The sequence below is a fragment of the Ipomoea nil genome, unplaced genomic scaffold (assembly GCF_001879475.1).
Source record: "Ipomoea nil cultivar Tokyo-kokei standard unplaced genomic scaffold, Asagao_1.1 scaffold1317, whole genome shotgun sequence".
In the NCBI taxonomy this organism is placed as follows: Eukaryota; Viridiplantae; Streptophyta; class Magnoliopsida; order Solanales; family Convolvulaceae; genus Ipomoea; species Ipomoea nil.
This window is the reverse complement of record NW_017617745.1, coordinates 3,084,308-3,156,396: the sequence shown is the minus strand read 5'-3', so window position 1 is coordinate 3,156,396 and position 72,089 is coordinate 3,084,308. Positions and strand designations below refer to the sequence as shown.

Here is a 72,089-nt window from a genome sequence, read left to right as displayed (position 1 = left end):
CAGGAAGTTGTTTGATAAGTCAAGAACCCCAAGAAAATTCAATAGAGCAAGATCCGTTGGAATTTCACTTGAGAGTTGATTCCTGGATAGATCAAGGGATTCTAAGTTTTTCATCTCACAAATTGATGGAAATATTTTACCAGTCAAATGGTTTCTTGAAAGGTTCAAGGAGATTAATTCCTTGAGAGCATAAAGTTCTTTTGGGATATCTCCAATCAATTGATTGCTTGAAAGATCAATGCAATACAAGAATCCTAATTGCTTGTCGTACTTTGAGTCCTTGTTTTTCCATTGAACAAAAACATTGTCAATGTAGAAGAGAGGATAATTATTATCTCCCGTGAGAGAATCGTAGGAGATTTCAATGCTTCTCAGGGGAGTATTCTGAATAAGAGTAGTAAAATTGTTAAAGCAGTGTGGGATTCTCCCTGTCAACTTGTTCTGAGAGAGATCCAAGAGGTGGACCTTCCTAAGGTGACACAAATTTTTAGGCATGCTTCCATTAACAACACTGTCAACTTGTTCTGAGAGAGATCCAAGAGGTGGACCTTCCTAAGGTGACACAAATTTTTAGGCATGCTTCCATTAAAGTTGTTATTGCGTAGGCTAATAATGGTCAAACTAGTTAGATGGCTTCCTATCCATGATGGGATTGTCCCGATAAACTTATTTCCTCCGAGATCCATAATTCTCAAGGATGTACAATTTTGAAATGAGGAAGGCAATCCCCCATTGAAGTAGTTGTTACGCAAATGCAATGATTGAAGCTGAGGCAGGGAGCCTAAAGAGAGCGGAACTTCTCCAAAGAAATCATTATTCGCCAAATTAATAATGGCCAGATTTGAAATGTTGCTATTCCAACAATCAGGAACCTTACCAGAGAAATGATTATACGAAAGGTCAATACATAAAGTATTTTGAGTAATAATTGAGCACAAGAAAGAAATTGACCCAACAAACTTATTATTCGAGAGATTAAGTATTAAAAAATCTCCAACAAATGTGGATATGGGACCCCAAAATTTGTTGTAGCTAAGATCTATGAGTGAAAAAGGAGAAAGCTTGTTGGATAAATCAGGCAATTTGCCATCAATGTTGTTGTGAGATAAATTCAAGTATCTAAGTTTGGGGGAGATGATGAGGTCCCAAAACCAATTGGGTATTCTATCAGAAATATTAGCAGAGGAGAGATCAAGCTCTGAAAACCAACTTAGATTTCTCAGCCAATTTGGGAATTTAGGCCCAACTTTACAATTTCCTATCACCATAGAGTTTAGGCTATGAAAAGGAGGAACCCAATCATCACTGAAGTTGAATGACAATCCTGGGTTTTGAGATAAATCCATCTTTTGGATGCTGGTAAGGTTCCTAAAGTGGGCTTCACTAATAACTCCTCCCAAAAAGTTGGACCCTAAATTCAACACTTGAAGCATTGATAGCTTGCCTATGGTCTCTGATAACCCCCCTTGTATTAGATTCCCACTCAGATTCAACACTCTCAATGACACAAAATCTGATAAATCTGGAAATGGCCCTGTGATCAGATTGAAGGATAAATCCAGTTTCACAAGATTACTTGCTTTTCCAAAACCTTTGGTGTGGTCTTGAAACACACTACCAAAATTGTTAATGGCTAAATCTAATTGCTCAAGGCTTGAAGGCAATAGAGGTGGCAAATACCCACTCATCAGGTTTTGCCTTGCATGCAATTCTCTCAAGGATTCAAATCTAGTGCTCATATTTGCAGGGAGTTTGCCAGTTAGTTCATTCCCAGACAACCCCAAAACCTGTAATGACTTCCCAGCTGCACCCCTTGCTAACTTCTCAAGAAGCTCACCAATGGTTTCATTTAGTCCATTATAAGATAATGAGAGAACTCTTAGATTTGTGAGGTTCCCAAGATGGGGAGGAATAGCACCAGCAAAGTTGGCATTATGGAGATTCAAAACTCTTAATCTTTGGAAGGACCCAATGAATTCTGGGATTGAACTCCATTGGAATTCATTGTAACTTAGGTCCAAATAACTCAAATGCTCGAGTTGAAGCAGAGATGAACTAACCTTGGGAGCACTCAGGTACTGATGGGTACTCGAATTGCCATGGAGATCGAGACTGATAACATGGCCCGTGGCGTTGTTACAGCGAACACCCCACCATTTGCAGCACTCTTTATGACTTCCCCAAGAAGACAGCATGCCATTGTCTTCCATAATGCTTTGCTTGAAAGCCAGAAGTGCTTGCCTCTCGGTTTCGATACAGCTTATAATGTTTTGGGCACCAACTCCTTTTGTGAAAGGAGATGCCAAGTGCAGAAATGTTATTACAAGGCCAAGCATTATTCTGATATGCATTTTTGAGACCATTATATAATATTATATGAAGATTTAGTTTACTGCTTTGTGCTTATGAACAAACTAAACTCTAATATATATACTCATGAAAATACTTTCTCTAGCTTAGCATGCAGATTTCAAGTGTCAACTTAATTGTGCGTGGGGGCAGGGCATTCAGAGAACACTGAATCTTGACTCTTGAATCTAGAATCTTGAATAGACTGAGTCATGACTCTTGAATCATCTTGCAACTTGTCCAAGTTTTTCCAGAAATGTTGAATCCCCAACTTTAGATCATTCATTTTGTAGGATTTAAATTAAATGCCGGTGTATAAAAGATCTGTTTGTTGGAAATAATAAACCAAAGTCGATTAATATCGCAAAATAATATTTATATATATACACATGAAAATATATAAAATAATAAAATATTATTCGATATATATTCAAAATACATACATATATATATATACACACACGAAAAAATATATATAATAGGGACCCCGATTGTTATATATATATATATATATATATATAGTGGCGGACCCAGTGCCCCCACTCCCCTACCGCACCCCTTTATATATTTGTATGTATATGTACACATATATAAATGAAATATTATATAAAATTAATATTTATGTTGAAAATGCCAATAGTTTGAGTAGCTTAGTTGGTTGAATTCTAAGTTTTATGTTATAAAATGCTTATGTCATGGGTTCAAATCTCATTAGCACCACTTTTAATTATCTTCTCTCTTTCATTTCTTCATAAGATAAATTAAATATTTTTATTCTACTTTTTATGAATCATTTAATTAACAAATTAAATGATCTTTTAGTCTAGTTTTTATAAGTCATTTAATTAATGTAGTATACAATTAAGTTTATAATATACTTTATTGTATTCGAATTAATTTAGAAAAATCGATCTAACTAAAAGAAATTAAAATTTAAAAGTATTTATGAATATATTGTTATTCAAATTATTTTATCTAATTGATTATCTTTCATATTTTCTTATAAATATATTGTAATTTATAATGTGTTTTGTATTTTAACCTTATTATGGTTGTTTGATATTTTGTTATTGACATTTGTAACATCATTTAATATTCGCCCCCACTCAGATGATTTTCTGGGTCCGCCACTATATATATATATATATATATATATATATATATATATATATATATATATATATATATATATATATATATATATATATATATAAACCAAAATGGAAGTTATAATTCAGAGATTATAATTCCAACCAAAAGGAAACGAATTAAGGATTTATGGCTTAAAAGCAAAATCCCAAAACCGGAGAAGAAAGAAGATGAAGAAGAGTGGTAAGTACGAGTCGAGCGAAACACTCTTTTTTCTTAAAATCTTATTTACCACCTCCGGCTAGGAGCGTTGTGGCCTAGGCCCAGGATAAAACGTACTAAGGTTCGACGTTTGAGCACCAAAACGACGAACTCGGTAAACTAGAACACGGGCAGAACACAATCGGCAAGAACGGAGTAGGAGCAATTGAAGCATGTACTCCATCTCAACTAAAAGCCTAAGTTAATAGTTGGATTGCACATTAATGGCTATATGCTCAACAGGAGCAAAGTTTTGAGAGAGTAAAATCTATTGTGTGTTATCTCTTTTCCACTTCTAGCTTCTAAATTTGCTGCCCCAACAACAAACTTATATAGGAGATTGAGGTGTAAATTAAATTGTGACAACCCAATTTTTTTTTTTCTAAATTCTATTTTATAAGATAGAGAAATAGCTATTTTCACTCTTTCAAAAAAAAATTATTTCGAAAACGGTGTATGAATTAAATATTTTTAACCGAGTTTTTAAATAAATTCAACACCAAGATTTATTCTATTTCGAAAATCCTAAGTTTTTGGTACATTTATGTACCAAGCTTTGATCCAAAAAGTCAATCTGAGTGAAACCTGAGAGGAACTTGTGAAACCTGAACCAAGTGTTTTAACTTGAAACTTATTAAAGCATACTGTGAAGAATACTTCCATGCACATATATTCAGTAAATATCTTTTATTTAGGTAATATTCCTTTTGTATTTAGTTGGTAATATTTTCTTGTTATATATTACCTTTGAGTTTCCTTCCTTTGATGTAATTTGTATATAACCGTGTCTGGTTAAGCAATGAGAGGCAGACCTTCTTCCTTTCTTCCTTGTGTTCTACACTGTGTTTGATTTCTCAGGGCATCAGAGACAGACTTAAACATAGAGAATGGAGAGGGTGACATAAAGAAAACAGAACCATTGAAATGGGTTGTCTTCCCTTGCGAGTTGAACTCGAATGACAACCCAGGGAATGTTATCACGCAAGTTCGACTGCGAGGTGACGAAAATTATGATGAATGGGCACGGGCGATGAAAACTTCCCTACGAGCTCGCCGCTAATGGGTTTCGTGGAGGGAACGATTTTAGAACCGAAACGAGGATCTGTCGAGCACGAGGATTGGTGGACTATGCAGTCCATGCTTGTATCATGGATTCGGAACACGATTGAACCGGAACTGAGGTCTACAATATCGCATATGGAAGATGCAAAAGACCTATGGAATGACATCAACAAACGATTCTCGGTCCTGAATGGACCGCGAATACATCCAATAAAGACTGAGCTGAGTGAATGCAAACAACATGGAATGACCATAGCCGGGTACTTTGGAAAGTTGAAGGGGTTGTGGGATGACTTGGCTAGCTATGAACAGATGCCTATATGTGAGTGTGGAGGATGCCAATGCAACATCTCAGCAAAACTTGATAAGCGCAGAGAGGAGGAGAAGTTACATCAATTTTTGATGGGTTTGGATGAGATCACGTACGGTACTGTGCGTTCGAATATCCTAGCGGCGGAACCACTCCCAAGTCTAAACAAAGCATATGGAATTGTGATATGTGATGAGAAAGTTAAATCCGTGGCACGTGTGAGTGAAGAACGAGGAGAACCGATTGAGTTACACGTGCAGAGAGGAAATAAATTTAAAGGAAAAGGAGACATGATGGAGAAGACTATAACCTGCTCAATTTGTAAAAGGACAGGGCATGAAGCTTCGACTTGTTTTCAGGTAAATTGGGTATCCAGATTGGTGGGGTGATAGGCCAAGAGGAGAAGGAAAAAGTGGTGGACGAGGCAAAGTAACACAGCGAGCATCTGCTGGCCGTGGGAGAGGATGCGGTGTTCGGGCAAATGCTATGCACACCTCTGGAAGTAATGATCAGGAAGTCAATCCCGAGGTGGTAGCAAAAAATAACAAGATTACCGGACTGAACAATGAACAATGACAGACTCTTTTGGCAGCTTTGAACGCATGTAAAGGTGGATTGAATGATACAATGACAGGTAAAGATGATACGTGGATCATTGATACAGGGGCATCCAATCACATGACGGGCAATGTGAATATTTTGCACAATGTGAGCAATATAACTGGTTGTCCTGTGGGGTTGCCAGATGGACGTAGTACCGTTGCAACTAAGAAGGGCTTGGTGAATCTTGCTGAAAGATTGAAAATGCATAATGTGCTATATGTACCTGAGTTGAACTGCAATTTAATTTCTGTGTCGCAATTGATTGATGACTCCAATTTTATTGCTCAATTTACTAAGGATTTGTGTGTAATACAAGACCGCACTTCGAGGATGCTGATTAGAGCGGGTGAACGGAGAAATGGGCTCTATTACTTCCGGAAAATACCGAGCATAAGGGTATCAAAAGTTGATAGTGGAGGTTCATTGGGGCAGAAGCAGTTTAAATTCTTGGTGGACAAGTTGGGCATACAAAATCTGCATGCACCAACTTGAGGGGGAGGGGGGGAGGGGGGGGGGGGGGGGGTATTAAAGCATATTGTGAAGAATATTTCCATGCACATATATTCAGTAAATATCTTTTATTTAGGTAATATTCCTTTTGTATTTAGTTGGTAATATTTTCTTGTTATATATTACCTTTGAGTTTCCTTCCTTTTAGGATGTAATTTGTATATAACTGTGTCTGGTTAAGCAATGAGAGGCAGACCTTCTTCCTTTCTTCCTTGTGTTCTACACTGTGTTTGATTTCTCAAAACTAAATCATAAACCTTTAGCTAGAAGAGTAATTTTTAACCCTCACAAAAACAATACAAAGAACATTTAGTGAGGGGTTTTTCTACCCGTCATTAATTTTTTGTCGCTAAAAACAGTTTTTCTTGTAGTGCTATATGTTCAGAATTTGATAACTATACAGTTTAGAAATTATGAATTTATAGTATAGAAATTATGAATCTATAGTTTAGAAATTATGGATCTACAGTATAAAAATTGTAGATCTATAGTATAGAAATTATGAATATATAGTATAAAAATTATGAATCGAATTCTGTGTGCACCTTGCATGGTGTACACGGTTGCACAGCATAACGCTCCCGTAGTAAGTATAGCAGTGACCAAGATGCAGAGGTTGTACGGTGCACCAAAAGTTGGCATTTGAGTTTAAACTGCAGTTTGATCAAACTTTGTCGCCTAATCGTGTCCATCCAATTTTTCTGTTCAACCATACTGCTTTCGATGTTCTCTTATGCACTCATTGTAACCCAAAACAATTTTTCTGTTCAACCATACTGCTTTCGATGTTCTCTTATGCACTCATTGTAACCCAAAACATGAAATTAAATATTTTGTTGAAAATGGGATTTGAACTTGTGCCATTTCTAACCAGAACCTTAATCCAACACCTTAGACTAACTCAGTCATCTCAACTTTTATTCTCTTATGCAGTCATGCCAATACAAGAAGGGAATTCATTGTTCACGTTAATTTCAGCTGTTATACACGTCACCGGATACACTTAAGCTCTGTTTGGCAGAGCTTATTTAGGAACTTATAGCTTATTTTAATAAGCTACTAATAAGCTATAAGCTCTGTTTGATAATGTTCTCAAAATAAGCTCCTAACATAAAATAAGAGCCTATTTTGGAACGTTATCTCAGGTAGCGTTTCAAAATAAGCTCCTAGCTTCTTAACTTTTTTTTTTCCATCTTTAAAGAAATAACATAATTTACCCTTCCCAATTAAAACCCTTTTCTCTTCTCCTTCATCTGCAATTTTCACCGCAAATATTATTATTATTATTATTATTATTATTATTATTATTATTATTATTATTATTATTATTATTATTATTATTATTATTATTATTATTATTATGAGATTTGCAACAATATTGCTATTTCATTATGAGATGCTAGATCATGATTATGCTAATAGTTTTATTTCAAAATGTTAATTTTTTTTTTATTGACAAAATGTTAAATTTTAATATGTAAACAAACTAATTTAAAATTTATAAAGATGTCCTTTTAGTCCTTTTTTACATTTATCAGCTTATCAAAAAATTAATTTTACCAAACACTTTCAATTATAACAGCTAGCTTAACAACTCTTAAATTTTTAGCTCCGAGCTTATAGCTTTTCAGCTTTCAGCTCCTAGCTTATAGCTTTTCAGCTAGGTTTGCCAAACAGAGCCTTAGAGGTGTACAAGTAGATAACAAAGTAAAAAACATTGACAAAATCTTTAGTCCCTGAGTTATATCCAAGTTTCGATTCGAGTTATGACCGTAAACATTTTAGTCTCTCAATTATGAATGAAGTGACGAAAAAATTAAAAAACTATTAAAAATTTGAGGGGTAAAGTAGGAAATTCACATTTTATTATTCTTCTTATATCAAAATCACTTTCACAACATTATTTTTTACTTCTTAGCCTCTTATTTCAAGATTGTTCAGTTCTAAAAGCGTTTTCACTAACTTTAGTATGACTTGTTAGGAACCTAGCTCTCGTATAACAAACTTAAGACTTAATTAGCACAAACAAAGAAACACTTGATCATTATTTTCAAACGTGTGAAACATACTATCCTATTTTCAATTTTCTTTACTAAGCAACAAATGTAATCAAACTAGAAATTTTGAGATACAAAATGATGTCAAATTTCTCAGGTTGCTTTTATGAGAAATTCACCAACGGAATAACGTGAGATTTTTAGTATGTAAAAATATTTTATATGCAGTAGTTTTAGAATTTTCATAATTGAGTCTTAGGTTCCTCATTTATTACTTTGGTTTTTAAGAAGACAGAGGAGGTGATGGATATATATATATATATATATATATATATATATATATATATATATATATATATATATATATATAATTTTCATAAATTTTCAGCATATACGATTTTTGGTTAAGTTAATGCAGAGCTTACGAAAGAATTTTACGTACTAAAAATCTCAAGTTACTCCCTTAGTGAATTTGTCATAAAAATAACCTAAGAAATTTGATATCTTCTTGTATTTCAAAAGTTATGGTTTGATTACCATTTTGTTTAGTAAGGGAAATCAGAAACTTGTAGCATGGTGTGTTTTACATGCTTGAAGACAATGATCAAGTGTTCTCTTGTTCGTACTGAGTCACAGGTTCTTTATACGAGACTCAGGTTACTAACAAGTCATACGAAGATTATTGAATTGCTTTTGGAATTGAAGAACTTTGAAATAGAATGCTAGGAAGTTGAAAATAATGTTGTATGTAAAAGTGGTTTTAATATAAGAAAGTGAATAAAATGTGAATATTTTACTTTACCCCTAAAATTTTAAATATTTTTAAATTTTTCCGTCAGTTTTAACAGTTGCGGACCAAATGCGCTACTTCGCTCATAACTAAGGGACTAAAAATGAAGACGTTCATAACTCAAGGACTGAGTCTTCACTACCATTATAACTCGGGAACCAAACTCACCATTTTCCTTTTTTTTTTTTTTTTTTTTATCAAATATTCCGCCATAGAGATATAATAGATTTGTTACTTAATTAGAGTTAATTCCAGTTTTGGTTTTACATTTATATGTGATATTTCACTTTTAGTCGTTTTTTTTTTTCTTTCTAAAACATCCCTTATTGGTCTTAATATTATTGTGACATGACCATTTTGTATCATTTGTCAACAAAGCTATTTAAATGACGTTAAATATGTGGATATTTCAATATATTCAGTTCTAAGTGTTAATTTTTTTTTTTGGTTCTAGATTTATATGTATTATTTCACTGTTTCGGATGCTCAAATTGTGGAGGCTCTACTCCAAGGCGCGAATTGCAATTGAAGAAGACATGTGACTCTAGCTGTGAATTAAGAATTTTTCAAAAAATAAAAATATAGTGAGTCAACCCACTTTGTATAAAAAGAACAAAATGGTCTTGTATTTATCTTCATTTAAACTTGTTTGTTGACGGAGGATAAAAAATGGTCATGCCACAATAATAGTATTAGGGGTGGAAATAGGCCGAGCTGAGCTTTAGAAAATTAGGTCTGCGCCTGTTATGAAAATCTAAAGCCTAGGCCTGTGCCTGAGCCTGTATGTAGGCTTGTCGTTAGGCTCAAGCCTGAGCCTACAATTGGTCTGGCCTTGCTTGAAGCCTTTTTAAAAGCCTGTTTAATATTTAGGCCATTAAAAATGCTTCAAAGTAAATCCTACTTTGAGCCTATTTAAAGCCTACATGTTAAGAGTTTTTAAAAACTTTAATAAGTATATCTAAATAATTTAAGAAATATACCTAATACAAAATTTAATACATAATTACATTAGTATAGCACCCGTGCGATGCACGGATAGTAACATATATTCAATAATTATAGGAATAAGCGTCAAATAGGTCATCGAATTGAACACAATAATGCAATTAGGCCACTGAACCTTAAAAAAAGAAAACAACAACAATTGGGCCCTTAAACTAACCAATTTCATGCAATTCGGCCAATTTACAGGTTTTGTAGGTTAATAACAAGTCAACCAAAATTTAAAATATTTTTTTTGAGACCTAAAATATTTTTTTAAAAAAATTATTATTTAAAATAATAATTTAAAATTAAAAAAAAAATAAAGTTTCCCGTCTCCGCCGGAGAAGAAGAGACTCTCCGTCTCTGACCATGGAGGCGATGAGTTTCTTCGTCTCCAACCATGGAGATGAAGAAACTTTCTTTGTCTCCGGCGGAGACGGGAAATGTTTTTTTTTTTTTTTTTTTTTTTTTTAATTTTAATTTATTATTTTTAAATAATAATTTTTAAAAAAAAATATTTTAAATTTTGGGTGACCTGTTACTAACCTGCAAAATCTGAATTGGTTAGTTTAGGGACCTATTTGTTATTTTTTTTGGTTCAGTGGCCTAATTTGCATTAATTATATTATTTATCAAATTTAAATAATGGTTTTTTTTTTAATGTTACTGGCTCTATTCATATACTTTCTCATGTCCTACTTCACACAAAGAACCAATAACACCTCCACTGAGGCTTGAACTCACAACCTTCCAAATGAAAGTCCAACCCAGGAACCATTAGACCACATAGTCTTGGTTATCAAATTTAAATAATGTAAATAAATAAATACTCAAAATATTATATAATATTCTAACAATATCTTTTTTGAAAGCCAACCAATAAATGATTGTATTAATGAATCAAATCTGCAATCGAGTCTGGAGGGATAGAATCCCAATACGTAATTTGATTTTGAGAGAAAGCTAATGAAGCTAAAGTATGAGCATGCGAATTAACCTGCCTAGTAACATAATTTAAAGAACAATAATTATGTATAGTATTTAATATCAAATTTTGTTTTATAATGACTTAGTGTTGGGATTAATTTTTTTTTTTAAACATATACCCATCACTTGTCAAACTATAAAAATATCGTGGGCATACAAAGAGAACCATACCAAAAAATCACAAAGACTGAACCTAATTTGTGGGTATTTTTAAGCAAGCTAAGGGACATTTAAAAGCTAGAGTGCAAAGTGACTTTGCTAGACACAAATTTTAAATTTGAAAATTTTAATTAAATGTAATTAGCACAACAAATAATGTATTTGGCTGTCCAAAAGTATTTGAATTTGCATATACTAAATTATTACACTAAATATAATGTAATATTAGTAAATGCAAGTTATCTGTATTGTTTAAGGTTTCCAAGATAATATATTTCTTTAGTAAATGCAGGTCATGCGTGTTGCTTCAATAGTGGACGAGGGTCACCGTACCTTCCATGGTGGATCCTGGTCCAATACTTACATCGATTTATATCAAATGTCAATTAATACATCATATTTAATAGCATAATCAGTTGGTCCCGGAAGGGTGGTAAAAAGTCTAGGGGGGGGGGGGTGAATAGACTTTTTAAACTTTTTCAAGATATATAACTCTTTGGTAATTTCAACTCTAAATAACAAGTAAATAGAGAAGTATTTAACTTGGAGTGCACAGCGGAATAAATAAGTGTAAAGAGTTATGCCCAATCAATAAATTGAATCACATGCACATGTTAGATATGCTCAGATGATGTGTAAGGATGACAAGAATATCTTGAATATTTAAAGGAGATGGATCACTCAATATTTAACAACATTATTCAAGATTATAAATAAGACTTCGTGCAAAGTCAACCATATGATAAATGTCACATGCAGCACGTCTAACTTGCTTAGAACAATTTAAATATTAAGCACGGAAAGTTTGAGTTGCATGCATACGTGAAAACACACTAAACCCGAAAGATTAAGATTAACAGTGAATAGTAAACGGGTTAGTCAAATAAATAAATAAAGCGAATTATGTAAGTGCGGTATGTAAATGAGAGAGGCAATTTATAGTGGTTCGGAAGTGGCGTAATCTTCCTAGTCCACTTTACTCCATTCACTTCTAGGAATAATTCATTATTTTCCACACACAGTTACAATAGTGTATAAGCGCTACACAAGCACTTCTTCCTGATGTCTTGCACACAGCTACACCCAACTCCGAGTGTCTCGCACACAGCTACAATCAACTCCGAGTACTTCGCACACAGCTATACTCAAACGCCAACTAAGTGTTTTGCACACAGCTACACTTAGCAACTACGAATGTTTTGCACACAGCTACACTCTCTAGAGTATTTTGCACACAGCTATACTCTTTTTATAATTACAAATACAAGGGTAATTGTATCTCTCTCCAACTATTTTTGAGACTATTCAGACTAAGTCTCTCTTCTAGATATCTCAAAGAATATTTAGCTCTTGCACTTGTTCATCCGCTTCTATTGTGTGTCTCGTGTGTTGTGTCTCTTTTTCTTCAAGTCTTCATGGCCTTTTTATAGATAATCAAATATATCCGTTGGAGTGGGATAATTTGATATTTGAAATTTGAATCTTATAACCTGATATGTTGACAATAGTAGGTCTTCAATTTGATTTGATTGTCAACTTGCCTGACAAGATAATATTTTATCTCAACTTGATTTTCAAGTTGTTTCTAAAATATTAGTATCCTTGTCCATTTTGAATTTCCAACGTCTCTTTGCAATAAATTCTTCTGATAGAATTTATTTCTAGGATAAGATCTTTATTCATGCATTCATAAATTTTCCACCGTTCTAATCATATCTTCACGCAATTTGGATTCTTGTGACATGTGAGAAAAATAAATTCATTTGAATTTATTTAATATTCTGGTTTGTCACATCTTGCTCCTTTGAGACGCATTGTGCTCATTTTGCACTTCGTGCTTGTTAAAATCAAATCTTACTTGTTTGACTTGGCACATCTTGCTTCTTTGACTCTGATCACATTGAGCTCTTTTTCACGTACATCTTGCTTCTTTGACTTTAACACATTGTGCTTGTTTGACTTGAGAGATCGTGCTTCTTTTTGAGACATTGCGCTTCTTTTGAATTCTGACTTATAAAACAATAAGTCTTTGGGGGGAATCAATCTTGGGTGTGATCATTGTATGTAAGGACTTCTACTATTTCGTCATTAGGCTCATCCAATCATTCTCTATAACACTTTTGTTAAATGCTTGACTTCTGGATGAATACTCGTAGGACCAAAATTAATTCTCCAAATTAATTTTGTTCTTCATGTGGTAGGCTTTCCTTTGCATACTGACTTGACATACTGAATTATGATGTTTGTACTAAAGACCTAAATTCTAAGGGGATCTAAAGTACATTTGGCTCATCAAAACTTTATTTCAAAAATATTCATATCATAATCATAGACTATGTTCATAATATTTGTTCTATATGTCCAAAAATCAAACTTTAGTGTCCATAAACACAAAACTAAATATACATTATATGCATTTTCATTCATCTATAGTTGGTTCAAAATATTCATTCTATATGTTCATAAAAATAAAGCTTAATGTTCATAGACAGTATACTATGAACACATCATGTTTAGTAATATTCATTGTGTGATATACTCATAATATTTGTTCTATATGTCTATAAACATAAACATTAATCTTAATAAACACTAAACTAAATATACATCATATGTATTTACATTCACTCTATAGTACGTTCATAATGCTCATAAAAACAAAGTTTAATGTATATAAATATTACTATAGACGCATCATGTTTAATAACATTCATCTCGTACCATGTTCATAATATTTAGAAAAAATTTCACTTTTGGCCCCTTAATTATTATACATCAATCACATTTGGTCCTTAAATATTAAAATTTTATAATTAGGTGCATGATTAAGTAATTTGTATCACATTTGGTCTTGTCGTCCAATTTCCAAGCTAACTATTGCCAGAAGTGTTGCATTTGCTTCTTCCAGAATGACCACTTCTGGAAGGAGCATTGCAGGCATTTACTTATTCTGGAAGCAGGGCCGGATTTTAGGCTGTGCAAGCTGGGCTACCGCACAGGGCCCCCAATTTTAGAGGGGCCCCAAATTTTAGAGGCCCAATATTTAATATTTACCTAGCTAGTTTAGAAATAAAAATTAAAAGTTTACAATTAATCTTAAAAGGTTCTATGAAGAGATGGTTGAAATATGTATTTATTGTCTTTTAACTTAGAGGTCAAAGGTTCGAAACTCGTATATGTTAGTTTTAAAAATCATGATTTTGGAGGGCCTCAGTTATTTACCAAGAACAGGGCCACAAAAATCTAAAATCCGGCCCTGTCTGGAAGGAGCACTTTCGACAATAATTGACCAAAAATTAGATGGCATGACCAAATGTGATACAAATTACATAGTCATGCACCTAATTAGAAAATTTTAATAATCAATGACAAAATGTGATTCATGTATAATAGTCAGTGGACTAAAACTGAAATTTATTCTATATGTCTATATGTTAATAAAGAAAGCTTAATTAATGTATATAAATATTACACTAAAGTAATGACTATATGTACCTATAGATTTATTTTAAAATAAAAAATAAAATAAATCAATATGGATGTCATCCAAAAGATCTTATTTAGAGCTTTTTAATGATATATTTTTTACACAGTTTTATTTTTACAAAAAGAAAAAGAAAAAAATAAAACTAAGTTGAAATTAATATAAAATTACCATACGAAAGAAAAATGTAATTAATTTAAATTTCAAATGATATTTTTGTCCAAATGATTGATATTACAGAAATACACCTATGTTTTGGGGGAAAACCATTCCAGACATTTCTATTATTATTATATTATATTATATTATATTATATATATATATATATATATATATATATATATATATATATATATATATATATATATCACCACAATGCAAACATAATAGTATTAAAATATAAAATAAAATAAAACAAGTCACAACTTCAGCATGCTCGTTAACTTGTTTACGGATAAATTCAATTGTATTATTGTTTGTTATCTTATATAATCTCATAAATAATTAACAACCAACTCACATAATTAAGTTGCGACATTTCATTAAATATTCTGACAGTAAGAACATTTAATAAAAATAATTAAACAATAAGAACACTTATAGTTGAATCATAATTTAGAATGGGAATTTGGAGGTGGAGGATTAGAGTTTGGTAATTATATATACTTGGGGTTATATTGTAAATATAAAATATCTAAATAAAAACATAGTAAGTCTTAATCAAAGTTATATCCCCAATTTATGTCCATGTTTTAAATGCTAATCATTTTGTACATTGTGATGTTAGAATTGTAATATACAACTTTTTAGACAAAAATACCCTCACTGTTATAATTTCCGTTATCTTTTCCATTAATTTTACCATGCATATGCATCTACCATATCTTTTCTTATATTTTTTTAATGATAATAATATTTGTATGATATTATATATTCATTATATATTACATTAATATAATAAGTAACTTTTATTTCACTTAGATTTTAATTAGTAAAAATTTGTTCGTTATTTTTAAAAATATAAATATCGGACATATGTTTTTGCGCATCGCGCATAGAAAACACTAGTATTAGGTGTAAAATAGAATATATATATATATATATATATATATATATATATATATATATATATATATATATATATAGGGATTTGAACCCACGCCCTTTCAATTCGGACCAAAACTTCAATCTAGCATCTTAGGGGAGACAAGAAGATTTCATCATTCACGTTATCCGGAAATTAGTAGAGGATAAAGAAATTGCTTTAGAATATGTATTTATAAAAAAAAAAAAATGAGTTAATACCCAAAATCGTCCTCGACTATAGTGGTTTTTCTCAATTTCGTCCTAAACGACTTTGGTGACCTAATATTGTCCCAGACTTTTGTGTTTTGCGCAATTTTGTCCCAGACTTTTATGCTTTTGCTCAATTTAGTCCATCATTTGTTATTCTGTCCATTTGGTGTTAAATAAATAGACAATTAAGTAATTTTAATATTGGCATCTCTTTACTCATAAACATGTGAACTGCGAAATCCCTTTTTTTTTTTACGAATTACTCCTAAAACTGCCAATATAAAATTTGATTTGCAGGTCCGGGAGTAATTCTTGGTGTAATTCGTACAAGACAGAGGAATTTCGCACTTCACAAGTTGAAAGTAAAGAAAGATCAATATTGACATTACTGAATTGTCCCTTTATTTAACACCAATTTGACGGAATAACAAATGGAGGACGAAATTGAGCGAAACACAAAAGTCTGGGACGCTATTAGGTCACCAAAGTCGTTTAGGACGAAATTGAGAAAAACCACTATAGTCGAGGACGATTTTAGGTATTAACTCAAAAAAAAAAAATTAGCAGATCTATTTACTAAACCACTGGACAGTGCTCGATTTGAGACTCTTCAGGCTGCCGTCCGGATCTGCAAACTTCATTAAATCATTCTAATGCTGTTGTGTCTAACAGGTATGAATAATTTCGTTTGTTCTATTTTTATTTTTATTTTCTATATCTCTAATAATGTTGTTCTATTACAGGACATTTTTTATCAGGTTTAAAAATAATTTTTGAAGATTTAATTTTGAGTTCTTCAGTCTTTGAGTCTACTGGGACCAAGCATCAATTTAAATTTTACATTAATTTTTTAAATTAAAATCTTTCTGCAAACTGAGACTTAGCTTCCAGATATGTAATCTTTCAATTTTTTTTTTTTTTTTGAAAAATATATGTGGTGCTTTATTAGAGATATGCCGAAATAATGTCAGGTGGGAGAAGATCCCAGTACATAGCAGCAGATTGCTGATAGGCCGAAGTAGCTAAAACATGAGTTAAAAAATTATCTAGTCTAGTAATAAAATGAAAAGAACAAGACTGAAAATAAGTTGCAGCTGCTCTGCAGGCATCAATGGCATAGCCGTCGTAAGAGCGAAACGCAGTAGGTGGTGTAGTAAGATAACGCTGTAGTGTTAAACAATCTGTATATACCTCGATATTCTGTTCCCCTCGATCCTTTAACCATGACAAGGCTTCCTTGCATGCCAACGCCTCAGCCATAAGAGGTGAAAAACAATCCGGGAGGGGCGCACTGAAGGCCGAGACATACCCTTCATTCATGTCGAGGAGGATTGCCCCAACTGTAGCCTTGCCCGTGTTGTGCATAAAATCGGCGTCGATCCGACAAAACTTCCAAGGTGGCACAGCCTATACAGCAACATGGGACCCGAGTAACGCATGTGAGCCGAGTTGGGGATGTGGCGATGCATGCAGTGGAGGCGTGGGCTTGGGCAGCTACTGGCGGGTTCGCCCGTTTCCACGCATGCATTGCCGTAGTCGCGGCTGCCAGCAAGGATAGTGGCCGTGGTAGTAGTGCATTCCAAACCGCCCCGTTTCGTGCTCTCCAAATATTGTAGAGGATTGATGCTGCATATAATATCCCATCAGAATCTAAAACATTTAGGAGTTCACCAAACCAAATATGAAAAACATTCGTCACAATATTGGGGATTGAAATGTTGGATCAGTCCCAAATGTTCTTTGCAAATTCACACAACACTAAGGCATGCATAGTGTCCTCTTGAGATATTCCACACATGGCACAACGTGGGTCCACTTCAACCCTCTTTCTAAGCAAGTTAGTAGTGGTAGACAAAATATCACAAATGGCTCTCCATAGGAACATTCTCCATTTTGAAGGGATTTTGAGTTTCCACAGGGAGTTAATGTAACACCCCCATTTTCCATTAACCAAAATAACTTATAAAAATGAATTTATTTTATTAAAAACCATTTTTAGTTGCGGAAGCTAAACAAAACAAAAGGAAAAAGGGATCGCCACGTTTAGATAACAACCTATATCCAAACGCACAGGCTAAAAACAACACTACTAAAAACAACCCATAATTTGTTCTATTACAACACATTAAATACAATTGTCTAAGAATTCACTTCTAGATTTTTCTAAAATAATATAAAACTTCAAAGTTCTAAAAGATGAATCGCTCTCATGCTCCAGATACTCGTGCCACATTACCTGCAAAATAACTAAAGGGGGGGGGGGGGGGGGGGGGGGGACAAATTCAGCATACAACAGCTGGTAAGACTTACTCCACCCTGTAAAACATTTTACACATAACACATAACACCTTGGAGCACATAATTCCACATTAACCCCTTACTCATATTATACTTGCAATATTCCCTCCTACCATTTCTTCACATTTAATTACCAATTTCCAAGTCAACCACATAATAAGTATAAATTAAAATTCATATAACATTCCAGAATTTACCATATCATCAATTAATTTAACACAAAATACAATAACTTCCACGTTTGACCACTTTTCTCAATATTAGGATTTAATCCTTTATTTACCACCAAGTCAATGAGGAGGAGAAATACAAGGCAAGGACCATTACTTCGGCCCCAGTGACCAAAACCAACCAACCAGAGACCAACCCAGTTGGCTCGAGATCAATCCCTTAAGTATGCATACCCCCATTGAGAGACCAACTCCAATGGGTAGAACGGAACTCGATTGTGAGAGACCAACCCCACAAGGTACATAATAATAATCCAGAATCAAATGTGAGAGACCAACCCCACAAGATTCATAACCAAATGTGAGAGACCAACCCCACACTGGTTTCATAATCAAATGTGAGAGACCAACCTCACAAGAAAAATCCAAGTACAAATCCTCCATGACCAAAGTAAATTAAATATATTTTTATACCAAATAATTTGTTCTCTCCACTATAATCAAATATATATAAATATATGTATAACAATACACCGAATCTATGTCCTGGGTATATATATTTAAGCACACAATATTCTAACGTGTATATATAAACACAAACAAGCACTACAGGAGGATATATGATTATTATGGACACATTATAATTGTTATATACATAGATTTACTTACACATACAGATATGCCGAAAACATATACACATGTAGGAGCCACCATTTACCAATTTATAAATATATGCATGTAAAGTCATATGTATGATCACTCATCATCATAAGATTAAGGTTGCACAGTACCACATTTATATATTTATACGCATACAAATTTACATACATCACAGTATATCCATAATTCACTACAAATCTCATAACTAATATAAATCCAAAGTAAACAATTTACGCATTATCATATAATCACATAATTATCCATATAATTTGCACATAATCATGTAGTAAATAATTTTAATTTGGGGTAAAAAAACTTTGAGTAGACATAAATCTTACCTGGATTCCGAAATTAATAAAATCCTTGAATCCCTACGGTGAACATAGGAGAGAACCCGATAACGACAGAGGGAGAAGACCAATCGATTGAAGAAGAAGGCTACGTATCTTATTTCCTTTTTGTTCGACAATATTGTGAGAAAGGAGACGATGAGAATGATATAAATTAGGATTAGGGAAAATAGGGAGGGTTTATATATTAGGGTTAGTCAAAATTATTATTATTATTACTATTATTATATAGTGTCGTATTCATATTCATGTATACATATATTAGAATATAAGATGCATTGTAATGTTGATGATCTTTGGCAACATACTGTACGTAACATATAATTAGGCAAGGTCGTAGGAACTATATATATCTGCGTACATATGTATATAATCACAAACATAAAAATATTAGTATTACTAGGATTAGTCAAATATTTATATAATCTTTATTATTAGCAAAAACATATTTGTGTACACATTATATTAGGGTTAGGGAACTATTAGGCTCTAGGAATAATAGTCCTACAATAATATGGATTAAGAGACTTTAAATAATTTAGTGACGTACGGTCCTCGTACATTGCCCAGAAAATATGGGGTATCACAGTTAACCACTTTGTAAAGGTCCCATTTTCATTTCCATAATTACCAACTATTAATCTGTACCCGTATTTAACAGAATAAATTTCTCTCGGGTCTCCATGCCAATACCAAGTATCATCATATTCCGGGGAAACTGATATTTTTAAAATATTTGCCACATCGTCAGGTTGAAATAGATCAGTTAGAATTGAAAGGTCCCATGTTCGCGTCTGTTGATCTATCAAACCCACCACTTTGGCATCCTGTAACTGTACCGGCATTTCTGTTTGTATCATGGGGTCTTGGTCATCCTGTAACCAGGGGTGAGTCCATATGAGAGTAGATTCCCCGTTTCCAATTCTGCGTCTTACCCCACTATAGACTATACTATTGGCTGCCATAATACTCCGCCAGCAGAAATTGGGATTACTCTATTTGTGCATCAAAAAATGAACCTTTGGCATAATACCGGGCTTTATATATACGAGCCACCAGGGACTCAAGTTTAGTAAGCATTCGCCATGTCTGTTTTCCTAACATAGCTAGGTTAAAAGCACGCAAATCCTTAAATCCCAATTCCCCATATTTCTTAGGGACACACAGTTTGTCCCAAGCCTTCCAATGTATCCGCCTATCAGTTCCAGAGTCTCACCAGTAACGATTCATAGTCCTTTCAATCGTAGTACACACAGACATTGGCAGTAGAAAGACACTCATTGAGAAGGTAGGCATGGATTGTGCTACACTTTTCAATAAAATTTCTTTACTTGCCCGCGATAATAATCTCTTGTTCCATGACCCAATTCTTTGCCGGATTTTATCCTCAATATATGAGAAAGCTGTCTTTTTGTTTCTCCCTACAAATGAGGGAAGTCCCTGCCAAAATTAAGAGCCTGCCCTACTCCCAGAACTTGCGCCACAACTTCCTTACTTGCGTTACTCGTGTTTCTGCTATAACATATGTTTGACTTGTGGTAATTAACCACTTGCCCAGATAAATCCTCATAGACTGATAGACATCTCTTTATCTCACTAGCCTCTTCGACATTAGTGTTAAAAAATAGAAGGCTATCATCAGCGAAAAACAAATGAGAGAATGGGGGAGCACCTCTTGCTACTCTGCAACCATTGATCAAACCCCTATTGTGAGCCTGCTGCAATAATAAAGAAAGACCCTCTGCACAAATAATAAAAAGGTATGGAGATAATGGGTCTCCCTGCCTTAAACCACGTGTGGATATAATGGAATCACTCCTAGAGCCATTCACCAATAAATTATACGAGACTGTAGTTACACATTTCATGATCAATTCCACCCATCCAACATCAAAACCCAAAGCCAGCATCATTTTTTCCAGGAAAGGCCACTCCATCCGGTCATAGGCCTTTGCCATATCAAGTTTCAGAGCACTCCACCCCACCGTGTCGCACTGTTTCCTGTTAAAAAAAATGACCCACTTCCGCTGCTACTAAAATATTATCAGTTATTAGCCTATCTGGAATAAAGGCACTCTGCGACTCCGATATTATTCCTTCCATTAGCGGCTTCATTCTATTCGTTATCATCTTTGCCATAATCCTATAGATCACATTATTGAGAGCTATAGGGCGCAAGTCAGTTACTAGCTCATGGATCTTTTTCTTTGGAATCAAAACAATATCCGTACTGTTTAAACCAGGTGGTAAATTGCCTCAAGACAGCCTATGACAAAGCTCGCGACATCCCCTACTACATCTCAAAAATGCTGATAGAAGCCCGGATTAAATTTTATTATCTTTTATTTCTAATAATATTTTTTTCTCATATTAAATTTTTAATTCAATAATTTTTGTTATGCAATTAGAAATAATTGATATTAATTGTCTGGAGATATTATTTGTTATTGACTAACTTTGTCAGTTATTGTTTCATGATCAAAATTCTTCTCTTATCAATTTAAATCTTCCTAAAATTTTTACTAGTTTGTTAGAATTCAAAATTCCTTTTTAACTGAGTCACGGAATTTTTTTTTCGAAACCTGAGGAAGAATTTTTTTTTTTTTTTTTTTTTTTTTTTTCGTTTGCTTCTGGATCCATGGCTTCCCAAAACCCATTCTTCATCTTTTCTTCAATTGAAGAAAGATTATTTTTAGCCAGGAAAATTATTAAAGGGGATTCTGAGTATGATCAATCTGATTATGCAAAAATTGCTCTCAATTTTGCATTAAACCCTGACCTCATGGAAGAGCTTACTGTTAAAGAATCAAAATTTTTTTTTTTACTTTAGCGAGAAGCTGCTCCTAATTTCCATGAAAATAAGTCTCACCGCAAATTTTGTTCGCATGTTAAACCGTGCTTTCTCTCACGCACTCATTGTTCCCGAAAACCTGAAAAATTTTGTTGAGAGTGGGATTTGAACCCACGCCCTTTCGGACCAGAACCTTAATCTGGCGCCTTAGACCAACTCGGCCATCTCAACTTTTGTTTTCTTACGCACTTATGGAGATATAACAATATTTCATCGTTCACGTTAATTTCAGCTGTTGCACACGTCACGGATACACTTAGAGGTGTACAAGTAGATCACAAAGTAAAAAAACATTGACATTTTTTTTAATCAAATATTCCGCCATAGAGATATAATAGATTTGTTACTTAATTACAGTTAATTCCGGGCAGTTTTGATTTTACATTTATAAGTGATATTTCACTTTTAGTCTTCTTTTAAAAAAAAAAAAAAATCTCTTATTGGTCTTAATATTATTGAGCAAATTATATCGTGCACCGCGGTGCATAATCGATTATGCACCGTGGTTCAAAACGACGTCGTTTTGTTTAATGAAAGAAACGGCACCTTTTTTGCGCCGTTCCGCAAAAAGTAACTCTGTTATTCAGTTTCATTTTGTATACACTGCAGTGTCAGTTTAACACAATTACAGTTTCATTTCGATATAACTACAGTTTCATTTGATATTTATACACTCAAATATGTGAAAATGTTATTTGATCTCCCATATACTTATATTTGGGAGTTGCCATTTACCCCTCAAAAATGGCACCCCTTGCTTACCATTGATTTTAAATCTAATGGATGAAATTTTTTGATCTAATATTTTATTTATTTATTTTTATTTTAATTGCCCTCAATTTTTAAAGAAATAACAATTTTACCATTACTTTTTTGACTTCTTCCTATTTGCCTTGATGTGATCTTTGTCTTCTTTTTTCTCCATCATTCCAACACTCCATTCTTTTTTTTTTAAAAACATTTTTTTTTTAGAAAACCACTACATTATTCTAGCTAACATCTCCATTCTCTCCCTCAAAACCAAATCTAATGTCCTCCCGCATGTTTCTAATTCAATTCTTGTATATCATGTTGGTATCTAAATAACTTATTTATGTATTCTTATTTATTTTGTCATATAACAATTATTAAAAATTATATATATTATTATTTAAAAATTAGAACATACTAATTAATTGTTGGGCATGACGTTTCGCGCAAAGCGCGTGCCCACGACTAGTTTTATTTTATATACACTATAGTTTCATTAAAACACAACTACATGATCATTTCAATATAACTACAGCTTCATTACACAATATACACTCAAATATGTGAATTGAAATGTTATTCAGTTTCATTTTATATACATTGCAGTTTCATTTCAACACAACTACAGTATGATTTTGATATAACTACAGTTCCGCTGGATAATATACACTCAAATATGTGAAATTGTTATTCGATTTCATTTTATATACACTGCAGTTTCGTTTCAACACAACTACAGTTTCATTTCATTTCAATCGCAGTTTCACTTGATAATATAAAAATAATACATGAGGCACTGTCAGTTTGGATACACTGTAGTTTCAGTTGGTAATTAATACACAAAAAAAGACAGTCCGTTAACTGTAACGGCGCGCCATTTCTTTACTTAAAGAAACGGTGCCATTTTTTACCGCGGTGCACGTGCACCGCGGTCCACAATATAACGGCCCATATTATTGTGACATGACCATTTTATATCCGTCAACAAACCTATTTAAATGACTTAAAATATGTGGACATTTCAATATATTTAGTTGTAAGTGTTAATTTTTTATTTTTTTTTGGTTCTAAATTTATATGTATTATTTGTGGATGCTCAGATTGTGGAGGCTCTACTCCAAGGCGTGAATTGCAATTGAAGAAGATCAGACGTGTGACTCTAGCCGTGAATTAAGAATTTTTTCAAAAAATAAAAATAAAAATATAGTGAGTCAACCCACTTTGTATAAAAAGAACAAAATGCCCTTACGTCATTTAAACATGTTTGTTGACGGAGGATAAAAAATGATCATGTCATAATAATAGTATGACTAACATGGGATGTTTTGAATGGAAGTGAAATGATACCAAAAATGGAATTAACTCTACTTAATTATTGATGTACTTTAACCAGCTTGGTTGGTGTGAGTGGTCGTGCACTCTTGTCCTTTAAGAGATGTCGGGAGTTCGAATCTCCTCTCGTATGAAAAAATCAAATAAGTATGGTACAGACTTAAAGGAGCATCCGGTTTGACAAAAAAAAAATAATTATTGATGTAAGTTTAGTCTCTATGTTGACACTAAAGTGATATATATATATATATATATATATTATTCTCATATGAGTAATCTGTAGCGAAATTAGAACAAAGAAACATCATCATAAACTAGTAAAAAGTATGGGTGCTCAATTAACTTAGTTCGGCCATTAACTAACGATTTAAAGTTTTTGAAAGTTTCAGTTATTGGTTAATTCAGTTAAAGGTTCTAAATTTACCAAATTAAATGAATTAGTAATATATAAAATATAAAACATAGTATATATAAATACAATTTTAATTAATTCAATCGGTTAAACAAATTTACTGAAACACAGTTTGGTTAATTCGGTCAATTATATTTTGGCTTAGTGAACAATTTCATCAACATAAATATTGGAATGATTTAATTTTGGCTAATCTATTTCAAAATTAATCGAACAAACACCCCTAATAAAAGCGGGTTTGAATTCAATGAGATTTTAAATTGGGTAAATTTTTACTTTAATTTTGTTGAAACTCAAGGATTATACAAGTATCACGACTTTAATATCAACTTGGTGACCAAAAGTAAGGTGCCAACAATTGACACTTAATTTACTATGGGGTGTTTGGTAAATAGTTGTTAGCTGATTGAATTAGTAGGTCTGGCTAGTTGATAGCATTAACTGATTGTAGAAAAGTGTTTGGTAAATTAACTGTTAGTTGATAACGGATTACATGCAAAATGACTTTCTCAAAAAGCTAATCGAAAAAGTTACTTTGAGTAGTTTTGAAACTTTAACATTTTGAATCAATAAATTGTTACAAAAAAACTAATTAATCAAACATTCATATTGATTACTTAACCAAGTCAAACAGTTAATAGTAGTCAAATATTCCAAAATTAGCTGATAGGTTAACTATTTCACCGAAGAGCGCTTATACGTTCATAATTAATTTAAAGGACAAAAATATCATTCTCTTAGTAAGACGAGTAATGAACTTATTCAAATTGAACTAAATTATCCCAACTTTTTTTTTTTTTTTTTGGGGTGTAAACAACAAGAAGTTTTGGGTCCACCTGACTAATCTTCGTTCGTTCCGGGAGGCATGGAAGCTGGCCTAAGAGAAATTGTCACTTGTGGGAATCGAACCCGGTTTATCTCTAGTAGGCAAATTACGCTGTGGAAACGGGTCCAAAACGGCGTCGTTTGAATTATAAAAAAAAAAAAAAAGAAGTAATAAGGGTCAAATAGACTATCGAACTGCACACGTTAATGCAATTAGAGAGCATACAACGAGCTCTGTCTAACAGAGTCTTGTTCATACGTTCGGCAACACCATTCTGCTGGGGTTTACCAGGCAAGGTCTTGTGCCTGGCAATTCCATTTGCCGCACAAAAGTCATTGAAATCTGACTCACAGAACTCCAAGTCATTGTCTGTCCTGAGCTTCTTGACCCTTTTTCCTATCTGAGTCTCAACAAGTATTTTCCACTTCTTGAAAATAGAAAATGCCTGATTTTTATGTTTCAGAAAATAGACCCAGACTTTACGAGAAAAGTCATCATAATAGACATAAAATATCTACCATCTCCCATAGATTGGAATTTAGTTGGTCCCCATAAATCGGAATGTATATATTCCAATACATCTTTGGTACGGTGTAGCATTAGAGAAACTAATTCTCTTCTGTTTCCCAAAAACACAATGCTCACAAAATTGTAATTTACCCGTACCTGAACCACCAAGGAGGCCTTTCTTGCTCAGGAAATGCATGTCTTTCTCACTCATATGCCCCAGACGCATGTGCAATAATTGAGTGAGATCCGCATCAGACATTGATGAGGATACCGCTACTGAACCTGTCACAGTACTGTCATGCAAGACGTACAAGCTTCCAAAACGAGAAGCTTTCATTAGACCAAGATAGCCTTTTATGACTTTCAGAACTCCATCTTCAGCTATGTACTTGCACCCCAGAGATTCCAAGGTGCCCAAGGATATCAGATTGCATTTTAAATCAGGAATGTACCGAACATTGGTAAGATTCCTGACAACGTTATCATGAGTTTTAATTCGAACACTTCCAGTTCCACTAACCTTGCATTGGGTATCATTACCCAGCAAGACAACTCCACCATCAACCGATTTCAGAGAGACGAACCAGTCTTTGTGAGGACATATGTGGAATGTACAACCACATATGTGAAAATTAGCTTTTCAATCTGGAAGGTTCAGATGGAAGCCGTTCTAACCTAGAACGGTTTGAAAAAAGCGCTAGCTGGGAAGAAGAAAAAACCGGTTGCAATGACAGATGAAGATTGGAAAGATTTGGATGACAAGGCACGTTCAACCATTCTTTTGTGCCTGTCTAAAGAGGTTCTACGTGAGGTATTAAGTGAGACGATTGCTTCAGATTTATGGTCCAAGCTGGATACGCTTTACATGGCCAAAACTCTAGCGAACACGCTACGCCTGAAGAAGCGTCTGTACACAATCCGTATGACGAAATGTACTTCTATTAAATCTCACTTGGATGAATTCAATTCTATTTTATTGGACTTGGAAAATATTAATGTCATAATTGACGATGAGGATCGTGTTGTTTTATTGCTTGTGTCTCTCCCTAAATCATATAGGCATTTCAAAGAAATTATGTTGTATGGTAATAGTAGTGATACCCTTACTTTCGACAATGTTAAGTCAAGCCTATTGTCCAAAGAAAAGTTTGACTTTGAAATTAATTTGAGGAAAAAGGTGAAGGCTTGACTGTAAGGGGTCGTTCACTTGAAACAGAGAGTAGAAATAAAAAATCTAGATATAAGTCCAATGGACGTATGTCTAACAAATCCTGTAAATACTGCAAGAAGCATGGTCATGATGTGAGTATGTGACTGAATGCTTTAAGCTGAAAAACAAGCAAGAGAGAGAAAAGAAGTCCGCTGAAGCTAGTGTTGTTGAAAGTGATTCAGATGGTGATGTGTTGTTATCTGTTAGCTCCGGTGACAAACGTATTGAAACCGAGTGGAGCAGAATAATGCGGAAGCGAAGAGTCGAAAATTGAGAATTATAGAAGATAAATAATAGGGAAAATATATTAAAATGACAAAATGAGAATATATATATATATATATATATATATATATATATATATATATATATATATATATATATATATATATATATATATATATATATATATATATATATATATATATTTCTACATGAAAGAAAAAAAATGGATAAAGTGAATTCAAATGAATTGAATTGATGTAAGATGAACAAATTACAAAGCAACTGGACTAAACCATTTATACAATGCAAATGAGAGAGATATGCGGCATTAAGGAGAGAGGTTGCTATTTCGGCGACAACATGCAAGAGAAAAAAGGCCATGCATGCGATGTGGACAGCAGCTTGCGGAAGACTAATTCTTCATGGATTTTGAGCCACACATTTATGTCCTAACATATGAAGAGCCTATACAGTTGTTGAATAATGATAGAAGTACATTGCACATGAGTTACTTGGCTCAACATTGGGCTACAATTAACATGTATGTTGAGCAAGGGATAGATGATGCAAAGCTTGTTCAAAATTTACCATTTCCAAAACCCTGAGCATGCAGATGATATTCAAGAAGATGTTGAAGTTGAAGATGATCCTGGTGTGGTTAGTCAGGCAGAGAATGAACAAGTTCAATCTAGTGGTGATGAAGATGTTGATTTGGAAAAAAAAGTCTTAAAGATGAAGATACTGATTTGGAAAGAAGTCCTCAAGATTAAGTCGATTTTGTTGATGTTAAGTGTCGTAATGAATATAATGATGACGAGGATATTCGAAGGTCTAAGGCAGAAGTTGACAATAAAAATGTAGGTTTTGGTGAGAATAATGATGTGCAAAATTAGTATTATGACTCTGAAGACCCCTTGAGTTATCATTATGAAAAAGAAGATGTAGAAGCATCATTTGAACAGACCACCAATGCAACAATTAGATTTAGATACCCTTCATACAATCCAAATGTGGAGTCAGTTGAGCTTGAAGTGGGTATCCTATATGATGATGGAAAACAATTAAAAAAGACAATGATTAATTATGCAGTGTACTCAAAGAGAAATATCCACTTTGTGAGGATTGAGCCAAAGAATGTGTCCCTTACATGTGACCAGCTTGCCCATTTCAAGCTCATGGATTATGGGATGACACTTTCAAGTGTTTTCAACTTAGGGTCCGTTTGGAAAGCAGGAAAATGACTTCTGGAAATTGTTTTCTAGAAAATGAGTCTTTCTAGAAAATGAGTCATTTTCCGGAAAACATTTTCCTTTCTAGTGTTTGGTTGCATTCTGAAAAACTGTTTTTGTGTGTTTGGTTCATTTTCTGGAAAATGAGTAGAATTGTATAATTAAACATTTTAATTATTTTATTTAGAATATTACAACATGTATAATAATAATATAATAATAATAATAATTTTAAATATAATAAAAAATAACTAATAATATATCAAAAATATTATGGTGGTGGTGGTGGTGTAGTGGTAGTGGTAGTGGTGTTATTTGTTATATAATAATAATAATAATAATAATAATAATAATAATAATAATAATAATAATAATAATAATAATAATAATAATAATAATAACTGGTGGTGGTATGACGTTGGTATCAGTGGTGGTGGTGGTGGTGATGGTGTGGTGGCGGCGGCGGTGGTGTGATGGTAGCGGTGTGGTGGACTGGTGGTGGTGGTGATGGTGTGGTGGCGGCGGCGGTGGTGTGATGGTAGCGGTGTGGTGGCGGTGGTATAGTGGCGGCGGTGGTGTGATGGTGGTGGTGGTGTGATGGTAGTGGCGGTGGTTGCGGTGGTATGGTGGTGGCGGCGGCGGCGGCGGCGGTGGTATGGTGGTGGTAGTGGCGGCGACGGTGGTGGTAGTAGTAGTGGTGGTATGGTGGTGGTGTGGTGGCGGTGGTATGATGGTGGTGGCGGTGGTGTGATGGTGGTGGTGGTTGCGGTGGTATGACGGTGGTGGCGACGGTGGTGGTATGGTGGTGGTGGTGGTGGTGGTGGCGGTGGTGGCGACGGAGGTTGCGGTGGTATGGTGGTGGTAGTGGCGGCGACGGTGGTGGTAGTGATGATGGTGTGGTGGCGGTGGTATGGTGGTGGTGGTGGCGGCGACGATGGTTGCGGTGGTATGGTGGTGGTGGTGGTGGTGGCAGCGGTGGTGGTAGTGGTATAGTGTTGATGGTGGTAGTAGTTGCGGCAGTATGGTTTGATGGTAGTAGTGGTTGCGCGGTATGGTGTTGGTGGTGGTAGTGGTGGTGGTGTGGTGGCGGTGGTATAGTGGTGGTGGCAGCGGCAGTAGTGGTGGTGATGGTGGGTAGTGAGGTAGTGGTGGTATGGTGTTGATGATGTTGGTGGTGCCGTGGTGGTGTGATGTTGGTGTAAAAGTTGGAAAATGACTTCCCCCCAAAAAAAGTGTAAGTCATTTTCCTCCAAAACAAGCCAATTTTTCAAAGTCAACGGAAAATGATTTCCGTTGACTTGATTTTCCTAGCACATCCAAACAATGGAAACTTGGAAAATGATTTCCAAAACTCATTTTCCAGGTTTCCAAACACACCCTTAAAACGGTTACTACGGAGCACACGTGCAATCTAAAATACAACTTGAGAATAGTAAGCCAAGCGTGGATAGATGAGAGGTATGAGGATAAGATAAGAGACAACCTTCAATTTAACCAATAGATTTGAAAAACCACATCAAATCAGAATTGAAACTAAATGTGAGAATCTGCATGGTAAAGAGAGCAGTCAAAGGTGTATTGAAGAAAATTGATGCTGGTTTTAGGGACCAATTTCGTAGAATAAGGGATTATGTTGCTGAATGTATCAACTCTAATCCCGGTACCACTACTGGTGTAAAAACCAATAGAACAACATCCGAAAGTCCATGTGTTTTTCAGAGATTTTACGTTTGTTTTGGAGCTGTAAAGAATGGATTTTTAGAAGGATGTAGGAAAGTAATTGGGTTGGATGGATGTTTCCTAAAGGGAATGTTGAAAGGTGAAATATTGAGTGCAGTTGGTAGAGACGCTAACAACTAAATGTATTCTATAGCATGGGGGATTGTAGAGATAGAGAACACTGATTCTTGGAAGTATAATACAAGGCTTAAATAAAGTGTTACAAGTGGTTTTGTATTAATTTATTCTTTACCTTCTGTTGGTCACTAATTATAGTCCGAGGAAAACTATTAGTGATGTCCAAATATGCCTTCAATAATCTAAGAAATCAACACCAAGAATCAGTGTTCTCTATCTCTACAATCCCCCATGCTATGGGATACATTTGGTTGTTAGCGTATCTACCAACTGCATTTAATATTTCACCTTTCAACATTCCCTTTAGGGAACAACCATCCAACCCAATCACTTCCCTACATCCTTTTAAAAACACATTCTTTACAGCTCCAAAACAAACGTAAAATCTCTAAAAAAACACAAGGACTTTCGGGTGTTGTTCTATTGGTTTTTACAACAGCAGTGGTATCGGGATTAGAGTTGATACATTCAGCAACATACTCCCATATTCTACGAAATTGGTCATGAAAACCATCATCAATTTTCTTCAATACACCTTTGATTGCTCTCTTTACCATGTAGATTCTCACATTTATTTTCAGTTCTGATTTGATGTGTTTTTTCAAACCTACTGGTCGAATTGAAGGGTCGTCTCTTATCTCATCCTCTCATACCTATCCTCTATCCACGCTTGACTTACTATTTTCAAGCTGTATCAATGTTGCAAAAATCTCGCCGAGGCACCGACTAATCGACGCCTAGGCGCTAGCCGGCCGCCTAGCGTATCACCATAATCGGTGGTCTAGGCGCCTGGCCGACTAGGCCACCTAAGTGCCGTCTAGGTCGCCTAGGCACTGACCGCCTAGGCCTCCTAGGCGCCGACTAGGTCTCTTAGGTACCGACTAGGCCGCCTAGGCATCGTCTAGGCCACCTAGGCACCAACTAGGTCGCCTAGTCGGCCAATTAACTATTGGTCCATTCTTTTTTTAATGAGTTATTTCACTCAAAACAACATCGTTTTGAGCGAAATAACCCTAAATTGTTCAAACTCTAGATTTTTTTAGGTTAATATTTAATATTTTAGTATTAACTATTAAAGTATTCAATAGTTCATAATTATCAAGTCTTAAAAAATTTAAAAATTTTAAAGAATTTTTTTTAAATAAAAAATACACTGGCGCCTAGGCGTCGATTAATCCATGCCTAGGCGTCGATTAATCCATGCCTAGGCGCCCTAGGCTCTAGGCACTCCCCGATTGCCCGATAGGCGTCTAGCGATTTTTTCAACCATGAGCTGTATTTTAGATTGCACATATGCTCCGTAGTAACTGTTTTAAGTTTAAAACACTTAAAAGTGTCATCCCATATCCATGAGCTTGAAATGGGCAAGCTAGTCACATGTAAGGGACACATGTTTTGGCTCATTCCTCACAAAGTGGATATTTCTCTTTGAGTACACTGCATAATTAATCATTGCCTTTTTTAATTGTTTTCCATCATCATATAGGATACCCCACTTCAAGCTCAGCTGACTCCACATTTGGATTGTACGAAGGGTATCTAAATCTACTTGTTGCATTGATGGTTTGCTCAAATGATGCTTCTACATCTTCTTTTTCATAATGATAACTCAAGGGGTCTTCAGAGTCATAATACTAACTTTGCACATCATCTTTTTCACCCAAACCTGCATTTTCACTGTCACATTTTTTTGCGTTAGCCCTTCTAATATCCTTATCATTATTGTCCGCATTACATCACTAAACATCAACAAAATCAACTTCATTTTGAGGACTTCTTTCCAAATCAGTATCTTCATCTTCAAGACTTCTTTCCATATCAGCCTCTTCATCACTATATTCATCACCACTAAATTGAACTTGTTCATTCTCTGCTTGACTAACCACACCAGGATCATTATCAACCTGAGTACCCACACCAGGATCATCTTCAACTTCAACATCTTCTTGAATATCATATGCATGCTCAGGTTATGATAATAATAAATTTTGAACAAGCTCTGCATCATCTATCTCATGCTCAACATACATATCATGCTCAACATACATATCAATTGTAGCCCAATGTTGAGCCAAGTAACTCATGTGCAATGTACTTTTATTATTATTCAACAACTGTAGGCTCTTCATATTCTCATGTGGTAGTTTAAATGAAAGAGACAATATTTGACCATACCTGTCCTCCTTAATAAATTTCAATAAGTGAGGATATGACAAAAAATCAGGGTCTATTGTCACTCTTTCCACCTCACCATTTACATAGTCCATCGCAGGTTCTTGAAAAAAAATTGTGACCATGGTGAATTCTTATTTCTACAGTTGCATACATTCTACAAAATAAAGACATGTTAAATTGTATTAAAAATATTCTAACTGGATTATAAAAAACATTCTAACTGGATTACAAAAAACATACTGCCAAAAGAGTAATTTTTTTTACTATTTTCAATAAATTATTCCTGCCAATAAGCAACACTTATTGCCAATAAGCATACAAAGCCAACATTCAATGATACAAAGCTAAATGAGAAAATTATTTTACTAGCCAGTACATGATGGGTTATTTTTACTTACAAAAGTGTAGGGACCATTTACTTAACTGTAGGGACCATTTAATAACCTAATATATAAAATACAATTACACTAATTTGAATGTATTTAACAGGGCCACAATACCCAAAATGTCTCTATTATTGACAACATTGTTGCTAGAAAGAAAGGATTTCAAAAAATGTGTTTCTCCTTTCTCTATGTGTTCTTCACTGCTACAACATAGATCTATATACACAGAACAGGGGACAGTTCTACAGCCTCTTCACTTCCCATGTCTATCCATCTCCCATGCCTATTTATTTCTATGCCTGTCCATCTCCCATGCCTATTTATTTCTATGCATGTCCATCTCCCACGACTATTGTTAGAAATGAACAGACAAGTATGTGAAGAGTCAAAAGTAGGTGAATAGACATGGATGTGAAGAGGCATAGATAACCTTCTATCTTGTATATATAGATGAGTCTTGTACTTGTAGAAACACACAGAAAACAGACAAAATGGAAACAAGGTCAATGTTCATAGAATAACTTCTTCCTTTTAGTTTTCTACATGGTATCAGAGTGGGTAAGAGTGAGGTAGTGGGATTTGCTCGGAACAGGAAGACAACGCCGAAGCTCGAGTCGCAACGTCACCGGAACAACCACGCGCTGCCGTCACAACCTGCTCACCGACTCACGCGCCGACGCGTGGAGGATTTATCAGCGACCATCTTTGATGGAGGCTACACTGGTGGGCTCGCCGTGGAAAGTAGAGTCCGTCTGAGTGGAGAGAAAGATGCTTCGAGCAATTCCATATCCTTTGCGAGAGAAAAGACGAACCTACTGTGCGAGAGAGAAGACAAACCTGCGGTAATATTGTTTGTTTTTGCCTTCTGGAGTATTGTTTGCCTTTTTTGCTTTCTGGAATATTAAATACTGGAAGTTTAGAATTGTGGTGAGCGTGAACTTGGAATATTGTTGATTTTTTTTGGGCACTTACATATTATGGCTGAAAACAAAAATATTACCGTTGTGTCTACTCCGTCTAAATTAATTGATGTAATCCTGGTTGCTGATGGGTCTAATTTTGCTATGAAAATTTTTGGTCAAAATTAATTTAGATGGAATGGGTAAGGTGACCATTTAGATGAAGATTGCCCTCCAGATAATAAGGAGTGGGAGGCAGATGATAAAGCTTTATTATCCCGGGTAATTAATTGTATTGATAGGAAAGTGATCTTATCAATGCAACATGTACCACGGTTAAAGCAGTGTGGGATCTAGTGTCTGAATGGTTTAGTGGGTCAAGTAATTTGAGGAAACTGTATCAGTTGTCTCAGGATGTCTATCGTCCTAATCAAAAGAGTCGAGATCTACGAGACTACTATTATGATTTCAAAAGTTTAAGTGAAGCTTTGTGTAATGCGATGCCTATTACAACTGATGTGAAGACAATGAAAGCACAACGTGATCAATTAATTGCCTTTAGCTGAATTTCTGGGCTTAACAAAGAATATGAGGTTCTTAGGTCATAATTGCTAGGAAACAAGGAGTTAGGATCATTGGATCAAGTATTCTCCCAAATACAGAATGCATTAGTAAGTACTAATGAACCCCCCGAGAAGAATGTTTTTATATCACAAGGAAGCACTAACGAAAAAAGTACGTTTGTGTTGCAAGGGAGGTACACTAATGAAGGGTACAATAGTCGAGGTGGAGGTGGTCACCATCGAGGACGTGAAGGAAGGGGTCGTGGAGGACCAAGGGTATGTTTCAATTGTGGAGAACCAGGACATTTCAAGAATCAATGTCCTAAACCACCCAGACAGCAAAGATTTGTTAACACAACCTCTGGCCCTGAATGACATATGGTGGGTATGATAGATGAGGAGTTAGCAGCATTCAATCAGCTGAAGGTGTCTTCTTTTATGCAGTACAATCAACTGCCTTCTTCTGCAACCTTTGTCCAAACAGGTAATCATGTTGCATGTGTGTCTTCTTCATCTACACAGTAGGTCATTAACTCCGGAGCTAGTGAGCATATGACAGGTCTCCTCATATTCGCCATCAAACCCTAGGCTATGGTTACTCTGGCGGATGGGTCATCTGTTCCAATTTTAGGTAAAGGCAGTGGTGTTGCAACCTCATCATTACCTCTGTCATCTATATTATATCTTCCAAAGTTTCCCTTTAATTTGCTTTCTGTTAGACAAATCACACGGACTTTGAATTATTTTGTCTCTTTTTTCCCGGTTATTGTTTATTTCAGGATCTTTTGACGAAGAAAATTATTGGTAAGAGGAAGGAAGTCGGGGGACTATATGTTTTGGAACAGTCTGTATCTCCGTCCAAGGCCATGTTGCGTGATACCTCTCCTTTTCAACTACATTGTCGGTATGGTCATCCATCACTATCGATCTTAAAGAAGCTGTTTCCTAGTTGTTGGGTAGCGTTCTCTTGATTGTTTATGTTGATGATATATTAATCACAGGTAGTGATGCAGTGGGGATTGAAGCTCTTAACTATTTTCTCAAAGAAAAGTTTCAATCGAAAGATTTGGGAGTGTTGAAGTATTTTCAAGGGATTGAAATTGCTCGCTCTTGGAGAGGAATATTTCTTTCCCAAAGGAAATATATGCTAGATTTGCTTAATGATACTGGGTTGTTGGGATCAAAACCATGCGAGACCCCTATGGGTAACTGGTGAGGGGGAGACCTTTAACTCTCTAGAGAGATAGGAAGTTGGTGGGAAAGTTGAACTATCTCACCATTACGCGTCCGGACATTGCTTTTTCAATTAGTGTGGTAAGTCAGTTCATGCAAGCACCTACGCGAGCTCATTGGGAGGCAGCAGTTTGAATTGTAAAGTATCTCAAGAATGCGCCCGGTAAAGGCATTCTATAAGTTGATCGTGGACATATGAGAGTTGAGGCTTTTTAATATGCTGATTGGGTAGGTTCGTTGAGTGACAAGAGGTCTACAACAGGATATTGTGTGTCCGTAGGATGTAATTTGGTTTCTTGGAAAAGCAAGAAACAAACTGTTGTAGCTCGGTCCCGTGCGGAATCTGAGTATAGAGCAATGACTCATGTGATATAACTTGGGTGCACAATATGTTGAAGGGGGTTGGTGTGGAAGTGATAAAACCTATACATTTACGGTGTGATAATCAAGCAGCTATACACATTTCAAATAATCCAGTATTCCATGAGCGTACCAAGCATATTGAGGTAGATTGTCATTTTGTGTGTGAAAAGATTCAACAAGGCTTAATTTCTATGGCTCATGTTCGTAGTGGCGATCAACTAGCTGATTTGTTCACCAAAGGGCTCAGTAGGGACATGGTTGAATATATTTGTAACAAGCTGAGCATGCTTAATATCTATACTCCAGCTTGAGGGGAAGTGTTAGAAATAAACAGACAAGTATGTGAATAGTCAAAATGTAAGTGAACAGACATGGATGTGAAGAGGCATATATAACCTTCCATGTTGTATATATAGATGCGTCTTTGTACTTGTAGATACACACAGAAAACGGACAAAATGGAACAAGGTCAGTGTTCGCAGAATAACATCTTCCTTTTAGTTTTCTACAACTATTCATTTCTAACACTCCCCCTCAAGCTGGAGCATAGATATTAATCATGTCCAACTTGTTACAAATATATTCGACCATGTCCATGCTGAGCCCTTTGGTGAACAAATCGGCTAATTAATCGCCACTACGAACATGAGCCATAGAAATTAAGCCTTGTTGAATCTTTTCATACACAAAATGACAATCTACCTCAATATGCTTGGTACATTCATGGAACACTGGATTATTTGAAATGTGTATAGCTACTTGATTATCACACCATAAACGTATGGGCTTTTCATCACTTCCACACCAACCTCCTTCAACATATTGTGTACCCAAGTTATCTCACATGTCACATGAGTCATTGCCCTATACCCAGATTCTGCACTGGACCGAGCACAGCCCACTACCTCACTCTCGCTGGCTCTGATACCATGTTGCAAGAAAGAAACGATTTCAAAGAATGTGTTTCTCCTTTTTCTGTGTGTTCTTCACTATTACAACATAGATCTATATATACACAACAGGGGGACAGTTCTACAGCCTCTTCACTTCCTATGTCTATCCATCTCCCATGCCTACTCATTTCTATTCTATGCCTGTCCATCTCCCATGACTATTCATTTTTAACAAACATAATGGGACCCAATCCATAAACAAATACAGTCAAAGATAAACAAATAAGCATATCAAAAAGTATATTTTGAACTACATAATATAAAAAGCTACTACCCTAAAGATATAAAAAGCTTTGTTTTTCCATATCCATAAACAAATTCCTACATCTACAACTAGCATATCAAAAAGGGTCATATATCTAGCCCATAAATAAGAAGACGATGAGGAAGAAGAAGAAGAAGAAAAAAAAACCTTCAACTTCAGCGCCAGTGGTGGACGCTGGTGGAGCGACGGCGGTGAATGACGATGGTGGTGCGACTACTGCAACGATGAGGAGAGATGAAGATTAGGGGGCAAATTATGCTGTGGAACCGTGTCCACCTTGCAAAGTGGACACGGTTCCAAAACTGTTCATAATTATGAATATATAATTCAAAAATTATAAACATATAGTTCTATAATTATGAACATAAAGTTGTGAACATAATTATAAACATATAGTTCTGTAATTATGAATAGAGAGATTCAATAATTGTGAATATGAGGTTAAAAAATTATGAATATATAGCTTTATAATTATGAACATATAATTCAATAATTATGAACATAAAATCGTGTCCGCCTTGCAAGGTGGACACGATTCCACAGCATAACGACTGAGATTAGAGTGAGAACTGCGATTCTAATTCTGGTGCGATTAGGGCTGAATAAGTATTAAATCCTTTTTAAATTTTTTTAATTTAATATTTTTATTTATGCTTATGTGTCAAGCCAAGTACCCACTTCAAAGCTTATATGGCGAGCCACGAGGGCATTTACCGAAGAGTTAACCGGCTAATGGGGTTGGATGACTTAAATTCGTGAGTTGATGTGTTCAATTGCACTTTTTAAAAATTCACAGGCCTAATTGACTTTTTGTGAAAAGTTTAAGGGCTTATTTGACCCTTTTCCCATTTGGTTATTTTATACAACATTTTTTATAATTTCCAAATTGAATTTTTTGTGTTCAATAGTACTTTTAATGTAATTTCTAAATATATAAAATTTATGCACTAACATTAAATTAAATAGTACAACAAAAAAATGAAAATAACTTTAGTTAAACCTCATCTATTGAACCATAGATATAGAATGGAGGGAGGAACTAATATTTATTAGTTACATGAACATTATGAAACATTTATTTGACTATTTTTGAATCAATGTTTCATTCATACCATTTAGGAAATAAAAAATGGATCTAAATCTAATCCAAAATGCATAGTGAAACTATATTGAATTCCTGCACTTCACACAAGAGCTACTTTGTTCAGATCTTTTCTTATTTAATTTTTTCATATTAGGGATTATAAATGAATATCAAATTTGTATTAGGTAAGTCATATTTGTCCATTCTTTTCTCGTGTTTCCAAACTACTATATTGAAGATGCAGATTCTACAGTGTAAGAGAACTTACAATGATTTGTGTTTGTTAGAAATTCTGAATTGTTTTTTTTCTCAATTGAAAAATACAAGCCCTAATTTATACAAAGAAGAGGATTGATTATAGGGAAGAGAATCCTATAATCAAGGAAAGTAAATAAAAAGATCACTAAACTAGGGAAAGAATAAAATCATATCACTAATTACAGATCCTAAGAATATATGCATATCAATCTAATATTTTCACATATCAATTCTAATATTTCCACATATCAATTCTAATATTTCCACACTCCCCCTCAAGCTGAGTTGTATATATTATACAAGCCCAGCTTGGAATTGAATTCTTCAAAGCTCCTTCTAGGTAGAGCCTTCGTAAGGATGTCGGCAATCTGTTTCTTTGTAGGAATGTAGTTGAGTTCAATGATCCTCGAATTCACCTTCTCATAAATGAAGTGCCTGTCTATTTCAACGTGCTTTGTTCTATCGTGATGAACCGGGTTCTTAGCAATGCTGATGGCAGCTTGACTATCACGGTACATTTTGAAAGATGTAGGAGCTTCAATTTTCAACTCATTCAACAACCTTTTAATCCACATCCCCTCACATATACCTAATGCCAGAGCACGATATTCTGATTCTGCACTACTCCGAGAGACAACTGACTGTTTTTTGCTGCGCCAAGTGACTAGATTTCCCCATACATAGGTACAGTAACCACTAATCGATCGTCTATCAGTCAACTCTCCAGCCCAACTAGAATCCGTGTAGACTTCTAGGTCTCGGTTGTCATGTTTTCTGAAGTGCAAACCAAGACCTGGTGTCATTTTGAGATACCTTAGAATACGATAAACAGCTTCCAAATGCTCCTCATTAGGGTTATGCATATGTTGACTTACAACACTAACAGAGAAAGCAATATCAGGTCTGGTGTGGGAGAGATAAATTAGTTTTCCCACTAATCTTTGATAGCTCCCCCTCTCTACTGGAATTGGTTCCCCACTCCGATTTGTTTTTAAGTTAGGGTCCATTGGAGTGTCTGCTGGCTTACTTCCAAGCATTCCAGTTTTGTTTAGAAGATCTAGGATGTACTTTCGCTGAGATATAACAATCCCTTCCTTAGATCGAGCTACCTCCATCCCAAGAAAGTATTTGAGGAATCCTAGATCTTTGATCTCAAATTCTGATGCAAGAAACTTCTTGAGGTTTGAAATCTCACCTAAATCATCTCCCGTTAGGATTATGTCATCCACATAGACAATGAGAATTGCTAGCTTTCCTGTTGAAAAGATTTTAACAAACAGGGTATGATCAGCTTGACACTGAGTGTATCCAAATTTTACAATTGACTTTGCAAACCTATCAAACCATGCCCGAGGTGATTGTTTCAAGCCATAGAGAGATTTTTGTAGTTTGCATACCAGTCGTCCATTGGAGTTCTTTTTCAAACCTGGTGGAATTTCCATATAAACTTCTTCTTCCAATTCTCCATTTAAGAATGCATTTTTTACATCCAGCTGATATAAAGGCCAATCACAATTCACAGCAAGTGATAACAGAACTCTTATTGTATTGAGTTTGGCAACAGGAGCAAAGGTCTCTTGATAGTCAACACCATATGATTGAGTGAACCCCTTGGCAACCAACCGAGCCTTGAATCCGTTGATACTCCCATCTGAATTATACTTGACAGTGAAAATCCACTTACATCCAACTGCATGTTTTCCTTGAGGTAACTCAACAAGACGCCATGTACCATTCTTCTCAAGAGCATTTATTTCCTCATTGACAGCAACCTTCCATTTGGGATCTCTTAGTGCCTCGTAGATGTTTGTGGGAATCTGGACAAGATCAAGAGAGGCAACAAAGGCTCGATACATAGGAGTTAATTTCCCATAAGCAACATACCTTTCTATTGGGTGACTAGTGCATGTTCTAACACCCTTTCGTTGAGCAATAGGCAAATCAAGATCATCAATAGCAGTAGATACCAACTCATGGGTCATAGAGTCCTTACCTTCATGATTTTCAAGGTCACGTAAGCTCGAATCTGTGTTTGAACAGTCCTGGCTTTGCATGTTAGCCTCTATATTTTGAAGTTTTCTCCTTCTATAAACACGGAGTTCTGGTGCTTGAGGAGGTGAATTTGGTAGAGTGTTTTCTGAGGATGGATGGTTGTTTATTAGAGGCGAAGATGGGTTGATTGTAGGAAGAGAGGATGACGGTTGATTGACCATGTTTTCTGGAGTCACATCTGATGAAAGAGGTAATAGAGAACTGGATGATGTAGGTGATAAATCAGGTTGAGTTGGAGTAGGTTGATGCTAGTATGGTAGGACATTAGGTGAAGGAAAGGTAGCCTGATTATCTTGAAGTGTTTCCCAAAGTTGATATTTGCTCAAATGCTCCCCCTGAATACCAGATTTGGGAAAGAATGATTGGTGTTCAAAAAAGGTGACATCCAAAGTATAATAAACTCTTTTTGTGATTGGAGAGTAACATTTGTACCCCTTTTGAGTATTAGAATACCCAATGAACATGCATTTGTGTGATTTGGGGTCAAGTTTTGTTCTTTTGTGATCATAGATATGGACAAAAGCAGTACAACCAAAAATTTTGAGTGGCAATTCCGAGGAAAAAACTGAGAGGTGAGGGAATGCTTGTAGTAACAAGGAGCATGGTGTCTTGAACTTTAAGACACTACTAGGCATACGGTTTATGAGGTAAGTGGCAGTAAGTACAGCTTCCCCCCAAAAGTGTTTAGGCACATGATTTGAAAACATGATGGACCGAGAGACTTCAAGGAGGTGCCTATTTTTTCTCTCAGCCACTCCATTTTGCTGAGGGGTGTTGACACAGGAACTAATATGGACAATTCCCTGATCTAACAAGTATGGACCAAGAATTGAGTTGTAGTATTCTGTCCCATTATCAGTTTTCAAAACTTTAACTTTTTGTTTGAACTGATTTTGAATCATAGAATGAAAAGCTTTAAAAATTGATGCAGTTTCTGATTTTTCTTTCATGAGGAAAGTCCATGTGGTCCTAGTGTGTTCATCAATGAAGGATACAAACCATCTAGAACCATTAACATTTTTCACCCTTGAAGGCCCCCAAATGTCACTATGTATCAACGAAAAAGGTTGAGAAGGTTTGTAAGGATTGCTTGAATAAATACTTCGAGTATGTTTTGCAAGTTGACACACTTCGCAATGAAAAAACTTGGGTTTTTTATTGATAAATAAACCAGGAAATAGTTTTTCAAGATAAACAAAATTTGGATGTCCAAGGCGAAAATGCCACAACATGACTAGACTCTCATTGGAGACAGAAACAGAATTGAAACCATAATTTGACTTGGGGAAATGTTTATTTTCAGGAGTGTTTTTTAGAATATAGAGACCATCGCAAATTTCAGCACTGCCAATCACCTTCTCCGAGCCCACAACCTGAAATTCACAAAGCTTAGGATAGAATTTAGTTACACAATTCATGTCTCTAGTGAGTTTATTGATGGAAAGAAGGTTGCAACTTAATTTAGGAACAAAGAGAACAGATGAAAGAAAAAGTTCATCAGTTAATTTGACGGATCCTGTTCCTATCACGTTAGAGAGGGATCCATCAGCAATTCTGATCGTGGTGGGATTGGTACAAGGTTTGAATGTATGAAAAACCTTTAAATCACCTGACATATGGTCGGATGCCCCGGAATCCACAATCCAAGGACTTGTGTTATTGGAATTTGTAGCAAATGCGTGAGAAGTGGTACCTTGATGACTCATCATACTAACATGTGCTTCAGCGGAAGGTGGGATTGACTGTTGTGCAACAGATATCTGCCCAAAAAGCTTTTGTAGCGCCTCAAGCTGAATTTTTGAGAAAGGACTGACTTCATTTGGTGATGTTTCAGAGGTTGCAGCCACATTAGCACGGGATTGATCAGTATGGGGTTTGGGTTTCCAATCAGCAGGCAGGTAGTTGTGGCCGTTGAGCTTATGAGAGGTGATTGGGAGAGGAGAACTATCAAGGACTTGAGGAAGGTTAGGATGATTTGTGACACTCGAGTGAGAAGGATGTGATGACCCATCTAAAGGTGAGGAATCAACTGGAAGGGTTTCAATAGGTTTAGACATAGTTGCTGGAGAGATTTGGTGAGGGAGGATAGAGAAGAGCTAGGGGTTTAGAGTCAGGCTCTGATACCATGTTAGAAATTCTGAATTGTTTTTTTCTCAATTGAAAAATACAAGCCCTAATTTATACAAAGAAGAGGATTGATTATAGGGAAGAGAATCCTATAATCAAGGAAAGTAAATAAAAAGATCACTTAACTAGGGAAAGAATAAAATCATATCACTAATTACAGATCCTAAGAATATATGCATATCAATCTAATATTTTCACATATCAATTCTAATATTTCCACATATCAATTCTAATATTTCCACAGTGTTAACATACAACCATGTTCACCGGCCTCTGGAAAACCACCTCAGCTATGAACTTCAGCAGCAGGCGTTGATGCCCAGAGTTTCGGTTGAAAAGATATGTGTTCACCTGTCAATGGCGTGTTCTCACCCCGCGCCTTTTTCTTTCCAGATGAGCTTAGAAAATCGTCAACTGGAGTGACAAAGTGGAGGCAAATTCTCAGGTAAATATACAAGTAAATCATATAGCCACCACGGAACTTAACAAAAGTTGAGAAGTTTTATCCAATTAGAACAAACATTCATACCTTGCCACTCCCACACCAACTTAGGTTCACCCTTCACCACCTTAGGGTACAGCTCTAAACGTGAATCTTCACGAACCAACTCCTCAACCTGTAGAAGTAATGTCTTATTTTGTTATTGGCTTGTAAAGAATGCAGTATGCTTACAGCTTAACAGGTAGGGAGAAAGAGAAAAGAAGGGCGTTTGTATCAAACACCAGCGCCCTGAATTACTACAGGATAGCCTACGAGCCTCTTCATATTAGGTGTAAGCAAATTTACTGAACCAGACACAAATGTATGAACAAATACTTTTTTATTTTTGCGATGCAGTTAACAACATTGTACTTTAATTTTTTTACAGATGAAAAGAATAGCAACAGATTTTCAACCCAGCCAAGCTTCACTTAGAATTATACATATAAATGTTTGCACCAAGGTATGACCATGGTGCACAGATATAACCTTCAAATAAAGGAATGCAAACCGTGAAGGGTACTGGTTTTTATGAGTTGTGCTAGCATAGGCTGAAAAGAGTTTAGCCTGGTCTCCCCAAAGCAGGCAAATTATTGTGTGGACCATAACAAAAAGTACATTTTTAATATACTAAGGCTCTGTTTGGTAAAAAATTGGCCTATAGGCAAATTTTGGCTTATTTGACCACTATTAATTGTTTGATTTAGTTAAAATATCAACATAAGTGTTTGGTTAATTAGCTTTTTGCAACTCTAAAATGCTAAAATTCAAAAAACTACTCCAACCAACTTTTTCAATTAGCTTTTTTAGAAAAGAAATTATACCAAACCGCTATCAGCTAACAGCTAATTTACGAAACACTTTTCTACAACAGCTAATGTTATCAACTAGTTCTACCCTCTAATTAACACAATCAGCTAACAGCAAACAGCTATCAGCTAACAGCCATTTACCAAACAGGGCCTAAATGTACATTATTTTTGTACTGTATATACATTATACAATATAATGTACACTCAGTAGAAAAATAATGTACATCCCCTGAATACAGTGTACATTATTTTTGTACTGAATGTGCATTATTTTACCGTATACAAAATATGGTCCATACAATTTGTGTGGACCAATAATGATTGCCCCAAGCAGGGGAGCAGCTCAAACAGAGCAGCAGGCAAACCATGTCCTAAATTTCAATGTCATAAACCTGTGAGGCTTTGGTCTAAACAGAACAATATTAAATTTAACAAACACAACAACCCACCACAATACTATGAGCCTCAGAAACAAACATCTAATCAAAGTATACCACTACCAGTAAATACCTTTTACAGCATTCAAATGTGTGTGCATGTATTTATATATTCTACTTGCAGAGTTGCAGATACCCAGAGATTATGAAACAAAATTACAGTGATTTACTTTCCAAAACATATACCATGTAGTTATATGCTAGGACAAAGTATCCATTTTTTCATTGTATTTTAAAATACCTTTTTCCACAACAACAGGTCCTTTCTTTCCTTGGGTGAAAGAAGATAATCTCGCAACCACGAAGCAACCACCCATGGTTCACCCTCACTGTTTGAATCCCTTGCAATCAGTGCCTTCTCTTCAAGTACATCACAAACCTATTACAGCCATACAGGGACCAAGCTCATGCATGAGAAAAACAAATTTAGCATTTAAACCAAAATTTCATAGCTAAAACCATGCTAGCTAATGATTCTTAACTTAGGAAAACTAATAAATCATGCATCATAAACCTTATGTTCCTTTTATCAAGAACATATAACAGAGTGTGGGAGGAAAATAAAATTTTAAGCTCTAAACATCATAATTTTATTGAATATAGATGCTAGCATTGCCAAGTAATATAGTTAGTAGAAATAAACACTAGAAGAATCATAACAGATCCAGCAATGAAAGATTTAATTGTATAAAGGAAAACTCTACCTTATTATAAAGTTCTTCAGCTCGGACTGACAAGTAGTGTTTCCTTCTGACCTTCAAAAGTATTATGACACACCCAACAAGCTGTACATCTCAATAACATCAACAAAACTTGAACATGTTGATAACAGAAGCTTTCAAAAGCTGCTTTTATTAGTGAATACCAATGCAGAAGCAGAAAGTAACACTAGAGCATGCTCTACAATCCACTGTTGAACACGACAAGAAAGTGGTATGTAATTTTCAGCTAGCAGCTCTGGACACTTCAACTCCTTAATTCTGTAAAAAATAAAATAATAATAATAATAATTAAAAATATATATTTTTAAACAAACATATGCATACAAAAAATGAACTGTTCAGTAACTGGAACCTCCAGTTTTATGAAAAACTAAAAGACAAAATTTTCTGTTCAAAATGAATTATTTTCAGAACAAGAAAAATGGAAAACACTGCTTTCCAACTTAAAAAATGAATTTAAGACACTAGAAAGATGTTATCCAAATGTTCCAATTGCAAAAACATCCATGAGGTTCACTTATGATTATCATCACCTACAAACGCCAACCCACCTACCTACCCCATGAAAAGCAAACTACTAACTACCCTATTCCTATCGCCACTACTACCATTACCACCACCACCACTACTACCTACCCCTGCCCCACTTACTTATCTCCTAGTTCCACCCACCACTGCCTACCTACCCCCACCACAACCACTGGTCTATCTTACTTATCATTCACATCGTATTTTTATATGAATACAATACTTCAGATTTTATAAATTAAAAATAATTGAATTTTAACATGTTTTCTTGTTCTCCAATGGAAAATGAAAACTAGGAAAATTTTAGAACAATAAAGATAGAGAATTGAAAGCATTTTTCTTGTAACTAAATAGGTCATGGTTTTCCACATTATGTACTCAATATAAATGCATTAACAAAAGGCTTATTGGCAGAAAACAAAAAAAAATCTAAACTTTTGTGCATTGTGATAATTATATCCAAACCTTTAAAACTTGGTGAAAAAACCTCAAACCTTTGTGTTTTGTGACAATTATACTCATTTATATTATCTAACCCTAAAAATAATTCAATTCTCTGAATTTAAGTATTAATTGGTAGGTATAATATTTAAACATGCTTTTATATATGTAAAATGTTTTTTTAATAGTTAAATTTGAACTTTAGTTGTATAAAGTACGGAGTATATATTTTTGATACAATATAGTTTTTAAAAAACAATGTTATGTTGTAATTTTTTAAATGATTTGTGTGTAAACTCAAGAAATCCGTGTTAGATTGGATTTTTTTTTCTTGGATTGGAAATTATAATTGTTACAAAATACAAATGTTTGATATTAATTTGTGAAATTTTAAAGGTTTTAATATAATTGATGTGCATAATTGGGTATAATTGTCACAAAACACAAAGGTTTGGGTTTTTTTCACCATGTTTTAAAAGTTTGGATATAATTGTCACAAAGTGAAAAGGTTTGGGCTTTTTCTGCCAATAAGCCTTAACAAAACCATACCCATGCTGGTCAATCCTTCTCTCAAGGGTTTTACCAATTGCCTCAATTGCTCTCTGCTTTGCATGACCATATGTAATGCTACTCAAGCCATAATATTCCATCAGCTTATTCTCGTCGAATTTATTCCAAATCCCATCTTCTTGAACCTAAGCATAATATAAATTCATAAAGAATTTGTACTTAACTAGTTAACTGCACCATGTTCACAGGCAAAATCATATATAAACATGAGTGCACATTGGAAACAAGAATCATTGAGATAACGCAGAAGAGCAGAAGAGATTAGAAGTTACAAACCCAAATAACACCAGTGCCACTGCAGAAGTGTTGAGCATATTCCTCACACACGTGAGCTTCTACATATTTGTACTGCAGTGCATTATGTGCTTATTGCGTTAGAACTCACACCTAAAGCTTAAATATTAAAATATAGTTTTTTTTTTTTTTTTTTCAAATTCTATACATAAGTAACATAACAAAATAAATTAGCAAGACATACAAGTTCCTTGGCTGCTTCATTAACTTTTGAATCTTCTATGCATAAGTCTCCATGCTTCCGGTAGCCAAGGGCACACTCCAATTTGCCTTCAGAGCATACTCCATTACTTGGGCAAGGCTCACAGGAGTCTAAAGCATGAGAAGGGCTTAAGAGGTAATCTCAGACAAAACAAAAATTCAAAAGTGAAAAATTCCTAAGCTTTTACAGGAATTCACCAGAGTTATAACACAAAAGGTAATAGGACAGTAGGGATCTAGAGTGTTCAATCACTTGACCATGCTCAAATCAATCTCATTTATTTAATAGATTTGAAGAAACAAAGCTGAGCTTTTGATTACCCAGCACGGTTCATATTATGTCTGTGACCAGAGAGTTATACACACACATGCATGCATGTAATCATATATTCCTATATGATATATGGTACACATAAACACGCACAGGTACATAAAATACATATCTCAAAAAAACTTCTATTTATTATATAATCACACCCTTCCCAACTCTGAAATTGCAATCCCTTGTTTGAGTTCTTTCCTACTTTTCCCCCATCATCTAAGCCTCAGAACACCTTCAACAGTGCCTCACTCTTCCTCATGTTGGTTCCTCTCAACACTCCCTTTCCCCTCTCTTATCTCAAATGACCAGGTGGTCAGTTATCAGATTTGAAGGTTTTATCTTTCATGTATCTCTCTGAGTAGTCTCTCTGTTCTCCTCAACTCTTTGCACCTTTGTTGTGCACAACTGAATCAGAAGAGGTAACAGCACATATGATCTTCTCCTCTTCCAAGACCAGAGAATAATGTTCAATTTGTATTTCTTATTCTTGTTTTGATACTATTATTTAAGTCGCTCAACCTGTATACTATGCTGAGTTGAGCTTTTTAGTATCCCAAAATCTTATTTGACTCAGCTCATTTACACAATAAAATCAACAATAGCTAAGTGGTCCTTTTCATCAAGAATGAAGAATACTCCTCACTCTAAAGTACACAGCAAAGAACTACCAATCCATTCTTCAGAAGATAGAAGATCACATTTATACCATTTTTCAAATATCTTTTAGACACCCAGCATTTTCCACTTAATTACCTAAACCGATGGACGGCTAAAGGACAAACTTTGAGTAAAGAAAAGTATTAACTAGATTAAATGAAATGGTATAAGGGCTAACCAGATAAGGAGTCATCAAATTCTGAATTGCTATTACAAAAGGGCTTTGGCTGTTGATTGATAACGGCAAAGATGTAATTACAGGTGAATGCGATGGAGGCGGCAATGGAGATTACAGCGACGAGCCTCAGGAATTCAGCCCTAGAGGTAGGGAAGAATCCTGGGGATGGTTCGAGAGACGAGGAATGAGACTTAGGCGCTGTAGAAGTAGAAGGAGAATACGCCGGTGGATACGGCGAAGTTCGAGTTTTTGAGGGTTTGAGATTGACGGTGGGAGTGACCGGAGTTGACGATTTGCGTGTTCGAGGGGTGGAAGCCATTGGAGATCATTGAGAAGTTCGAATCAATTTAAATGTCGAAATTCGACAGTTTTGAGAGCGCGTGTAAGAAAAGTAGGTTGCAGCTATTTTGTGCATAAATTTTGGATAGTTATGTTGTCCATCCGTATTCACCATGCATGGTGCATACGGATGCCAAAACGACGTCGTTTTATTAAAAAACGTGTGTCTTCCTTTTCAAAAAAATTCAGGTTCGATTCCCAGCAACAACATTATATTATTCATTCATTCTGAAATTTTAGTTCATAGATTATGGAATTATAGTTCATTTATTATGGAATTATAGTTCATCGATTATGGAATTGTAGTTCATCGATTCTGAAATTTTAGTTTATAGATTATGGAATTTTAGTTCATTCATTTTGGAATTTTTAGTTCATAGATTAGATTATGGAATTATAGTTCATCGATTATAGAATTATAGTTCATCGATTATGGAATTATAATTCATCGATTATGGAATTTTAGTTCATATGTTGTTGCTGGGAATCGAACCTGATTTTTTTTTTTTAAAAGGGAAGACGCGCGTTTTATTAAAACGACGTCGTTTTTGCATCCGTATGCACCATGGTGCATACGGATGCACAGCATAATTTGCCATAAATTTTTGAGTTTTTTTTTTTTTTTTTTTTTTTTTTTTTTTTTTTTTTTTTTTTGCATTTTTGTTCCCACGGGCCACGACTATGGTGGCACTATATCCGCGATTTTCAAACCTTACAATTTTAATCTACGACTATTGTTTTTATTGTAAAAATGATCATTCTGGTCAATTTTCCGTCAAAATCTCACCGGAGAAAAAAATTTATCATTTCAAGCAGTGATAAAATAGACAATTACATTGTTCTTGCAATCTCATACCGTTGTTGACCTCTTATTCAGACCAAAGTGCAAAAAAAAAATCAAACAAAAAAATAAAACCCAATTTCCAGAGACGAACACTAATATGCTCTCATCATCTCATCAACGATGTAGCCATTTTGTTTTCCTTCAAAATAAAGAAGATGAAGATCGGCAATGGATGGTGTGTTGAAGATGGCAATCGATGTTTTCCTCTTGTTCGCAGATGGGTTGATGAGATGAGAGCAGATTAGGATTCATCTCTAGCAATTGGGTTTTTTTTGTTTGATTTTTTTCGCACTTTGGTCAGAATAAGATGTAAGCAATGGTCCGAGATTGCAAAGTCAATATAAATGTCTATTTTATCCCTGCTTGAAATTGAGAATTTTTTCTCCGATGAGATTTTGACGGAAAATTGGCCAGAAGGACCATTTTTGCAACAAGAAGAATAGTTGTGAACTGAAATTCCAAGATTTAAATGTCGTGGATCAATCCTGATAGTGTCACTATAATCGTGGGACCAAAAGTGCAAAAACTCATAAATTTTAAATTGGCACAAGCATACCATTAACTATTTCGGATGGTTCATGTAACGCCTTGATCTTTTATAACATTTATTTTGATTTACTTATCATTTTTCACAGGTTTCTCAGTTACCCGAATGACATGACACCTGTTGTTAGCTAATGTGGAGGACTTCGCCCACTCCGTTGGCATGACACTTATCTTGATTGACCTTTGGATGAATTAAATTATCATTGAGTAATGTTAGGTGTATCTTTGACACTTATGTATCATTGAGTAATGTTGCAAACTACATTGGAATTGGAGATGAGGGGTATCGATCCCCGTACCTCATGCGAAGCGAGCGCTCTACCATATGTGCTACATCTCCAAAATAAAAAATATATTTTAAATATCTCTAGTCTAGAAAGCAAAAAGCATTTGAAAATTAAAATACTATACAATTTGACTAAACACTAGACATTTTTGAAACAAATTTGCACTAGTGTAAAGTTTGCAAATAACATAGACAATTAAAAATGCAGGGAAGTCCTCATAACTGTCACATGCTAAGCGAGCGCTCTACAATCTGAGATACATCCTCATAATGCTAAATGCTTCATTAAATATTTAAAATTTAGAAAACAAAAAGAATTTAAAAATAATAATATTATACGATTTGATTCGACATGAAATTTAAAATAGTATAGGAGTTTATTCAGAACCCAAAATTTTCATAACAAGTTTACACCGTGTAAAAGGTATCAATCCCTGTTCCTCTTGCATGCTAAGCAAGCTCTACCATCTGAGCTGCATCCCCATAATGTATCTATAATTTAGAAAACAAAAAGATTTTAAAAATAATAATATTATACGATTTGATTCGACACTAAGCTTTGAACATTAAAATAGTATAGGATTTTATTCACAACTCGACATTTTCGTAACAAACTTACACCGTATAAAGTTTGCAGACTAAATTAGAATTGGAGATGCGAAGTATCTATCACCATACCTCTTGCATGCAAAGCGAGCGCTCTACCATATGAGCTACATCCCCATAATGTAAAATAGTTCATTAAATATCTATAATTTAGAAAACAAAAAGCATTTGAAAATTAAAGTATTATACAATTTGATTTGATTAAACACTCGTTTTTAACAAATTTGCACTCGTGTAAAGCTGGCAAATTACATAGGCAACTAGAGATGCGGGTTATCAATCCCATCTTAGCATTTAAAATATTATATCAAAATTGGAAACAAGGTATCAACCCCTGTATACATTTTTGTAACAAGTTTTCACTCATGTAAAGCTTGCAAATTACATAAGCAATTGGAGATGCGAAGTATTAATCCCCATACCTCTTGCATGCTAAGCAAGCGTTCTACCATCTAAGCTACATGCGTATAATACTAAATGTATCATTAAATATCTACAATTTAGAAAACAAAAAGCATTAAAAATTTTACAATTTGATTTAACACTCGACATTTTCGAACGTGTAATGCTTGCAGGTTACATCAGAATTGGAGATGTAGGGTATCGATCCCCGTATACAATTTGAATCAACTCTCTACATTTTTGTAACAAATTTACACTCATGTAAAGCTTGCAAAATACATAGCAAGCAGGCAATTCGAAATGCAGGGTATTGATCTCCATAACTCTCGCATGATAAGCAAGCACTCTACCATCTACCCTATATCCCCATAATGCTAATTACTTCATTAAATATCTGAAATTTAGAAAACAAAAAGAATTTAAAAATAATAATATTATACGATTTGATTGGACACTAAACTTTGAAAATTAAAATAGCATAGGATTTTATTCAAAACTAGACATTTTCGTAACAAATTTGCACCGTGTAAAGTCTATAGACTACAAAGAATTGGAGATGCGGGGCCGTACCTATTGAATGCGAAGCGAGCGCTCTACCATATGAGCTTAATCCGCATAATGAAAAATGCTTCATTAAATATCTATAATTTAGAAAACAAAAAGCATTTAAAATTAATATATTATACAATTTGACATTTTTAACAAATTTGCCCTCGTGTAAATCTTGCAAATTTCATAGGCAATTTGAAATGCAAGGTATCAATCCCCGTACCTCTCGCATGCTAAGCAAACACTATACCATCTGAGCTACATCCACATAATACTAAATGCTTCATTAAATATCTATAATTTAGAAAACAAAATGCATTTGAAATTTAAAAAATTATACGATTTGATTTAGCACTCGACGTTTTCGAACCGTGTAAAGCTTGCAGGTTACATTGGAATTGGAGATGAAGGCTATCGATCCCCGTATACAATTTGAGTCAACACTCGAGATTTTGGTAAAAAAATTGCACTCATGTAAATCTTGCAAAATACATAAGTAATGGCAGATACAAAGTATCGATCTCTGTACTTCTCACATGCTAAGCAAACACTTTATCATCTAAGTTACATCCCCATAATCCTAAATGCTTCATTAAAAATATCTTAAATTTAGAAAACAAAAAGAATTTTAAAATATTAATATTATACGATTTGATTCGACACTAAACTTTGAAAATTAAAATAGTATAGGATTTTATTCAGAACTCGACATTTTCGTAACAAATTTGCACCGTGTAAAGTCTGCAGACTACATAGGAATTGGTGATGCGAGGCCGTACCTATCGAATGCGAAGCGAGCGCTCAACCATATGAGCTACATCCCCATAATGAAAAACGATTCATTAAATCTCTATAATTTAAAAAACCAAAATATTATACAATTTGATTAAATACTCAACATTTTAAACAAATTTGCACTCCTGTAAAGCTAGCAAATTACATAGGCAATTTGAAATGCAAGGTATCAATCCCCGTACCTCTCGCATGTTAAGTGAACGCTCTACCATCTGAGCTACATCCTCATAATACTAAATGCTTCATTAAATATCTATAATTTGGCAAACAAAAAACATTTAAAAAATTATACGATTTGTTTAAACACTCAACATTTTCAAACTGTGTAAAGCTTGCAGGTTACATTAAAATTGGAGATGTAGAGTATCGATCCCCATACCTCTCGTATGCTAAGCGAGCACTCTACCATCAAAGCTACATCCCCATAATACTAAATATTTCATTAAATATCTATAATTTAGAAAACAAAAAGCATTTAGAATTTAAAAAATTATATGATTTGATTTAACACTCGACATTTTCGAACCGTGTAAAGGTTACATCGGAATTGGAGATGTAGGGTATCAATCCCCGTATACAATTTGTTTCAATTCTCGACATTTTTTTTAACAAATTTGTACTCATGTAAAGCTTGCAAATTACATAGGTAATTGGACATGCGGGGTAATGATCCACGTACCTCTCGCATGCTAAGCGTGCACTCTACAATCTGACCTACATCCTCACAATGCTAAATGCTTCATTAAATATTTATAATTTAGAAAACAAAAAGAATTTTAAAATAATAATATTATACGATTTGATGCGACACTAAACTTTGAAAGTTAAAATAGTATAGGATTTTATTCAGAACCCAACATTTTCATAACAAGTTTGCACCGTGTAAAGGGTATCAATCACCGTTCCTCTCGCATGCTAAGTGAGCGCTCTACTATCTAAGCTACATCCCCATAATGCTAAATGCTTCATTAATGATCTATAATTTAGAAAATAAAAAGTATTTAAAAATATTATTATTATACGATTCGATTCGACACTAAGCTTTGAAAATTAAAATACTATAGGATTTTATTCAGAACTCGACATTTACGTAACAAATTTGCACTGTGTAAAGTCAACAGACTACATAGGAATTTGAGATGCGAGGCTGTACCTATCAAATGCAAAGCGAGCGCTCTACCATATGAGCTACATCCCCATAACGAAAAACGCTTCATTAAATATCTATAATTTAAAAAACCAAAAGCATTTGAAAATTAAAATATTATACAATTTGATTAAACACTCGACATTTTTAACAAATTTGCACTCATGTAAAGCTAGCAAATTACATAGGTAATTTGAAATGCAAAGGTATCAATCCCCATACCTCTCGCATGTTTAAAAAATTATACGATTTGTTTTAACACTCGATATTTTCGAAGGTTACATTGAAATTGGAGATGTAGGGTATCTATCTCCGTAGCTCTTACATGCTAAGCAAGCACTCTACCGTCAAAGCTATATCCCCATAATACTAAATGCTTCATTAAATATCTATAATTTAAAAAACAAAAAGCATTTAAAATTTAAAAAAATTATACGATTTGATTAACACTCAACATTTTCAAACCGTGTAAAGGTTACATCGAAATTGGAGATGTAGGGTATCGATCCCCGTATACAATTTGTTTGAACACTAGACATTTTTTAAAAAAAAACAAATTTGTACTCATTTAAAGCTTGCAAATTACATAAGCAATTGGAGATGCGGCGTATTGATCCACGTATCACTCGCATGGTAAGCGAGCGCTCTACAATCTGAGCTACATCCTCACAATACTAAATGCTTCATTAAATATTTGTAATTTCGAAAACAAAAAGAGTTTTAAAATTATAATATTATACGATTTGATGCAACACTAAACTTTGAAAGTTAAAATAGTATAGGATTTTATTCAAAACAAGTTTGCAAACTACATAGGAATTAGAGATGCGGGGTATCAATCCACGTATTTCTCACATGCAAAGCAAGCGCTCTACCATATGAGCTACATCCCCATAATGCAAATTGCTTCATTAAATATCTATAATTTAGAAAACAAAAAGCAATTAAAAATAATAATATTATATGATTTGATTGGACACTCAACTTTGAAAATTAAAATAGTAATAAGAATTAGAGATGCGAGGTATCAATCCCCGTATTTCTCGCATATAAAGCGAGCGCTCTACCATATGAACTACATCCCCATAATGCAAATTGCTTCATTAAATATCAATAATTTAGAAAACAAAAAGCATTTAAAAATAATAATATTATACGATTTGATTCGACACTCAACTTTGAAAATTAAAATAGTATAAGATTTTATTCAGAACTCGACATCTTTTACACCATGTAAAGTTTGCAAACTACATAGGAATTGGAGATGCGGGGTAACCTGTAAGAGGCCTACAGACATGCGGGGTATCAAACCCCGTACCTCTCGCATGCAAAGCGAGCGCTCTACCATATAAACTACATCCCCATAGTGAAAAATGGTTTTTTAAATATCTCTACTCTAGAAAGCAAAAAGTATTTGAGAATTAAAATATTATACAATTTGATTAAACACTCGACATTTTTGAAACAAATTTGCCGTAGTGTAAAGCTTGCAAATAACATAGACAATTGGAAATGCAGGGAAGTCCCCGTAACTCTCACATGCTAAGCGAGAACTCTACCATCTAAGCTACATCCACGTAATGGTAAATACTTTATGAAATATCTATATTTTAGAAAACAAAAAGCATTTATAATTCAAAAAATTATACGATTTGATTTCACACTCGACATTTTCAAACCGTGTATAAAGCTTGTAGGTTACATCGGAATTTGAGATGTAGGGTATTGATTACTGTATACAATTTAATTCAGCACTCGACATTTTTGTAACAAATTTGCACTCATGTTAAGCTTGCAAATTACATAGACAATTGGAAATGCAGGGAAATCACCGTACCTCTCACATGCTAAGCGAGCTCTCTACTATCTGAGCTACATCCCTGTAATGATAAATACTTTATTAAATATCCATAATTTATATAAAAAAAGCATTTATAATTCAGAAAGTAAATTTTGCACTCATGTAAAGCTAATTTAACACTCAACATTTTTGTAACAAATTTCGCACTCATGTAAAGCTTGCAAATTACATAAGCAATTGGAGATGCGGGTTATCAATCCGCATACCTCTCCCATGCTAAGCAAACACTTTACTATCTGAGCTACATCCCCATAATGTGAATTGCTTCATTAAATATCTATAATTTAGAAAACAAAAAGCATTTAAACATAATAATATTATACGATTTGGTTCAACGCTAAACTTTGAAAATTAAAATAAATAGTATAGGATTTTATTCAGAACTCGATATTTTCGTAACAAATTTGCACCATGTGAAGTTTGCAAACTACATAGGAATTGGATATGCGGGGTATCGATCCCTGTACCTCTCTCATGCAAAATAAGCACTCTACCATATGAGCTACATACCCATAATGAAAATGTTTTTTTAAATATCTCTAATCTAGAAAGCAAAAAGCATTTGAAAATTAAAATATTATACTATTTGATTAAACACTCACATTTTTGAAACAAATTTGCACTAGTGTAAAGCTTGCAAATAACATAGACAATTGGAAATGCAGTGCAGGGTATCAATCCCCATATATCTCCCCTGCTAAGCAAGCGCTTTTCCATCTGAGCTACATCCTCATAATGTAAATTACTTCATTACATATCTATAATTTAGAAAACAAAAAGCATTTAAACATAATAATATTATACGATTTGATTCGACGCCCAACATTGAAAATTAAAATAGTATAGGATTTTATTCAGAACTCGATATTTTCGTAACAAATTTGCAACATGTAAAGTTTATAAAGTACATACGAATTGGAGTTGCGGGGTACCGATACCTGTATCTCCCACATGCAAAGCGAGCACTCTACCATATGAGCTATATCCCTATAATAAAAAATGTTTTTATTTTTATTTTTAAATATCTCTAATCTAGAAAGCAAAAAGTATTTGAAAATTAAAATATTATACAATTTGACTAAACACTAGACATTTTTGAAACAAATTTGCACTAGTGTAAAGTTTGCAAATAACATAGATAATTAGAAATGCAGGGAAGTCCCCATAACTATCACATGCTAAGCGAGCGATTTACCATCTGAGCTACATCCCCGTAATGGTAAATACCTTATTAAATATCTATAGTTTAGAAAACAAAAAGCATTGATAATTCAAGAAATTATACAATTTGTTTTCACACTCGACATTTTCGAACCGTGTAAAAAACTTTTGGGTTACATAAGAATTTGAGATGTAAAGGATCGATTACCGTATACAATTTGATTCAACACTCAACATTTTTGTATCAAATTTGCACTCATGTTAAGCTTTCAAATTACATAAGCAATTGGAGATGCGAGGTATCGGTCCCTGTACCTCTCGCATGCTAAGCGAGCGCTGTACCATCTGAGCTACATCCCCATAATTCAAATTGCTTCATTAAATATCTATAATTTAGAAAACAAAAAGCATTTAAAAATAATAATATTATACGACTGATTCGACACTCAACTTTGAAAATTAAAATAGTATAGGATTTTATTCATCAGAACTCTCTTTGCAGACTACATACAAATTGGAAATGCGAGGTATTGATCCCCGTACCTATCGCATGCAAAGCGATCGCTTTACTATATGAACTACATCCCCATAATGAAAAATGGTTTTTTTATTTATTTTTTTATTTATTTTTTTTTAAATATCTCTAATCTAGAAAGCAAAATGCATTTGAAAATTTAAAAATTTTACAATTTGAATAAACACTTGGCATTTTTGAAATAAATTTGCACTAGTGTAAAACTTTCAAATAACATAGACAATTGGAAATGTAGGGAAGTCCCCGTAACTCTCACATGCTAAGCGAGCGCTCTACCATCAGAACCACATCCCCGCAATCGTAAATACTTTATTTAATATCTATAGTTTAGAAAACAAAAAGCATTTATAATTGAACAAATTATACGATTTGATTTCACACTCGACATTTTCAATCAGAATTTGAGATTTAGGAGATCGATTACCGTATACAATTTGATTCAACACTCGACATTTTTGTAATAAATTTGCACTCATGTTAAACTTTCAAATTACATAGGCAGTTGGATATGTGGCGTATCAATCGCCGAACCTCTCGCATGCTAAGGGAGCGTTCTACCATCTGAGCTATATCCCTATAATGCAAATTACTTCATTAAATATCTATAATTTATAAAACAAAAAACATTTAAAAATAATAATATTACACGATTGATTCGACACCCAACTTTGAAAATTAAAGTAGTATAGGATTTTTTTCAGAACACATTTGAAGCGTGTAATGTTTGCAGACTACATAGGAATTGGAGATGTAGCAGGGTATCAATCGCTGTACGTCTCACATGCAAATCGAGCGCTCTACCATCTGAGCTACATCCCCATAATGCAAATTGGTTCATTAAATATCTATAATTTAGAAAGCAAAAAGCATTTAAAAATAATAATATTATACGATTGATTCGACACTCAACTTTGAAAATTAAAATAGTACAGGATTATAAAGAACTCAACATTTCGCATTGTTTGCAGACTACATAGGAATTGGAGATGCGAGGTATTGATCCCCGTACCTCTTGCATACAAAGCAAGCGTTCTACTATATGAGCTACATCCCCATAATGAAAAATGATTTTTCAAATATCTCTAATCCATAAAGCAAAAAGCATTTGAAAATTTAAAAAATTATACAATTTGATTATACACTCGACATTTTTGAAACAAATTTGCACTAGTGTAAAACTTGCAAATAACATATACATTTGGAAATGCAGGGAAGTCCCCGTAACTCTCACAAGTTAAGCAAGCGCTCTACCATCTAAATTACATCCCCATAATGGTAAATACAGCGCTCTACCATCTAAACTACATCCCCATAATGGTAAATACTTTATTAAATATCTAATTCAAGAAATTCACACTCGACAGGTTACGTTTACCGTATACAATTTGAATAAAGCTTGCAGGCAGGTTACGTTTACCGTATACAATTTGATTCAACACTAGACATTTTTGTAAGAAATTTGCACCCGTGTTAAGCTTTCAAATTACTCAAATTACATAGGCAATTTTGAAGATGCAGGGTATCAATCCCCGTACTTCTTGCATGCTAAGCGAGCGCTCTACCATCTGAGCTACATCCCCATATTGCAAATTACTTCATTAAATATCTATAATTTAGAAAATAAAAAGCATTTTAAAAAATAATAATATATGATTTGATTCGACACTCAACTTTGAAAATTAAAATAGTATAGGATTTTATTCAAAACTCGACATTTTCGTTGCAAATTAAACTACATACGAATTGGAGATGCGGGGTATCGATCCCCGTACCTCTCGCATGCGAAGCGAGCGCTTTCGAACAGTGTATCTATAGTTTAGAAAACAAAAAGCATTTATAATTCAAGAAATTATTCAATTTAGAAAATAAAAAGCATTTACAATTGAAGAAATTATACGATTTGATTTCACACTCGACACTTTCGAACAGTGTATAAAGCTTGAAGGCTACATCGAAATTTCCGTATACAATTTGTTGGGTAATATGGTTGAAAATCCCAAAATAATAATAATCCTACGGAAAGATTAATATTATATGGGAAAACAGAAAAATCGGGAAGGAAAAGGTTGAGTGTTTGGGTATAGGTTTAGCACGAGTTCGAACACAAGGTTCTTTTCCTTAAAACCTTATTTGCTAACTCCCACAAGTGCTAGGAGCGTTGTAGCCTAGGTTTCCCAGGATAAAACGTGCTACGATTCCTTGTTTAAGCACCTAAACAAGGAACCCGGCAAACAAAGCAAAGTAGAGAACACTAGTTGGTAAAGAAGAGAGTAGAAGCAGAGTTTTGGGAAGCTGAAAGCTACTGGAATTCCTTTCGTTTTTGTACTGTGTGAAAATACTACTGCTCTACCTCTCTTTATATAGGGCTGTTGGAAGGGATAGCATTCAACATGGCTTTTAATTGGTATTAAACCAATTGTATAACACCTGTAACGGTCACCCACTAAGTAGGATTAAACTCAAATTTAAAATTGGAATTAAAACAGTATTAATTCTGTAACAGATGAGTTTAATCTGTACAACAGGCTAAACTTTCGGGTTTCAGACCGTTGGGGTGCAGGTTCACACGAGAGCACACGGACCAGGCAACACGAGAGTACATCTTTCGTGTGCACTGTGGTGCAACCCGAGAGTGCACTACTCTCGTGGTCACAGATGCTCTTGGTTCGGTTTTGGCCGAACCAAGTGACTATATCAGATGGAAAATGATACCGAAGTTAGGCATAACTTAGCCCGCAGGTGCCGGCGCACGCGAGCTCGGGCTTGAATCAAGCCGGTACAATATATCAATCTCTTCGTCTTACTACGAAGAATCCGAATCCACTTTGACCCGACCCAAATCGGAAGTGGACCCCACTGATAATTTTACCACAAAATAGCCACTTAATATGCCATTTTAAGCTAATTTTTCCAACACAATTTGATTCAACACTTTTGTAACAAATTTGAACTCATTTTAAGCTTTTGAATTACAAGGCAATTAGAGGTGCGGGGTTTCAATCCTCGTACCTCTCACATGCTAAGCGAGCGCTCTACCATCTGAGATACATCCCCATAACGTAAATGTCTTCATTAAATATCTAAAATTTAGAAAACAAAAAGCATTTAAAAATAATAATATTATAGGATTTGATTCAACACTCAAAGCAGTTTAAAATTTTATTCAGAACTCGACATTTTCGTAACAAATTTGCACCGTGTAATGTTTGCAAACAACATAAGAATTGGAGATGCGGGGTACGCTAAGCGAGCACTCTACCATTTGAGCTACATCCTCATAATGAAAAATGGGTTTTTAAATATCTCTAATCTAGAAAGCAAAAAGCATTTGAAAATGAAAATATTATACAATTTGATTAAACACTCGCCATTTTTGAAACAAATTTGCACTAGTGTAAAGCTTGCAAATAACATAGACAATTAAAAATGCAGGGAAGTCCCTGTAACTCTCACATGCTAAGCGAGCGCTCTACCATCTGAGCTACATCCCCGTATGGTAAATACTTTATTAAATATCTATAGTTTAGAAAACAAATAGCCCGTCATGGTAAATACATTATTAAATATCAATAGTTTAAAAAACAAAAAGCATTTATAATTCAAGAATTTCACACTCGACATTTTCAAACCGTGTAATAAGTTTGCAGGTTACGATTACCGTATATAATTTGATTCAACGCTAGACATTTTTGTATGAAATTTGCACTTGTGTTAAGCTTTCAAATTACATAGGCAATTGAAGATGCGGGGTATCAATCCCGCATACTTCTCGCATGCTAAGCGAGCGCTCTACCATCTGAGCTACATCGCTATAATGCAAATTGCTTCATTAAATATCTATAATTTAGAAAACAAAAAGCATTTAAAAAAATATTATACGATTTGATTCGACACTCAACTTTGAAAATTAAAATAGTATAGGATTTTATTCAGAACTCGACATTTTCGTTGCAAATTAAGCTACATTAGAATTGGAGATGCGGGGTATCGATCCCCGTACCTCTCGCATGCGAAGTGAGCGCTTTCGAACAGTGTATCTATAGTTTAGAAAACAAAAAACATTTATAATTCAAGAAATTATACAATTTAGAAAACAAAAAGCATTTATAATTCAAGAAATTATACGATTTGATTTCACACTCGAAACTTTCGAACCGTATATAAAGCTTGGCGGTTACATCAAAATTTGAGATGTAGGGGATCATATTCAACACTCGACACTTTTGTAATAATCATGTTAAGCTTTCATATTACATAATCAATTGGCGATGCGGGGTATCAACCCCCATACCTCTCGCATGCTAAGCGAGCACTCTACCATCTGAGCTGCATCCCCATAATTTAAATTGCTTCATTAAATATCTATAATTTAGAAAACAAAAAGCATTTAAAAATAATAATATTATACGATTTCATTCAACACTCAACTTTGAAAATTAAAACAGTATAGGATTTTATTCAGAACTCGACATTTTCGTAACAAATTTGCACCGTGTAAAGTTTGTAAACAACATAAGAATTATAGATGCAGGGTATCGATCGCCGTACCTCTCGCATGCGAAGTGAGTGCTCTATCATATAACCTTCATCCCCATAATGAAAAATGTTTTTTTAAATATCTCTAATCTAGAATGCAAAAAGCATTTGAAAATTAAAATATTATATAATTAGATTAAACACTCTACATTTTTGAAACAAATTTGCACTAGTGTAAAGCTTGCAAATAACATAGACAATTAAAAATGCAGGGAAGTCCCCGTAAATCTCACATGCTAAGCGAGCGCTCTACCATCTGTGCTACACCCCCGTTATGGTAAATACTTTATTAAATATCTATAGTTTAGAAAACAAAAAGCATTTATAATTCAAGAATTTTACACCGTGTATAAAGCTTGAAGGTTTCACTTACCGTATACAATTTGATTTAACACTCAACAATTTTGTAACAAATTTGCACTCATGTTAAGCTTTCAAATTACATTTTACACAATTGGAGATGCGAGGTATCAATCCCCGTACCTCTCGCATGCTAAGCGAGCACTCTACCATCTAAGCTACATCCCCATAATGTAAATTGTTTCATTAAATATATATAATTTAGAAAACAAAAAGCATTTAAAAATCATAATATTTTACGATTTGATTCGACACTCAACTTTGAAAATTAAAATAGTATATGATTTTATTCTGTTGGTCCCGATAGGGTGGTAGAGAGTCTAGGGGGGGGGGGTTAATAGACTTTCTAAACTTTTTCACAATTAAAAACTCTTTGGTAATTTGAACTATAAATAACAAGTAAATAGAGAAGCATTTAACGTTAAGTGCACAGCGGAATAAATATGTGTAAAGAGTTATGTCCAAGTAATAAATTGAATCACATGCACATGTTACATATGGTCAGATGATGTGTAAAGATGACATGAATATCTTGAATATTTCAAGGAGATGTTTCACTCAATATTATTCAAGATTATAAATAAGACCTCCAGCCACGTCAACCGTGTGATATGTGTCACATGCAACACGTCAAACTTACTTAGAATAATTCAAATGTGAAGCATGGTAAGTTTGAGTTACATGCATACGTGAAAACACACTAAACCCGAAAGATTAAGATTGACAGTGAATAGTAAACGAGTTAGTCAAATAATAAACAAGTAAAGCGAATTATGTAAGTGCGGTATGTAAATGAGAGAGGCAATTTATAGTGGTTCAGAAGTGGCGTAATCTTCCTAGTCCACTTTACTCCATTCACTTCTAGGAGTAATTCACTATTTTCCACACACAGTTACAATAGTGAATAAGCGCTACACAAACACTTCTTCCGGATGTCTTGCACACAACTACACCCAACTCCGAGTGTCTCGCACATAGCTACACTCAACTCCAAGTACTTCGCACACAGCTATACTCAAACGCCAACTAAGTGTTTTGCACACAGCTACACTTAGCGACTATGAGTGTTTCGCATACAGCTACAATCTTTTTACAATTACAAATACAAAGATAATTGTATCTCTCTCCAAATAATTTTGAGACTATTCAGGCTAAGTCTCTCTTCTAGATATTTCAAAGAATATTTTGACACAAGAGAATTTTGCTCGTATAGTGTACTTGTAGTGTCTTTTCCGCACTTCGCTTCTCTGTTTTGTATCTTCAAGTCTTCACGGCCCTTTTATAGATTATCAAATATATCCATTGGAGTGGGATATTTTGATATTTGAAGTTTGAATCTTGTAGCCTGATATTGTTGACAATGGTAGGTTTTCAATTTGATTTGATTGTCAACTTGTCTGACAAGATAATATTTTTATTTCAACTTGATTTTCAAGTTGTTTCTAAAATTTTATTATCTTTGCCGATTTTGAATTTCCAACGCCTCTTTGTAATAAATCCTTCTGATAGAATTTATTTCTAGGATAAGATATTTATCCATGCCTTCATACATTTTCCACCGTTCTGATCATATCTTCAGGCAATTCTTGTGACATGTGAGATGAACCAAAATAAATTCATTCGAATTTATTTAATATTCAGATCATTCTTGCTTGTTTGTCACATCTTGCTCCTTTGAGACGTATTGTGCTTAAAATTAGATCTTGCTTCTTTGACTTGGCACATCTTGCTTCGTTGACTTGGTCACATTGTGCTCTTTTAATCTTGCTTCTTTGACTTTAACACATTGTGCTTGTTTGACTAGAGAGATCGTGCTTCTTTTTGAGACATTGTGCTTCTTTCGAATTCTGGCTTATAAAAAATAAATCCTTGGGGGGAATCAATCTTGGGTTTGATCGTTGTATGTAAGGACTTTTACCATTTCACCATTAAGCTCATCCAGTTATTTGTTGTAACGCCATTCTTTAATACTTCTATTCCGGATGAATACTTGTAGGACCAAAATTAATTCTCTAAATTAATTTTGTTGTTCATGTGGTAGTCTTTCCTTTGCATACTGACTTGATATTCTGAATTATGATGCTTGTACTAAAGACCTAAATTCTAAGGGGATCTATAGTACATTTGGCTCATCAAACCTTTATTACCAAAATATTCATATCAATTTTCCCCCTTTTTGATGACGCCAAAACCTATACTCAGTCATTTGGCTTGTCTTTTAAAAATAAAATTTTCAAAAGATTTTATTAAATTTGACATAGCCATGATGAGTTTAACAATTGATTTTGACTCTAGGAAAGGTATTTTTAGCAAAAATTTCCTATTCGAATTTTTGGATTTTTAATGTTAATGAATTTTGCAATTTTTCCAATTATGCGATTTATACAAGCTAAGCTAAAAATTTACATTTTAAGACAAATTAAAATAACAATAGATAGAATACTATAAGCATCATAATCAGATAGTGAGCAAAATATCATAGCAAATTGTTTATGGCCATACTTCCAAGTTTGTAGACCAAACAAAACATTGTAACATCAATCATACAAATCACTTGATTATTTTGTTTCTCATTTCTTCTAACACATGATTGATATGTTTCTTGATTTCATTGAAATTGTCACTAATAGCATAGTCTTTGCATACATGCCCAACCACGTATGTAGTAATTGAAGGCTTCAATGATGCTATCTCCGGGCAGTATACCTTCTTCATACTAGATTATGCATTCTTCTAGACTTCTATCTCCTTGCAATTCAGCATCATTCACCTTGATGTAGTCTAGAAGCACCATAATCATTAGGGACCTTGCATAGCTCTTGATTCTTCTAAAGTTTTCATTCGAAATCCACATATTTTGTTCACTTGGACCACTCTTCTTCATCCCTTTTGGTAGATCATTTAGATTTACCAATCTTGGCATTTCAACTCTGCCATCTCTTGGTGTGGATTCCAAATAAAGATCTGCTTTGTTGTACCAATTGATTTGCTCATGATTTCCACCTGCACAAACAATATCACGAAATGATTTGTTAGTGGTATTAGCACTGCTTGATCCTCTTGGACTGCTTGCATCACCACCAAACCAATATTCCATTCCTCCTCTTCTTGCAATATTGCTTCTGCCAGATCTGCCTCCTCTACTGCTGCTTGCACCAAAACTTTTGGTAGCCATGGCAGTCATGATGGCTTCTAACATTCCTTCCAAATGATTGAATCTCTCTTCCCCCTTTTGGCGTAATCAACCAACTCATGAATAGATTCTCTAAGGGAAGAAACAGACTCGGCAATAATGTCATAGGAACCACGAAGACATCCAACTTTGGTCTTGATGGAGTCAATATTTGTGTGGACATATCTGATTTGATTCTCCTGTTGATGAACTACTTTGAGAATTCCTTTGCTTTGATTCATAGAGACCACTTCACTGGCTTGCCTATAATTCTTGAGGGCTTGAGAAAGTTGTAGAAAGAATTCATTGAGCACTCCTTTGACATTCGCATTCAAACCACCAATCTGTCTCTCCAAGGATTGGTGTGTGTCAATCAAACATTGTTGACTCTTTTGATTATCAACAAATGATTCTTCAAGCTTTCTAGTATGAGTGTTGACAACATGATCCACATGAGTATTGATTCCTTGGATCAAACCTTCTATCCTGTCCACTAGACTAAAAACAACATTTTCCAGTTTCTTCAAATTATCAGTTGAGACAGTAGCTTCATTGTCTTGTTCTTGGACTGGGGGTTGAGATCTTGCTCTTTCTTGAGCTGAGTTGTCATCAGGCAACTGAGATTGTCCTTGTTCCTGCCTTGCTCTTTCTAGGGTAAGATATTCTAGCACAAATGTATCACCTTAACCACTCTCAAAATGTTGAGATTGTCCTTCTTCAGTGTGCTGACTGCCTTGCATGGCTTGATTTTCAATTTGTCCATGGCTCACCTCAGTTTGATTCAAAACACTCACATCATATAGATCAGTATCAAGAAAACTGACCAAAAAATTGTTCCCTTGATCAGTAAACTGACCAAAAAATTCAGTTTGAGAGCCCCTTACCATTTCTGGGTCTGTGATATGTCAAGACATTTTAATAACTCGATCAAGGTCATCATCATTTAAAAAATCATCTCCGGTTGGCAAATTTCCTTGGACTTCATTGACTTGAACATGCTCGGCCATTTTTGCTTTTAGTTTGGCTAGAAATGTAGCATTAATAACTAAAATTCTTGTGGCTTGAGAAACAATATGACAATCAATCCAATTTAAGGCAAAAATTTCTTCATTCTCCATACTAAGTCCACGTGACATCAACTCTTGATATGTATCAAGTCTCCAATCTCTCCAATTCTATACTCTTTGGTATTCACTTACCAAAACTGAGTCTAACCCATCAAATTGACATATAATCTCACTTTGAACTTCCTCCATGGATTCTACCCGAGAGGTTGGGTTGTTGGGGACAATATTTTGGTTGGAATTTTGATTAAGACTTGAAGTGTGAGTTTGGCTTAGGTTATGGTCGTGGCTAGATCTATGAGTTGGGGTACGGGTTGAGGATTTTCATTGATGATGTCTTGCACTGGTCTTTTTCTAGCTGGTAGTGCTCGGGATTTTCTTTTTCTTTTGTTGGACTCATCTAATACCTCAAAATCTTTGTAAAGAATTCGACTGTTTCCAAATGGTTTTCTTACTCTCATGGTTAACTCTTTGTGTTTCAAGGTTTCTCCAATCAGTAAGCCAAAGCCTAAAACAAGGCTAAACTTCCCATTCTTAATCTTTGCACCCTTAACAAAATGACATATTCTGCTCAACACCAACTTACTTCAATTTGCTCTAACACCAGTCATAATAGCATGCATATAGCCAATTCTTTTTGGAGATATGTCTTCCATACTGTTTATTTTGCACAAAATACACTTATATATCACATTTATCAACATTTGATATTACGACTTCAAATTAGTTTTGTCTCCAGAAAGATTAGGTTCAATGGATGATTTCTCATTTCTAATCTCTGCCCAGACCTCAGTACGGTCATATACATGCATGCCTAAATCTAGCAAAGGTTGTTCCGGGGTAGACATGGGCAGTCCAAAGGTTGAGTGTAACTCATTTTCTCCAATGGAGATAGGAGTTCCATTAACAGTGGACTCAATGGTCCAACCATTCACCTTGGCATTGACATAGAAATCGGCTACATTCTCATCATAATATCTAGATCGAGTAGGAATAAGAACATAACCTCATTAGACCACTATTTGAATTGCATGGATGATTCTTTGGGAAAGCTCCGAAGTTTTGGCATTTTTGAGAAATCCAGTAGGGTCGAAGCTTCCTCCTGCTTTGACATTGGTGGCCAACTTGGTGACATTAATCTACAAGGGTTGTTCTCCATTGACTTGTGAACTTGATTGTCCGATTGTTGCCATTGTATAGTCGAAGATTGATGGAGATTGAGGGATGAAAAAAATTTAAGGGTGTTCGGCTATGGAAGATGAAGAGTTTCGAGAATGTTTGGAAAGGTTGTAAAGTGGAGAAGATGATGGCTTTTGACTTTTTTTTGACCGGTTGAGTGGAAGGGGTGTTTACGAAGAGGTCCTTCAATTTTACCTTAGGACTCTTAAATGTTGAGGGGTATTTTTTGGAATTCTACCCGTTGACATAACTGATTTTCAGTCTAGGTTTTATATTCTCCATTCGGTTTGTCTGCTTTGTGGCGCCAAATTTAGAAATATAAAATCAATTTTGACCTACCACAAAAAAATAGTACTAAGTCTATTCCAATAATAATAATAATAATAATAATAATAATAATAATAATAATAATAATAATAATAATAATAATAATAATAATAATAATATTAACCGAAAATAACGTTTAAAAATAAGTAGACAAATAAATAAATGGGATGGAGTAAATGCTTACAACTACCATAACTAGATTCTCTTATTTAAGCTAATAGGCAATCATCACAACCATCTTGTCAAACATAAATAGGATAGATATTGCATGTAAGAAAATCTTATAAATTTATATATACACAGCTAAAGAGCAAGGCAATTATGCATATTTTGAAAAAAAAAATTAAGGGTATTTAAGACAAGTTATCCTACATACTAGGAGATGACATTTTGGTGTATGTTGGACACATAGGCAAAAAAAAAAATATGACCGAAAAATAACATTAGTATATAAGATAATTTAATTCGAACGAAAAATTGAGCTTATAATTAAATGAGATTTAGTGACTTAGCTCAGTTCGATCATGCCCATCTCGTGTCTCAATTTTGCAAACCTTGATTCGCACAAGGGCTTTGTGAGAATATCAGCTGTTTGATTTTCCGTTGGAATATATATTCTATTCTCAGATCCTTCTTTTCGATGTGATCACGGATAAAATGATGTCTCACGTCAATGTGCTTAGTTTTTGAATGTAGCACGGGATTTTGAGTAATTGCGATAGCACTTGTATTGTCACAAAATATGCTAACATCTTCGCAATTTACACCATAGTCTCTCAGTTGCTGCTTCATCCAAAGAATTTGTGCGCAACAACTCCCAGCAACTATATATTCAGGTTCGGCAGTGCTTGTAGCTATGGAGTTTTGCTTTTTTCTAAACCAAGATACCAATCTTCCCCCTAAGAACTGGCATGTCCCTGAGGTACTTTTTCGATCGATTTTACACCCTGCAAAATCTGCATCTGAAAAACCAGTTAGTGTAAAATTACCTTCTTTGGGATACCATAATCCCACATTGATTGTTCCCTTTAGGTATCGAATGATTTTCTTGCTGGCAAGAAAATGACTTTCTTTTGGCTTTGATTGGAATCTAGCACATACTCCTACTGAGTAAGATATATCTGGTCGACTTGCAGTGAGGTATAGTAGTGATCCAATCATTCCTCGATATTTCGTTTCGTCAATGTCCTTGCCTTCATCATCTTTATCCAATCTTAAAGACGTGCTCATCGGGATCTTAATTGAAGATTTTCCATCTTGACCGAATTTCTTTATAAGATCTTTTGTGTATTTCGCCTGATTGATGAATATTCCATCATTGAGTTGCTTTACTTGTAAGCCAAGAAAGTAGTTCAACTCTCCCATCATGCTCATCTCAAACCTATTCTGCATGATCTAGGAAAATTTCTCACATAAAGTTTTATTAGTACTTCCAAAAATAATATCATCAACATAAATTTGTACTAATAAAATATGATCATTTTCTTGAATTCTAAACAAGGTGTTGGTCCCGAAAGGGTGGTGAGAAGTCTAGAGGGGGGGGGGGGGTGAATAGACTTCTCAACTTTTTCAAACTTCTTCTGCAAACAACACTTTGTAACTTCAACTCTAAGTAACAAGCATAAACAAGTATAACAACTTAGAGTGTGCACAGCGGAATTGTAACGGCAAAGTGTTATGCTTTAAATTGTGTCGTGCTCAAGAGAGATTCTATACATGCATCACGTTAGAAACACTTGATATAGATATAGGATGATGTATATAAGATTTCACTTGCATGCAAACGAGGGAACTATCAAACCCAGACAGATAAAGATACGCAATAAACCGTAACGGGTTAGTTCACAAATAATATAGGCATGCACGAAATATATATGAGCAGTAAGTAAATAGAGAGAGAGATTTATAGTGGTTCAGAGGTGGTGTAATCCTCCTAGTCCACTCTTCTCCTTTCACTTCAAGGAGGAAATTCACTATTCTTCAATCACCCAGATACAATAGTGAATAAGTGCCCAACGACACTTCTCCGAGTGCTTCGCACCAAGCTACACTCCACCAAGGTTTTTCGCAAGCTCCTCTTGTTACTCCGCCTTCCCGAGTACTTCGCACCAAGCTGTACTCCTACACCACGAGAACTACGCACAAAGCTACGCTCTCACCGGGTTTTCACAAGCTCCCCTTGTTACTCTGCCCGTTACAACCGAGTGCTACGCACAAAGCTACACTCCAACTGGGTTTTTCACTCTCCCTAGTTACTCTACCCCTTTTCTACACTCAGTAGAAGATTTACAATGAAAAATGATTTTTCTCTCACTCAGACTTGAATTTGATCGTGTATAGCTCAATATATCACTTGATGATTGATTGGATAATTTTCTTGTTCAAGTCGTTTTTTGAATCTCTCCAAGTGTTCTTTTGTCTTCAAGTCTGCTTGGGCATTTTATAGCAGATGAAAGCTATTTGCCCGTTGATCAACTTTCGATCTCAATCGTCCATTTTGAATTGTAGTTGATCAATTAATTTTGCCAACTTGGTCTGCAAAAATCATTTCGCCGTCTGTCAGAAGATTTTGAGAAATCTTGCCGTTGCTCTCCTTTAATCTGACAAAGCTTTTCTTTGGAATGGGTAGCCTCCAAATTTGAATTTCTCTGGCATGATTTTCGTTGAATTATTGATCTGATGTGCCAAGTTGATCAAATAATTTATCTGCTGATTCTTGCTTGAGTAATAAAAAGATCTCCTTCGTATATCAGCTTCTTCTTCTCCTTCGACTTCTTCTGCAGAAACAGAGCTTCAAAATAATGTTTCTGTCTAATTCTATCATGATGTCATAGCTTCTTTTGATGAAGTCATGTCCCAATAGCATATCATGTTCCACCTTGTATCATGGAATATATATCATGTTCCACCTTGTATCATGGACCATATATATCATGTTCTATTTCATATCATGAGCTAGCTATCATGTTCCACCTTGTATCATGAGCTAGCTATCATGTTCCACCTTGTATCATGAACCATATATATCATGTTCCATTTCATATCATGTTCCACCTTGTATCATGGACCATATATATCATGTTCCATTTCATATCATGAAATCATAAAATCGCTTCGAGTGGGAATCGAACTGTGGACCATTTGCTTTGCTTGGCAAGGCTTCTTCCATCCCAGCTGGGTATCCAATTGATATAATCCAAGACTTAAATTCTTTTGACTTATCTCCTCCACGTGTTCTCCACTAGCTTTATCACATCATGATGTCATTACCCGATAGTCGTGACGTCATCACCCGATAATTCTCAACTATCACGATAAAAATTGTTCTTTCATGATAGTATAACCTGATATTACTATCATGATGACATCATCTCCTGATATTGCTACTTCACGATAGCAACTCATCTTTACACCAAAATTGCTTCTAATGAGAATCGAACTATAGATCATCTTGCATTAGGCATGCTTCAACAAGTCTTCTACCATCTCGTCCATCTCAACCTTTGGTAACTTGATGCTTCATAAATCTGTTAAGCTATGATCCCGCTTTCATTTATTCTTCTTTCAAACTGCTTTTTCGTAGACTTCATGTAGGCTTCATGGCAGTGGTGCACTATACTTGGTGAACCAGAACTGACTCAAATAAAATAAAATTGGGGTCTACAAAATACATTTGGCTCATCAAAACTTATACAATATATTCCTAACAATTTCCCCCTTTTTGATGATGCCGAAACTTATACCCAAGTCATTTGGCTCTGTCAAAATTTTTGAAAAATAATCTTTTTGTCCAATTTTATTGCGACTAGCCATTTGAC

General features: G+C 34.7%; 3 protein-coding genes and 1 non-coding gene across 8 annotated transcripts; all 4 read right to left on the bottom strand.

The window, feature by feature from the left end:
* Positions 1 to 431: 431 nt before the first annotated feature.
* On the bottom strand, positions 432 to 2,351 carry LOC109185248 (receptor-like protein kinase 5). The gene has a single exon (XM_019335230.1). The coding sequence runs from the start codon at positions 2,349 to 2,351 to the stop codon at positions 432 to 434; it is 1,920 nt and encodes a 639-aa protein (XP_019190775.1).
* A 19,949-nt stretch (positions 2,352 to 22,300) lies between these two features.
* On the bottom strand, positions 22,301 to 22,381 carry TRNAL-AAG. Its single transcript has one exon. It is a non-coding gene; the product is annotated as a tRNA-Leu (tRNA).
* A 15,167-nt stretch (positions 22,382 to 37,548) lies between these two features.
* LOC109185403 lies at positions 37,549 to 48,939 on the bottom strand. 5 transcript variants are annotated; one of them, XR_002054975.1, is made up of 11 exons: positions 48,563 to 48,937; positions 47,389 to 47,516; positions 47,187 to 47,258; positions 46,890 to 47,035; positions 45,515 to 45,629; positions 45,354 to 45,434; positions 44,891 to 45,028; positions 43,449 to 43,536; positions 43,168 to 43,333; positions 38,751 to 38,763; positions 37,549 to 37,614 (listed from the first exon to the last, which is right to left on the bottom strand). XR_002054975.1 is itself a non-coding variant. In XM_019335421.1 (11 exons), exons 1-9 carry the CDS (start codon positions 48,879 to 48,881, stop codon positions 43,206 to 43,208), a joined length of 1,185 nt encoding a protein of 394 aa, XP_019190966.1. In that variant the 5' UTR covers positions 48,882 to 48,938; the 3' UTR covers positions 38,555 to 38,763; positions 40,618 to 40,624; positions 43,171 to 43,205. The 5 variants fall into 5 exon arrangements, 4 of the variants coding, with proteins under 4 accessions (XP_019190966.1, XP_019190963.1, XP_019190964.1 ...); XM_019335421.1 differs by lacking the exon at positions 37,549 to 37,614 and adding an exon at positions 40,618 to 40,624 and having other exon boundaries at positions 38,555 to 38,763; positions 43,171 to 43,333; positions 45,354 to 45,404; positions 48,563 to 48,938; XM_019335418.1 differs by lacking the exon at positions 37,549 to 37,614 and adding an exon at positions 40,618 to 40,624 and having other exon boundaries at positions 38,555 to 38,763; positions 43,171 to 43,333.
* Positions 41,778 to 43,154, bottom strand: LOC109185404. Its single transcript, XM_019335423.1, has 2 exons — positions 42,486 to 43,154; positions 41,778 to 42,165 (listed from the first exon to the last, which is right to left on the bottom strand). The coding sequence occupies exons 1-2, from the start codon at positions 42,847 to 42,849 to the stop codon at positions 42,131 to 42,133; spliced, it is 399 nt and encodes a 132-aa protein (XP_019190968.1). The 5' UTR covers positions 42,850 to 43,154; the 3' UTR covers positions 41,778 to 42,130.
* Positions 48,940 to 72,089: the final 23,150 nt, after the last annotated feature.

Bases quoted from the DNA above. Each gene is read 5' to 3' on its own strand.
- LOC109185403 (XM_019335419.1), bottom strand. From the start codon at position 48,881: ATGGCTTCCACCCCTCGAACACGCAAATCGTCAACTCCGGTCACTCCC. The intron at 45,630-46,889 runs GTATGGTTTTGT...TATTTTTTACAG, and splicing joins AGAAGGATTGACCAGCATGG to AATTAAGGAGTTGAAGTGTC. The intron at 43,537-44,890 runs GTATTTTAAAAT...TTACTTCTACAG, and splicing joins ACCTGTTGTTGTGGAAAAAG to GTTGAGGAGTTGGTTCGTGA.
- LOC109185248 (XM_019335230.1), bottom strand. From the start codon at position 2,351: ATGCATATCAGAATAATGCTTGGCCTTGTAATAACATTTCTGCACTTG.
- LOC109185404 (XM_019335423.1), bottom strand. From the start codon at position 42,849: ATGTCTAAACCTATTGAAACCCTTCCAGTTGATTCCTCACCTTTAGAT. The intron at 42,166-42,485 runs GTACCACTTCTC...TGTGAATTTCAG, and splicing joins TAGTATGATGAGTCATCAAG to GTTGTGGGCTCGGAGAAGGT.